Genomic DNA, 72,089 nt, shown 5'->3' on the forward strand with positions numbered 1-72,089 from the left:
TCTGATTTCTCAGTCTTCTACCGTTGCAGCTTCAAAGGTTACCAAGATACCTTATACGTCTATTCCCAACGCCAATTCTATCGCGACTGTGACATTTATGGAACCGTAGACTTCATATTCGGTGATGCCGTCGCCTTTTTCCAAAACTGTAACATTTACATCCGACGACCGATGAACAGCCAAATAAACACCATCACAGCACAAGCGAGAACCGACCCAAATGAGAATACGGGGATAATCGTCCACAACTCACGTGTGACGGCGGCGTCTGACCTGAGGGCCGTTCAAGGTTCATTCAAGAACTATTTGGGGCGGCCATGGCAGAAATACTCGAGAACTGTGTTTATGAAGACTGGTTTGGATGGACTGATCGAGGCAGAAGGTTGGTTACCATGGAGTGGGAATTTTGGTTTGAGTAGTCTTTACTATGCTGAGCATATGAACACCGGCGTCGGTGCAAGCACAGGGGGGAGAGTAAAGTGGGGTGGATACCATGTTATAGATGCTGTTGAAGCCGAAAAATTCACTGTTGGTAATTTTCTCGCTGGAAATGCATGGATTCCGGGGACTGGAGTGCCATTTGACGTCGGACTGTGAATTTGTTGATTTCAACATTAGGAAAAATTTAAATACCAAAGTAACCCTGTATTTAAGATTGTCATATAGCTTTTTGTGATAAAGACTATGTATATATAGTTGAATTTGTCAAAGAGGAGAAGGGGTTGTGTAATGAATCATGCTGAAATTGTTGTATTTATAAAAGAACAAGTACGTTGGTTCAAATACTTAAGACTTTTATTTATTTATATGAAAATCTTGGTTTTTATATCGACTATAATATTGCGTAGGAAGTGGGAATACGTTGTTAACTTTTTTGGCCATAAAAAAGGTTGATTAATCGCGTTTGAAGGAATATTGGGCAAAAAAAGAAAATAGATTACGGTGACAGGGATAGTGAAGGAAACAGCCGCCACCAGCTGTTTTCACGTCCAAATGCATTGACTTTCTTTCTAAGTCTTCTTAATAATATTACACTTTTAAATATACATATTTCCACCTTAGGAATATGTAATTTTGCACAAGAAGTTGCTCACTATATCTTAATAAATTCAGAAAATGAATGGATATCCAAAATAAAGAAAGGAAGGATAAGGGACAACACCATATGATATTCCACCAATGAAAATGCTGCTCAAGACCATTAGCACTTATATGAGACATGTTTTAGGGTTTGAAGCCAATATTTATACCTTTGGAGGTTCTATCATTTACTGCAAACACTCATATTTATTTTGTATCCCACAAAACAAGTTCAACACTTGCCTGCCAACCCTGAGGAGAAAAGAATGTTCTATTCACTTTGCCAAACATCTCTTAGAGTGGCTGCTCCATCAAATATTTATCCCACATCTTTCTACACCCTCTCACCCCAATCTCTTTTGTCAACCATTTAATTCCATTCCATCACTCACAAAACAAATCATTCAACATTTTCTTTTAAGAATTTATGGTAAATTTCGAAATTGTCTCTATCAAACAAAGCATAACAATATTTATTATTAACAACACGTAATTTAGTCCATTTAACTTAAGTGAAGACACTTCATTTTTCTTATTAAAGAATTGTCATTTGGAGTGCGAAAATTTATATACTAAACTTAAGTGAGGCTCTAGTAAAAAGAAAATTGAGTCACTTAATTTAATACATCTTTGCTTTTAAGAGAAAGTTTTGGAGGAGAGTGATCCAGATTAAAGCATATAAGTGAGGTTGCTATATTGTAAGTGAGTGAGACTTAAATCTCAACAAGTATACTGAATTAATTCTCTTAGTAAGACCCCACAAACGTAAAGATTTCAAATTGTATAAACCTTCTTACTGTTCATCGTTATTTTACTTGTAATAGTTACTTGGTCCTGCTACAACTTACCATATATCTATCAAGCAAAAACCAATCAACTCTCAATTTGTTATGAAAGGCTTTTAAAATTCAAACTTTATTCATATGATCGTACTCCTGCAATGAAAAGGTCATGGAATGGTGATTATGTAGCGCTCGTTGAAGATGAGAGTGAACTAAATAATGGTTTGAATGAGGCAGATTTGAGTCTTATTTTAGTTTTTAACATTACCTGACCACAAAATATATATTTGACATGTATTCAAATATAAGTATAATATTATTGGTCTTCAAAAATAATATAATATAGATATAATATTATTGGTCTTCAAAAATAATATAATATAGATTAACATAATATATTTTAAATTTATATCTATATTTAAAACGCACCATGAAAGGAAAAGAAAATGAAAATCTTGACGTAGGAATGGGACTGATTAAAACAATTCAATTAAAAAATTTAATTAAATATTTCTTTTGCTTCCAAAAGGAAAAACAATTCAATTAAAAAATTATTAAAAATTTATAATATTAAAAATATTAAAAGATAATAAAAATTTATTTAAATTGATTCATACTAATTCGTAATCCAATTGATTTAAAACAATTTTTAAACTTATACTTCGATTAATTCTTGATTTAATTGGTCCAACCAATCGATTAATTAATTCAAATAATTATGAATATTTACTGCATTTTATTTATTTTGCCATTGCTTCTAAGACTTTTCCAACATGAAGATGAATTGATTGATGAGTGTATAAGATTTGACATCTATTATGGGCATCATTGTCTTAAAAGTGAAATTGTTGTTAAAAAAAAAGTGTAACTATGATTAGTCTCATCAACTTGCTAAAATTATTTCATTTATAGTAGACTTTCACATGTTTAATTGTCACATTTTTTTAACTTTTAAAATTGCACACTTGCCAAGGAAATATAGGTAGCTTTTAATATAAAACTGTCATATAGATAGATAATATGAATACAACTTTTCAACAATCCATATTTTTCTTTATTGTGATTTAAAAATGTTGAGGGGATGGACTCTTAATGAAATCATGTATAAAATCAATAATAAAAGAGAAAATTGACGAATGATAAAAAGAAGTTGAATTAAGAAGCATGACATGATATATTAATTTAAGCTTGAGGTTAAACCATAAGAATGTGAAAATAATTGAGGCCTTAGTGTAAATATTCAAAATTTATAGGATTAAAATATAAATATGGACAAGTTAAAGGACCAAAAGTGAAAATATTCAAAAGGAAGAAAAGACTAAAATATAAAACAAATTGGTGAATGAGGACCAAATTAAATAAGTAGATAAATGAGAAGGATTAAATTATAATTTTTACAAAAGTGAGTAATGGCTCAAAAACAAATGTTGAGAAATTTCAAGGGCAAAATGGACATTTCTAAATTCGAATAAATATCAATTATTAAAGTGTAATAATTATGGATTATTTGGTGTTGAAAGTTAATTGGTTGGAATATTTTATAATTATTTTATTATTAGATTTTTTATTAATGAATGAATGAATAAATAAATGAAAAAGATGAAAAAAGTTATCCGTCATTTTTCCATGTTGCCTTTTACCACGGGAGAAAAAGAAGTTGAGTTTTATTGAATATTGTCCTTTTCATCAAAATTCATCATTTTCACCTAGAAATCAAATGAATTACCTTAACCTCCAAGAGGAAGAGGTGACAAGAAGACTATGATGAGTACGAATATCATCTTGCACTCAAGAGAATTGAAGTTGGAGGAGAGAGAAATTCAATCTAAGGCTTGAAATCAATAGGACAAGGTAAGAACATCAAGATTTTGTCCTGTTTTAAAGCTTCATATTGTAGAAAAAACATGAAATTTATGTTAAAATAGAGTTTTGTTATATAAAGTTTTGTGTTCTTAATACGTTAGTGAAGAGAAAGTGATGGAAAACGTTGTAGATAAAGGAAAGGAGATGACAAATATGAGAAAAGAAAGTGGTGAAGTTAGGGAAATGAAAATTTTAGATAAAAAGAGATAAAGACTCGAATGAATTTTAGTTATTTTTCAAATGACTAAAGTGAATTAGGGGGTAAGTTAAGTGTATTGGTATGTAATAAAAATCATGGCCTAAAGGATAATAATATTTTCAGTTATATTTATTATTAGCAAACTCGTAATTTACTCCAATTAACTTAAGTGAAAACACTTCATTTTTCTTATTAAGGAATTGTCATTTGGAGTGCAAAAAATTGTAAAGTAAACTTAAGTGAGTCTCTAGTAAAAAGAAAAATGAGTCACCTAGTTTACATCTAAGCTTTTAAGAGGAAAGTCTTAGAGGAGAGTGATCCTGATTAAAGTATATAAGTGAGGATGTTACTTTGTGAGTGAGTGAGGCTTAACTTTCAAAAAGTATAGTGGATTAACTCTCTAAGCATGACCCCACAAACATAAATATTTCAAATTGTATAAACAAGTTCTTCGTGTTCATCGATGTTTTTACTTGCAATAGTTACTAGGTCCAGCTGTAACTTACTATATATTTACCAAGAAAAAACCAACCAACTCTCAAATTGTTATGAATTAGGATTTTAAAATTTAAACTTTACTTATATGATTGTAGTCCTGCGATGAAAAGGTCACGGAATAGTGATTACGTAGTGATGGTTGATGATGAAAGCTAACAAAATAACAGTTTAAGTGGGGCAGAGTTTGGGGTTGATTTTAGTTTTCAAGATGCTATATTTAATAAGCATTATCAATCAAAGCTATTATGGGAGGAAGTTATTCATGATATAGAGGATTCAGGTGAGGATTAGGAGAGTGGCCTAGTGGCGAGATCAATATGGCATACCGTGTAACACCCTATACCTAACCCAATTGCTGGGTTTGAGTACCAAGTGTCACAAGAAACCCGAGTCACTTAACAAAATTTTGCCCTGTTACTTATCGCCTTAATTTGTATCAAGTGGTACATCTATTACTACCTATCAACATTTAGTCAATTCCAAAGATAACATCATATTTAAGATTTAAATCCCAATTATAATTTATCTTGTACAAGTTTTCAATCCCTACAATTGTCCTGCTTTATTTAACAAAAATATTTATTTATAATGACTTAAAACTTAATATTTTACTACAATAAACTTAATTAATCCTCAAGGCGTGGCCTCTAAAGACGCTCCTCTATATACATGAAATAGCTACCATGCCCATCACTTGAATCTGGTAGTGTCTAGGTTGGTCCTTCCACTTGCTCATTGAGTCTTCATCTACCCTACATACAAGCAGTAAATTTTACAAGTTCAGAATAACTTACTGAGATCTTGTACATCAATATTCATAGAATACTTTTTAAAATTTGGGAAAAATAGATTTTGTGTGCAGATGCAAAACTCCTTAAATTTCGTAGGAAAAGCCAATGCCTTGTTTTCTCTGAGCTAATTGTCGGTGGTCATAACCACTAGCCATAACTATGTTTTATCAAACAATTCTTTCTTATGGGTTTTGACCATGTTTATCGCTATTCTAAACTTTCCTTATACCCTTCATGATATGTCTCATCTTTGATGCCCATATTTGCCAACACAAATTAGCGAATGAACGCGAGATAGAGTACAATCGAATTATAACGTGTTATGAGGGGATTGGAGTGGAGATTGTTGTGGAGTGATATATATATTTTTCCTGAAAAGGCCGAGGTTCAGTATTTATTGCGAACTCTCGTGTTGCAGTCCCTGTTTTGGCGTACTTTTGGTTTGACTAGCTCTTATGAGGTCTGGCGTGTTACCAGATGAATTAACTCTTACAAGTGATTGGCGTGTTTTGGGTGGAAATTTTAAGTACTCATATCTGTAAATTGTTCATAAGATATTCAATCTCTATATTGTAACCTTTTTAGTGATTTTTATAGTTATAACATGTATTTGAGCTTTGAATTGAACTATGCAATTCACCAGGTTGAGATTTTGGATGACAGGGAACACATGTAGTTGATTTATTATTGAATGATTTATTGTATTACTTCGGTAAGATTTATTATTTTTGTACGTCAACTTACTAAGATTTAATGAGCTTACTTGTGTTATTTTCTGTTCTTGTAGATACTTTGAAGGTTGGACAGTTGGATCGACACTCAAGTTACACTATCCATCCATTTTCGGTAGTTTTTGAACATTTTGTCTTAGGTTTATAATGGCATGTATAGGATGTTATGTAATGGTATTTTGGTATGTTTTTATCTTGATGTTTATGAAGGATTGATGGACTTATAATACTTGCTAGGTAAGTCTTTTTGGTCATTTTTGAGAATTGTTGTGTATGGCATTTTGGCACAAGATGTTGGTTTGGAAATGGTCAATTATGATATGTTTTAGGCACATATAGAATGAATTTTTTATGCATGGAAATATTGGTTAGTTGATTTAGGATCTTGAAATGGTATATTAATGTGTGTTTAGACATTGTTTAGGTCCATTTTATAGTTTTCTTAAATAGGTTGAATGTTTATGCATGGCATGGTTTTGGAATGGCTTGATTATATGAAAATTTTGGGTCCACACGGCTTGAGACACGAGCGTGTGACTCAGTCGTGTGTCATTTGATGATTTTGAAGGGTGCAAGTCAATGAGTTACATAGCCTGACACACGGACATGTGGGGAAATTTAGAGAGTTACACGACCTGACATACAGGCATGTGACACGGCCGTGTGACCCTGTTTTGCAAATTTTGCATCTTTTTCCTAAACTTTTGAAACTATTTCAAATTGGTCCCAAATTGTTTCTAGGTTATTTTTAGGGCCTTGAGGGCTCGATTTAAAGACACTATGCATGTATATGATTGATTTATGATGTGATTATAATATTGAACGATATAAAGTACAAATGTTTCTGATTGTTTAGTAATACTCTGTAACCCTAATCTAGGGCCGGAGACAGGTTAGGGGTGTTAGAAGTAAACATTAAAATGATCCTAACAATCTAAAAAAACTTATAATGTCCGTAAGTCTGTAAAACCCAAAAGAAATGTCTGAAAATGTCCCTATTAAACAAAAAGAAAATCCATAATAATTAAACCAAAAATATGAAATTCAAGCTCTAAAGTCGCTGTCCAATCCTAAGTCTGAGAATCACTTGAAATGAAACAAAAAAAAAGGCGTGAGCTTTAAGCCCAGTGTGTGTTTAGACCTGTAATCTCAGTACAAACATGCAAAACTAACGGAACGTCTCATAGAATATCTCTTAATATTTCAAATCATATTAGATTCTATACAAATCATATCTTATCATATCATGACATATCATGTCATGTCATATCAAATCATAGCATATCATATCATATCAAATCATTTCCTACCCCCATCCGTTACATACCATCTTCGACCAGCTAGTCACACCGTATAAGACTACAAAAGTCTATCAACCAATCACACTAATATGTGGTGGTGTGCCACTCATATATATGCAGCTGAGCTGACAAACAGAATTTTCTGGTCTAGCTGTCATATTTGCAGTAGAACTGTCGTATAACACTTCTTTTGTCATATCATAACCCACCCCCAAAACACATGCATATCATAATCATATATCATACATCATACATCATACTTATTTATATCACATATCATATTGCATGCATACACACATATTTTCATATAGGCCATAACATAGAATATGATTTAATTCTAGAATATCTTAGTTAACATACCTGCTAAGCTTATTCATATATTGTTATATGCTAAAACTTGCCCTTTTCCGGTCTCATATGATGCCTATAGACCCAAATTTTGAGTCCCTCAAGTGGCCCCTAATCAAGCCTAAAATTTTTCCAAAGTGGCTCACACAGCCCAAAAACCTAGCCTGTGTGGTCCACACGGCCAACCCACATGGTCTGTAAAGTTTCACATGACCGTGTGCTCCACATAGCCCTTGTTTCGCATTTTTTCCAAGTTTCAAACAATAATTGCGTTAGTTTCACCCACCTGATAGAAGAGTTGATCGACCACACAATAATTGCACTCCAAATCCTACAATTATTCATCAACTATAACCATTAATTCTCAGAACCCATCCAAAATAGCACACTTTTCACCTAAAATTATAGCCCCTAAACAGAAGTTAAGTGCTTACCACTCAAGAAATCAGAGACCTGATTGCAGCCTACTCCACTGGAGGAAGTTGATTGTCACCCCCTTCGCGTAGTCAAAACACAAAAACATATATCACAACCAAGAACGAGGTTTACGCATAACACAAGTCTTATCTTGTTCAAAGAAAAACAGTTTCGAAGTAAAAGAATAGAAATAATTCGACGAACTTACACCACATTCAAAATTTCGATCATATTAACAACACCATGCACAAACACAAGGGAAAACAGAATGGATGAAAGCAAGTGCCAACAAAAAAGAGAAGATGGGAAAAAGAAAATTTCAAAAAGAAGAAGAAACAAACAAGAAAAAGAGAGATAACTTAAGAAGAGAAGTTGTTGGATGTGCAAAAGAAAAGAGGGATTTTAAGAATTTGATGAATCTGATAATTAAAAAATAAAAAATAAAATATCCTATAATCACCCAACCACCAGACTTTTGTAATTAAATAAGCACTTAACTACTAACAAATACAAGCAACAAAAATACTACATACGCTCATACTAAGATTGGAACTAAAAACCCCAAAATCCGCTAAAATTTAACCATTAAACCACTAGGTTCATCATTGTTATAATTCAACAAAAAATTAATTTAAGTCCTAAGGCTCAAGCTTAACATAAAGCCAAAATCGGATAGAAAAATTCAACACAAGGGAATTGAACATAGAACCCAAAGCATACCTCCAAGGCACTTAACCACCATACCAAAGTAAATTACTCAACAATTACACACACTTAACAATTTAAAAATTTGGGGCATTACAAGATTTTAAAAACTAAGAAAAATTTTTAAATTTTTAGGAGGGTCATAGAACTTTGTTAACCCACTTGTTTACGCCACTAGTTGATTTGATAAAAAAAATATTATATCGATTAAAAATTTTAAATACATTACAAATATAATTATATTGATAAATTTAATAATTAAATTATTTAAATATTAATTATACAAAATATTATAAAAGTGTAAAACTATTTTACCTATGATTTTATATTAAAATTTACTTTTTCTCTCTTTTTAAATTGGATGCTTAATATCCACACTTGCTACCAAATATACTAATAACAAAATAAATAAAAAATGTGTTGTATTTATAATTTAGTTTATATACTTTTATCTTAAAAAATTTAATCCTTTTTACTTTTCAAATTTCAAAATTTAAATCTAACTGTTAACACTATTATTATTTTTTGTTAAATTCCGGTTAATTACAACGTCACTTTTTTTAATTACGTTACTACCAAGTGAGTAGTTTCTTTTATTTCTAAATGTCACTCCAGTTAATATAACAAAAAAAATTGAGAATATTAACAATTGGACTTGAATTTTAAAATATAAAAAGTAGAGAGACTAAATTTCTAAAAATAAAAATATAAAGATTAAATTTTAAAATGTTAAAAAGTATAGGGACTCACGACATATTTTAACCTATATTTATATCATCAAGGGTAAAAAAGAGAAGCTACCATAAATATGTGAATTTGGGTGGTCGAATATTTTGTTTTCCTTCACTGAAGTACATGATTAAAGAAGAAGATGAAATGCAAAAGCTTGCCTAAGTGTCTATTTGCTATAGAGTTGTGACAAATGGAAGGGTATCTTCTATAATACAAAAACATGGAATTAAGGGATTAAATCCTATTGTTGAAGTTGATAAATCCAATTGTCCACCGTCAGCCACAAAACTTGCAACTTGAAAATGGAAAGTCTTATTCATCATTGGTCGATAATCCTCCTACTCTTTTACACTTTTTGAAAGAAAAAATAAAGTGTTGTCGTTGAGAAGTTCACATTTAGCAGATGGTTAGTCTATCATTAAGAATTGATATGCCCTTCCCATAATAATGATGATGGTGATAAGTGATAACCTATACTACTACATAACACTTATCCATTCTTTCTCTATTTCGGTTCTAATTTCTTTTATTTTTTAATTATATAATATTAATTTTCAGTTTTACTCCCTATATTCTATTTAAATTTGAGATTTAATACTTATTCTTTAATATTTGACCTAATTTGGTACCTCAACTTATTCTAAATATTTTGCTTATGCGAATTTCAAAACTTGTTAACTTTATTAAAATTATCTGTTAAATTTAAGTCCATTATAATATTTTTTTATTATATAACTATGTGTTTTTTTTTTCAAAATATCATACTAACAAATTTAATAAAAGAATTTTAATAGCATTGATAACTGAATTTGAATTTTTTAAATTCGAAAACTAGAGAGACTAAATCTCTAAAATAAAAGTATGAGCAAAGGCAAACCGTTATAAGAGCCTAAGGGACCTTCCTGCCCCCAAAAAATTGAAAATTTTAAATTTTTCCTTAAAATTTTTAGAAAATTTTATTTAAGCCCCACAAATTTTTTTGGAAAATTCTATTTCTCCATTGAAGTTTTTAAAAAAAAATTTATTTAGGCCCTCAAATTTTTAAAAATTCCCATTTGTCTCACAAAAAATCTAAAAATTTTAGTTAGACCCCCAAATTTTTAAAATAATTCTCATTAAACTCCTAAAATTTTTTAAAATTTTACCGGGCCCCGAAAAACTTAGTCCCACCGGGCCCCAAAAAACTTAGTCCCAAGATCTACCACTAGTATGAGGATTAAATCTCAAATATAGGAAAAGCACAAAACTTAGAACCTATTGTATCTTCTAAATTTTTACGTTATAAACTTCAAAAAATAATTAACCCAACATGAAGTGTGAAATCACAATAGTAACAATAAAGCAAAGGCTTAAATTACAAAATGATACCTAAACCATATATGTTCACAAGTTGGTACCTAATTTTTTTTTAGTCAATGATACCTAAATTATACTTCATTACTTAAAATGGTACCTAAAAATATACTCTTTTACCCAGATTACCCTAATTATTAAAAAAAACTTCTTAATCAATCACTTTGTGACAAGTGAGACTTTTAAATTAAAATTAAATTAAAAAACAAATCAAATCAAATTAAATTAAATTAAATTTTTTTTATTTTTTTAAAAAAAAAGCTTTTTTTTTCTTTTTACACTTTCTCCTTCCCACAATTATTTATTGTCTTTTAATGTACCTTTTTAACTGTCAGATATTTTTTTAATGGTTAGATAATATTTCTTTACAATCCTTTTACTTTTTTTTTCTACTTAACTTTTTCACAATATTAGGAGTTCATACTTTATTTTGGGTTTTTTTTTATTATAAAGGTTTATTGAGGACTAATTTTTTTATGCAAAGTGCATAAAAAAATGGAGAAATTTATTTTTAAAGAAAATAATATACGAGTTTTGAACCAGAGTGAGAAAAGATCAAAATCATGGATTAGAAAAAGAAAAAAAACTCGGTGGAATGCGAATTTTTTGGTCGAAAACTGGGTTTGGATAAATTTTCCAACAAGTTCTTAAAATTTTCATCATCAAAGTTCTAGGTAAAGAACAAAAAATTATATATATTTATAATTTTTTAAGGAAATAAACTTTATATTTTAAAATTATTTTTAGTAACAGGAATAATTTAAATGCTACTTGTAAAAACAATGAAATTTAAGTAACAACTAAAAAAGAGAGTTTAGGTATATTTTACCGTATAAGTCTAAAGAGAAAGTAAAGTTTATTTAGTTTTAGCGCTTCATAAAACAGAGTTGAGCGCACTCAACAAACACTTGCTGCCGAAGTTTTTGTCATCCCTATCACTTAAACCTTCACTATTAGTTTCTTTTATAACTATTCCCTACCTTGAGGCCCCATCCTAACGAAACTTCACTCATCACCTCCTGTCTTTCAATTCCTTTGATAAACTTGGTTTACACTTTACATTACTTCATGATATCCGCATCAATTAGACCTCATCCATGTTGATCGATTAAAAAGAATACGTTTCGCTACCATTAAGAAAAGAATTAAAATATTTATAAATTTAACTATCACGATATTAATTAAAAATATTTGATTGAATTGATGTCACGGATCAATCAAATATTAACTCAATTAAAAAATATATATTTATACAGGGTTATTTACTATAAAGATATTCTTATTTATTATACTTTTATATAAAATCAATAAAAATTAACAAATGATTTTTCTATTTTACAAAATGAAACCTAATAAAAAAATCACGTTCTTATAACACCTTTTCCACCAGTCTCGCCTCTAGTTTCACAATGAGGCTATGCACTTCGAGAGACTTGGCCAATTGCAACCCTTTTCTACTGCCCCATAATTCCGCCAGCTATCAGACTTTCCAATCTTCAACAAACTCAACTACCATTATAATCTTGGATAAGCCCTCCACTAAAGTTAAAATCGAGCTCGATATAACGCCTCCACCGCAGCTTGTATCTTACCTTGAAGAACCCTTTTATTTCCGCACTTCCATAAACCCAAGAGTACGGTTGTGAAAAGAACGTCCCAAGGGACTTTTAAAGACATCACACGATCTGATCGGAAATTATGCTAGATCTAGATACGAAAATCCACACTAAAGAAGTATAAGTGTAAGTCCATCACTCTCATTTCACTCCAAATCTCCTTTGCTATTGAGAAGTATCTCAAATTATGGTCAATGGACTCGACCTCAGTACCACAACTAGACAAATCATCTATATTCATGTTTTTACGAGCTCCTACTTGGTTTGTATTTAAACGATCACCAACCAAATGAAGAAACGAATATGGTTTGGACAATTTAGCCTCCATATCCAATCCAGTCTCCCCCCCCCTTTGCATGGTACCATTCGATTCGGTTAGCAGAGTAAGCTGAACCAACCGAGAACCTACCACTGCTTTCATGACCCCAAAAGTAAGAGTCGTAAACCTCTGAGGTATTTGGTTAGCCAAGATTTCCATTATGACCTCATTTGGAAGAGCATTCTCTACTAGTTCTAGCTGCCAAATCCCCAAACTATCAAGAAGCTCATCTATTGATTCGAATGATGGCACTAAATTGTCAACCCGATCTGCTTCCAAAAGGTGGAAGAACCTTTCCCTTCCAGTTCCCCAGTTCCTTCAAAATCTTATCTACAATATACATGTCTCCCTAGTGATCTTGCCATGGATAATGGGACACCATGATACATGCCAAGATTATTAATTAGCAAAATACCGCTAGCATTACTAAAAGAAAGAGCTTCATTGCTAACAACATTCAGAGAGAAATAATTTCGATTCAAATAATAATAATAGCCCAACCTGACACTTGACTAAACCTCCTGCAAACAACCCTTGATAATCTCCATTTGCGCCATATTTTCCTTCGCTTGAAACTTTATATGGCAAACCATAACTCTCTTTCAACCTATTCTAAAACCATATGTGATAACTTCTTCATAACCATAATGAATAAGTAGAGGGAAAGTGGGTCTCCATGTCACAGCCCTTGCTAAGGGTTGAGTTCACTCATCACCTGCCCATTTCAGTTCAAAACAATCTTACTATATTGGACATAGAAGATAATCAACTCAATCAATTTCTCCAGTACTCGGAGATCTTCCAATACTGTCTTCAAGTTTGAGAAACCTCAAATGCGATTATCATATGCCTTGTGTAAATCAATCTTCAACACCGACACACCCTGTCTGCCCCGCATACTCATCATAGAATGAACAACTTCTTGAGTAATCAAGATGCCGTGCTTCTACAGACTAGAAAGCTATTTTTTTGAAAAGGTCTGATAATACGTTTAGAGAATTGGATGTAATCTGTTAACAATAGTCTTAGCAGCACCTTATAAGGCATAAAAAAGACTGATAGGCCAAGATAACGAAATTTTATCCGCTGTTGCAGACTTAGGAATAAGCGCTAAGAAGACCCATGCTAAATTTGCATAAAAAGGACTATCTTCCATTGCCCTACTAACAAAACTAAACAGAATGTACCTTTCACCGCTTCCAATGCCTCTATGCAAGAAAATAAGCAAAATACCATCCGAGCCAGGAAATTTCAGACCTTTCATAAAAAATAACGCTGAACGAACTTCCTCACAACTTCCTCCTGTGAGACTTCGACAACTAACGATTCCTTCTCACTTGCATTCAGAATACATTGAAATTGCGCGTAATCATGTTGAAGAGCCACAACATCCTTCCTTTTAAACAGATTATCAAAATAACCCATGATTTATGAAACTTTAACTTTGATCATTTTAACCAAAACCCAGATGTTACGTAAATAAATGTGTCATAATCTAATATTCTTAAGCCACTTAAACTCGGCTCACTTGGAGATATGCATCAAACTGATACCTAGCAAGTAAATGTAAATACATTTTCAATTTCAGCGAACAATGTACTGACCTAAAAAATTGTTTCTCCCTCTAATCCTATTCAATCCAATTTGATTAATTCAATTTTGAAAGTTAAAATTCTAAACCTAATCTGACTAGAATCTAAAGTGTTCCAATATCAACCAGTCTGCCCCATAAGACATGGAAAGGAAATGAAACCCTTTCTCTTCATTTCATTAAAATAAAATGAAAACCACAAGATGAATCGCCATACCTTCTAGAAATGAAATTTAGACGACAATTCAACCAAAAAAGATACGAGTATAGGCATCTGTAACGTTCAAATTATTTTTTATGAACTCTGTCAAAAATTTTGCTAGAGTATTATCAGTCACTTAGGATACTCCAATGTAGTCATAGACAGACGCAGAATGACAAAGATGTATGTAGGTTATCTAGACAGACCTTGAACAGCTTATTCATTTTTTTACTTTCTTCCAAAGTAGAACCGTGCCTTATCAGACAACCCTTATAGGGGTATGAGTTTATGTGATAACTGTAGGTGCGGATCGGCCGGTGAACTCCAGCATTTTAGAAAGTTTTAGAGCAACCACCACCTGATATCAAAAGCAAGAGTCAGCCTATAATATATAAGTAATCTCAAGTGGACTTGGGATCAATTTAGCCAAGTTCAAGGATGCTCACAAGAGGAGCAAGCGCTTCTTGGGAATCTCTTCCAGTTTTTGATGAGTCCTTTTCGTATTGTTCAATGTAGAGGCGGATAGTTGCACCTTCTGAACCAGTTCCAGAGAGACGGAAAACCTATGCATAGGGAGTAAAATCAAATAAATGATGTTTCAACTAAAGCTGCTACAGATAAACTCTAGAAATATTTTTCACTGCACTAGAAAATGACATGATCTACTCAGATAAACACTTTTTCAGTAAATAAGGAAGTTGACTTACCAATCGCGATCCATCCTCGAACAAAAACCGAATACCCTGGTGCTTTGAAACAGAGCCATCAACAGGATCCTTGTATTCAAATTCATCAGCATTGACAACATTTGACACATCTGAACGAGCCCCCTTCACACTACTGCATGCAAAAAGAATATGACCATCAAAAGAAACTAAAAGGTTTAACAAAGGAAAATTTTAGGCCTAATAAATGCAGACGCAAATAATTTTAACAATATTTCCCAATTTCTTTCCTCAAATTTAATGGTCGGCATCTAAGTACATGGATTCACGTTCGGGTGTCCTATATGGATATTTATCCAATGGTCAAACTTATCATTTGCTTAAAACTTTGGACTCACAAAATCATCTAGAAAGTGTCCAAAATAAGAAACAGATGCAGGAAACCAACCTTGTGAAAATCCACTTGCACTAAGCCCCAGGATCAACTTTAATTATTCAAGCAATCAAAAAATACAGTGCAAGAAGAGCATGACATTCATCCACGAAACTATAAAACAGTGGCATAATCCAGTAAGTGGTTTAGTGGTTCTAAAATGGCATGCACACATACCTATTGATTTCATCAAGAGATGATTGCAATTTGACCAGATAGGCCATTAAATCCTTTGCTGCACCAGCATCCACATTCTTCGTCAAACAAAGTAAATTAGTTAATACTCTCCCAATTCCTTTATGGCCAAACATGGAAATGAACTACAAAAATGCCATACCTCATAGTCATATCGAGTGTAATAGTGTCGACCATAGATAGCCCAATGCTGACGAACAATATCCTCAACAGTCACAAGCTTATCCCCATTGAGATTTTCCTTATTTTTAAAAGCAAGTATTGAAAGCCAAGCCAAAACAGCCCAAATTCCATCTTTCTCACGTATATGGTCAGAGCCTGCCCACATTAGAATGTTTTGTAAGTTTCTCATGGTTCCAAGTGTATACTTCATGTTCGGAACATCAAACACTTACCAGTTCCAAAACTTTCTTCTCCACAAATCGAACATAATCCAGCATCCATTAAGTTGCCAAAAAATTTCCAGCCGGTGGGTACCTAGCAAAGAACAGATAAATAGCTACCTTATAACAATAAAAATAGTGGCCAGAAGGAAAATTATCAAAAAAATTCATTTTCCGTGGACTACCTCAAAAAATTTTAAGTTCAAGTTCTTGGCAACAACATCAAGGGCAGCTGAAGTAGGCATACTCCTACAAGCAGCAAATCCAGAACATGAATCTTAAATTTCAATTTCAGAGGAGATGATTATAATTTAAAACAAGTTTATCAGAGTTTGAATTGCACAATAGATGTAACAGATATTGTCAATTTTACATCTTAATTAAATCCAAAACATTACTATTGGAGATTCAGTGAGTTCTAAATGCTTGAAGAAACATGTCATGTAGGCCAGAAGACAAACCACTTTTCTGAAATTTGCAGTTGAAATTTAAACTTAAGATCTCACAGAAGGATGATGATGATGATGATGATGATGGTTGTTATTGTTATTGTTGTTATTGTTATTATTTTTATTATTGTTATTATTATTATTATTATTATTATTACCTGAACATGTCGAAGAGAAAAGATACAGACACATTTCACCTATTCTGTGCACCTTGTAAAGGCTTCAAATGTAGAATCACCTTTCTTTTTAAGCTTCAGAGACAATAAGCATGTCGGTTGTTTAAATTTTATAATCTTTATAGTTATGAATCCTACATAATTGATAGTTAAAGAACCAACTGGATACTTGCACTAGTAGAAATTATATGTTTCGATAGGAAGCAGGTTAAAAACTAAAAATATAAAGCTAAACAGTGCAATAAAAAAACCTGGCAACTCCCTTCAAACCAGAAGAAAAGTAAGGAATTGCATTAACAGCATTGGCAGCAATGATGGCAACTGAATCTGATGGAGTGACAAAGAACCTAAAATAAAAAGTTATAGAGAAAACTCTAGGAGGTGTAATTATTATATGATGTTAACTAGACTTCCTGGACAGTATTAGTACCTTTTTCCCAGTATCATGTTACGATCAGCATCACCATCAGCAGCAGCACCAAACTCTGGGGGGTCAACTGCAGAGTCCGATTTTCCTAATCCCATTCGAGCAACTAACTCCTTTGCATAAGTCAGATTGGGATCAGGATGCCCTCCTCCAAAGTCCTCCTGGTTTGCATCGAGTCAAAGCATTAACAAAGAAAAGTGTGATCTATTCAGCTAAAAAAAGATGCAACATATCATCAGACTCTAAAATTCTTCAACTTTAAAAGACCTTGGGTACACAGTTCAACAGTGAGCTTTCTTGTGCCCCAAGCTCTTCCACAAAAATGCGATGAGCATAAGCTCCAGCAACTCCATGCAGTGCATCATAGCTTCAATACAAGGAGAAAGAGTTACACTTTTCAACCAAGAATAATATAGTTTATTCCAGAGAATCAAAAGAGTCCTGTGCTTAAAAACAAAAGGCTTATCAACATACCAGAATGTAAACTTCGAAGAGGAAAGCAGCTTGCGAATAAGCTCAAAGTCAAAAATTGACCTGAACATAGAGGCAAAAGGATTTAGTATTTAGACTGCTTGCATATGCTGCCAATTTTAAAACCCTGACACTCTCAGAATGAATAAATAAGGATATGAATAATATGAAGAGGAATTATGTCACAACTCACAAGGTTTTAGCCCATGCAAATAATTTTCTAGGGGCTTTCAAGTTTCAAATTATAATAACAATTTCCAATCAAGGGACATAGACAAGGACATGAGAGAAGAACAAAGATCACTATTCGAAAGATACTGCTAGTCAATATATATTAGATGGGACTCATTCAATTGAAGAATAACTTACTTCATCAGTTTCACATAGTCACTTGCTGAATCAAAAACCTCAACATCAAACTGTCCCTCAGGCCCCGAGAAGTTTGCAACACCAATTGTACTAATGTCTATCTGGATAATGCAACATATTAACAAGATTAAGTTACAGTAAAAAGATGAATAAAAATACTGTTCTAGGGAAGCAAGACAAACATTTGGTAGATCTTCAGCAATCAAGTATTCTGTTATTGTTTTTGTGTTCTCAAAGATCTTATCAGTGATAGCCTCTGGAGCAGGTCCACCATTTTCCATGTTGTATTTAATTCCAAAATCCTGTGACAAAGACACAAAAGCCAAAGCAATCATACATTTTTCAAATGTTGCATGCAAAAACAGTTTTTAGACAATATACAAATTCAGCTCCGCCCTACCTCATGAGGACCGCCAGGGTTATGACTAGCTGTCAAAATAAAGGCACCAGTTGCTTTGGATCCCTGGAATTGAAATTTGTAAGCAGAACCTTAATGTTGTCAAAACTAAATCATATTGAGTAACTTCTCACAACATAATACTGAAAAAGATGATAAACAAAAAATAACTAGATAACGCAATAGCAGCAATATTACTCACATCGACACCAACTCTTTCACGTATTACAGCTGATACAGCAGGAGTTGAAAGCAATCCATTTTGACCAACCCATACGCGTCTTACTCCATTTGCAGCTGACATCTTAATTATTATCTGTCAATTTAACACAACGCATTACCTCACTGAGCAATTTGTACAATGGTTAAGGACTTATTACCAAACGATAACAACATTGAAGACATTATGATACAAGAAACCACTAAAAAGGACCTCAGTTGCATCCAGTTAAAACATATGAGTTTCAATTCGGGAACCAAAGTTCCATAAGAATGATTGGACAAACCAGAAACACCTACTATATACACTGCACTGAGTACATAGAACATGTTAAACTAGCCAAGTGTAAGTCCCCTTAGAAATGGCCGCCACAAATTCATTCGTAAGTTGAAGCCTGAATCTCTTAAATGACCAAAGTACACTACAGAAGTCCATATAAAGAACAATTATTTGCCATTGACAGAACAAAAATTTCAAAGAGCACCCGTTTAACAAAATAGCAACAAATGTTTTTTCTCTCCTAAGATGGTACAGTTTTATGGCAACCATTTAGGTTCAAAGTTGAAGTACCTGAATAGCATCCTTTGAAAAATAACGACCGTCACCAGAAACAACAAGTGTAGCACCTATAACCATGAACAGACATAAGAGGAAAGCCATTGTAATCCATTGAATGTAGGTCATCAAGAAAAAGAAATGTCACCAATGAAATGAAACAAAACAAAAATGAATTCCTAACATAATTTTTTTTCTTTAGATGATTCAAAATCATCTCTCAAGATAAGAAACGACTTCTTCCCAATAAAGTAATAAATTACCAAAAGAGCTGGTGAAGAACTAAAGAAATTGAGTTGAATATACTCTACAATAATCATGCCAACAAACTAAAACTGCATGTTATCATAGCATTAGATGAGGCCTCTAATGCTAGAAATTGAATTAGCAGGCAATACAGAAATACACCATAGCTGTCTGTACACTTAAAAATACCAATATTCTTGGTGTTCTTATCAGGTGTGGAGGTAAATATCTTAAATCTGAGCTGTGGTGCTCTTAAAAGGGGTTAGGATAAAAGTCTTAAATCTGAGCCATGGTGCCCTTCTTTTTTTACGTATAGAAAAATATTCGTAAACAAGAAGTATGCATCTATTAGTTTCAAGATTGATAGTATAACTCTACTATTGGGTGTGGTATAGCCACCTAAACCAATGTAGTCAAGAAGCATCCCTAGCAAGAGAGGTGAAGGAAAATTTTGGCAAAAGCCTTGTTCCAAACAAGGTGAGGCAGCTTTATCAAGGCTCACAAAGGAAAATTCCCTTTGTTTTCTTCATGATAAAAACAAAATTAAGAATATAAAAACTAGAAGAGTTTTCTGCAAGTGGTTATATTGTCAGTTCATAACCTAATGTTTGAGATGAAATTTTAGAATAATTTTCGTTAAGACTTGGTAATTTTAATACATTCAGCCATGCAGTGCTGTCTGTTATATATATTCCTAAAACTAGCACTATGCTCCTTAGGCAATACAAGGGTCCTAGCAGCTTTAGCACTATGCACCTTTGATCACATATACCTAGGTATCAGCAGGGTCCAGTAGCTCCCCTCCCTTCTTCCCTCTATTACTTTTCTAAAATTTCTTCAGAAAGATAAAAGTCAAGTGTCCAAAATGGCTTAAAAAAATCAGAAAAAGTGAAAAAGAATTTAAGGATCCCCAGGGTCCCCCAGGATTCCTGTCCAATATAAGGCTATACTGATACGGACTGCAACAGTTAAAACATTCAAGAAAATATAATATATCCCAAGTACTTTGAAGACAAAAAGACCAAAATAAAATCAAGCAAATGATATGACCAGACTATTGTCTCTGGATGACATGAACTAAATATCTTTCAAGATAAAACTAGAACATTTTGTTGAACTACCCAAAGAATTGTGCATATATCCCAAGTACAATTAGGGCAGATACATCCTTTTCATAAGAGTTTCCCTAATATAACAAAGCACACAATCTAAGCAAGCCTCACATAAATGGATGTACGTAAAGTGAATCCTTAGTTCCAAGATTTTAAGAGCATAGTTAAAGAGCCACATTATGCCTCTAAATATTAAAAAGTAAAAATTACCAAGTACATTTAGCATACAAAAAGGCATAGCATCAACAAAAACCCTTACCTCTAACTTTTTCTGGTGTAAGGGCATTGAATGTTGACTGAACGAAATTTTGCAAATAATGAGGCTGAATGAAAACTTTCACCTGGACAGGTCAAAACACCACAGTATACAATTAAAAGAAAAACATGTAAATCAATATGCAGAGGCATATTGTAAGAAAATATAGAAAACTGTTTATGTTCCATATCACTCAAGTTGCAAATAACCTGAACTTTGACACGGATTTTAGCAACATGTAAAAAATGGACTTCGACAATGAAGGAAACTATTAATCTAATTACCTATCATGCGTAAGAACACTGTACAGAATACTGGTCAAACAATATAAGTAAGACCTGAAGAACTATTAAGTAGTATTAATTTTTTAGCATCAGTTCCAGAGTATTAAAAATTAAAACCCATAACGGGCAACAGGCATCCAAAACATCAACAATTAGGAATTATATAATCATTTAAATATAGAAATACGATCTAAATATAAAACAAACCACCAGAAACCATATAAATATAGTTATTAGATTCATGAGAAACTATGAGCTGAAATGGAATCAAGCATTAAAATTTTACCTCAAAAAAAAAAAAAAACAAAGAACTAAATTTAAATAATGAATGAACTTGATTCAGATCCAGAATAGAAAAGAAAAGGAAAATAGATCATAATTAAGTTAAAACTTCAAATAGCAAATAGATCAGCACCGAAAATGATAATATCCATGTCTCTCTTCGGTTACATGTTATAGAAGTAAATCTTAATCTATGAAAATGAAGTTCAATATATAGTTTACGAGATCATCTAATTCAACGAGAAGACCTTGCAGCAGGCATCAATCAAACGGATTAAATTGATCTAAAATTAAATTGGAGTGATATAACAGAAGATCGAGATATCGTATAACGATCAAAGTAAAGGAAATGAAGAAGGAAATGAAGAAGGACGATTAAGAAGCAAAAGGAACCTTCTTACGGAGGCCAGAAGTTCCAGGCTTCTGGCCGTCGATCGGCGTCGTCGAGACTTTGGAAACCTTGAACACCATTTCTTTGCTTTCTACGACTGCCATGCAACACAATTCAATCAATGCGAATCTCTTAACTCTTGATAAATAAATATGTAAATATTAAAAAAAATGAAAAGAGAGAGAGAGAGAGCTCACTCGTTGGGGAGATCAAATTGAAATGCGTTAGTTTTGAGAATAAGCTGGCAAAGTGAGGAAGTGACCCGTATTACCTTCTTTTTAATAATATATTGTTTCTTTTTCTTTTTTGATATGAAGTGAAAGAAACGCGAACGGTGAAGATTGAGGCCAGGATGAGATTAGACAGGGGGCGATTTGAAACCTCACGTATTCTCCCTTGTTTGGGATGAATAAAGGAGATCTACTTCAAACTTTTTTACTCCACAATAGAGCTGCTCATGGGCCGGGCGGCCCGGCCCGGCTCAGCCCGATAGCCCACCTAAAATTTAGGAGGATTTAGGTAAAAATATAGGCCCAAAATATGGGTTTGGGTAGAAAAAAAAACCCGTTTAAAAAACAGGCTGGACCTCGGACAAAATTTTTTTGGCCCGGTTCGGCCCGAAAATATATTAAATATATATTTTTTAATTTATTATTACATTTACATTTTACATTTCCCATTTCCCCTCCTTATTTTCCTGACCCCGTTTAGACTTCAGATACAAATCCCTAATCCCTTCCCTCCGCCCTTTTTTTCCCCCAAATCGAAAACTCACCTCCACCGATCCACCATCTCACCTTCAGTGTTCGGTCCTCCATGACTCCACCTCTACAACTCTAGCAGAATTTGACCAAAATTTAATCATTTTACTAGGTGGCGTTGTTGTTCTCTTCAGTTCGATTCTTCTGCAACTTCCGACCCAAACCCTTCAAATCAACAAGTTCAAGGTAACATGCTTCGATTCTTCTTCACTTTAGTTTTCATTTCAATTGAAATTTTCGAGCTTTACATTTTAATCATGTACTTAAGAGAAGGCCGCTCTTTATTGCTGAGTTTAGTGACGGTGACATGCTTCGATTTTTAACTATTTGTTGCCATGTTTTCCACCAAGAATGCATTGATCATTGGCTTGAATCACATAAAAGATGCCCAGTTTGTCGTTAAGAGTTAGATGTGACTAGTAAATCAATAGTAAATCCCTCAAATCTCTAAAATCTCAAGTTTTACAGGTTAGAACATTTCCCCCTTTTTTGTAATATTCTTTACTTTTTATTGATTCTTTTGTTTCAATTTCCTGTTATGAGTGATTTATTGATTGTTTTATTATGTTTGTTTTGATCTGATCTTATCGTTTTGGTGATTGTTGTTGAACAGGTGATCGGGGATTTTGATCTCAAAGAGTTCATCATGTTTAATCGACTGTTCAGGAAACCTAAGCAGGAAACAAATGCTCTAACCACGTTAGAAAAATTAAACGAGGTGTAGTATTTGATTTTCTTTTATTTTTTCACTTTAATTGGCAAACCAGTTATTTATTTTTGTATTTCTCTTGCTTTGTTTGAGTTCAAAAATTTTTGCAATAAATGTAACAGTTTTTTGCAATATATGGAATTCATTTGTTATACTTAAAGAACAACTTATCTAGTATTGTTATTTAGTTGAAGAGAAGGGTTTCAAAGATAAAAGGAATGAATATCTCTTTTATCGTGTATACATATTCCTTGCTGATCTCGCTAAAAGTTGATGCTATGATGGACTGTGATCTTTTCTGTATTTAAAAGTTTGGTTATATTGGTTGTGTATTAGGGATAATTTCAAAATTTTAAGAATATTAATTTTAGTGATTTTTATTTCGTCTGGTGCTACAAAATGCAAATTGCAGTCTATATTCGTTTCCACTGAATGACTTACATTGCTTCTTTCTACTTTTTTTTATTTTTTTAATTTTAAAATATTTTTAAAATACTTTTTTAAAATTTTTGGTATTTATTAAAAAATGGGCCGGGCTGGGCTGGGCTGGGCTTATGATTTTTTCTTGGGTCGGGCCTGGGCAAAATTTTAGGCCCATATTTTGGTTCGGGCCGGGCCCGGGCCAAAAATTTTCACTGGGCCCGACTCCGAACCCAGCCCGGCCTGGCCCGGCCCATGAGCACCTCTACTCCACAATTCACTTACGTCTAAATTTTATAGGAATTTGATATGAGAAATCTATTCGTTAAGCATGTATAATTAGGAGTGTGTCGTTAAAACCAATTTAACCGATTAAATCAAACTAATTCAATTAATCGGTTGATTAATTGATCTAATTCGGTATAGAAGTAAATTAATAATTGTTTAAAAGTTCAGTTAACAGTTAATTCGGTTCAAAATCAATTAATTAACTAAAATTAATAATTAATATTATATATTAACCAGCTGGCCACTACCCATCCAGACCTAGGCCCCAAACATTAACCCACTTTCAAATAAATCCAATCAACTAAAAATAAACTCAAACACTAACCCAAGCCCCAAATATAAAATTTTAATTCCTCCTAAACCTAAAAATAATGCACACGGTAATACATCGACCACTAGATCCCAAAATCTCACAGATTCAAAAATCCCTAACCCTAATAGAAAATCCCTAATTTAAAATCTCCAAAGTCTCAAAATCCCCACTGTTAGTCACCACCATCCGACGTCCACCAGTCACACCATTCGGCATACACCACGTCACCATCATCGCTTGACGTTCGTCTGCCATCAATTTCGGTTTCACCCAAAATCCCTAATAGAAAATTTCTCAAAATCCCTTCACTCACCATCGTCCGACACTCACCTTGAATTTTTTTCAGGTATTTTTTTTACTGAAATGGATTTTTCTTCTACTTTTTTATGAAAAATTTTTCATTCTTCGATATTTCTGCAATTTTGTTGTTGCTTCTTTGTTCTCAACATGTGTTTGTGAATGTAATTTAGTAGAAAGGTTAGACCATATCTGCTGCTTCTTTGCTCTGCTGCTTCCTTGTTTTGCAATTCTTGGATTTTTCACATCAGCAAGTTATTGACCATGCACCTGAAATACAAATCGAAACTTTACATTCACTTTGGATGCATTCCCAGTTCTAATGATAATAATAATCCAATGTTGATTTCATACTATAATGTATTGAAAGAAATGCATAATATTATCTAAAATACATTCAAAACATTGAAAAAAATGATAAACAAACTTTGCCAAGTTAGAAGATAAATAAAATGCTCTGGAAAAAATTCAATTAATTCAGTTAACCAACCAAATTAACCGAAATATTTCGGTTTGGTTAACTTTTTTTGAAAAAATTTTGGTTCGGCTAACGGTTAAAGGATTAAAAAGTTTGGCTAATTTAGTTAATGGTAGTTCGATTCGGTTAACCGATTGTTTAACTGTTTGAACACCTCTATGTATATTTAAAACTAGTTCCCATTCAAGGGTTTAATATATATATAATTATTTGAAATACAATATATTTTTATAATATTTTAACTATATTTTGTATATATAAATAAAGATGGTAGAAGATAAATATATTTTAATAAAATATATAGAGAGGTGAAATTATAAACATAACATTAAAATATAAATATTCTTTTTTATGTTTAAATGTATGCATATAAATTAGTAATTTAAATAAAACCTAGTAATTTTTTAGATTTAATTGAAAATATTTAATAATAAATAATTTTAAATATAATTATTTTTAATATTTTTAATAATAAATAGTATTGATATTAAAGAATTTTTAAAATGAAAATCACATTAATCATTTGTCAAATATATATATACTTACTATTATTAAATTCTTGACTGAGTTGGTATCATGAGTCAATCGGACACCAACTCTGTAACTACCCGATTTTTAATAGTGTCAAAAAAGCCGGTTTTGGAACCCTATTATCATAAATTGGGTTCGTAAATATTAAATTAAATTTTTTACAGAGTTGGTATAAAAGACAATTAAAGTTTTTTCATTCAAAATTTTCTTTTAATTGTTTAATTTAGGTACAAGGACTAAATTATAAAAGTTTTATCGTTATAGGTTTTTAACTGACCGAAAACTTAAGGACTTAATTTGCAACTAGACAAGGGTTTTCAATGGCAATTGAACCATTTCTTAATATGAAATAGTGGGAATGATGTAATAGTCCCCTGAGTATAAATAGATTAAGCTTAATCTTAAACCTATTTAATTAAATGTTAATCTATGTATAAAAGCTACAAATTAGTCTAATTTTCATATCTTCTTCATTCTTTTATTTGGCCAAGACTTGAAAACCTAAGAAAAATCATTTTTGAAGCTCAAGTTATTCGGTCCTTCAATTGGTAAGTGTTTTCAAGCTCTTTTCTTATAATTTTTATATTTTGAAGGCCATGAGAGCTTGATTTAGCTAGCCCATGTATCAATTTGACAAATTATTAAAGTTTTTTAAAGTTTCCATTGTTGATTTTTTGAAGAAATTGGTGTTAAATTGATAGATTTTAAGCTTAGATATGAAAAAAGAACTAGATTGTAAAGATTAATTATTAGTTTTGTTCATAAGGACTAAAGTGAATAAAATGTAAATTTTATGAGAAATTTTGGTAGCAATAGATATTAGAGGGTCCCTAAAGGATGTAATTATACCTTTAAACTGAAGCTTAAAATTAAAAGTTATGGCTATTTCGGTTTTAGGGGCTAAATTGAATAAAATGTAAAACTTTAAGGGTATTGAAAAATAAAGTTTCATAGGTTCATTCATATCATGAAATAGTGTATAAATATTTGGTATTGATAAATTGAATGAAATAATTGCATAGATTGGGAATTGAATCAAACCGGAGATAATCAGGGAAAAACAAGAATTGTCGATTAGTCCTTAAATATTTGTTTTGTTTAATGTTTTTGCCAGGTAAGTTCATATGGAACTTACTATTTTATTTGATGCTATGTTGAATTGTGTCATGCCCTCATTTGACGAGCCGGTACTATTTAAGAAACTATGCTGGCGAAGACCGCCTAAGTCGCGAGACAGAGACATGATAAGGCTGGTAACTTCGTGGTGAAGTACTTCGTTGAACTTCATCGATACTGTAGAGTTCCACTCCACGAATTGATGAGTTCTTTGTAGTGGCGAGAACCTTATTAGAAGGACTATCCCGCTAATAAATCTGCCACCTGTGTTTTTGTAACACCCTATACCTAGCTCGATCACCAAGCCCAAATATTAGGATGTCACATCACTGTCACACATCATATGCATTACAAATGGTCCCGTTATTAAGCAACCGTCATCCATCTTAGCTTTTGTAATAATTATAAGTCATGCATATCCCAGTCATCAATAAAACATGCTAAACATTCATCAAGCAAACTTAAAACGAGAATTAAACATACATTAGAACCACATAGCAAAATTTTAGAAAAAATCACGTAGGTATCAATACTGAATCATAGGTATCGATATTTCTCTCAAAAGGTATCGATATTGCTTGGAAAATCGATACCAAAATAACATTATGTTTCTCGTTTAAAATCCAAACCTCAGAAGTTATTGGTATCTTTCATAAAGTATTGATTATTTCACCCCGAGTATCGATACTAGTGATGTGGTATCGATACCAAATTACGTTACTGACTTCCTACACTTTCAAAAATCACGGAGGTATCATTTCTAAAACCTGAATATTGATACATCTGCTTTAGGCCACAAAAATACAACATATTCAAGAATTTAGATCATTCTAACTTATACCAATACAACATGTAACTATTACGTTATCAAAAGAACATCAAAACATCCATATTAATAGTTCAAAGCATCGTAGAAATGTCCGAGCAAGCAAACGATATAACAAGAACAATATCCATAAGTATTAAGAACAAGTAAGTTATGAAAATATCCAGACATCATCGCAACACTTATGCAACAATTCTGCCACATTGCCTTTATTTCCCCAAAACATAAACGAATAAATAACACCTATGAAATAATGCTAAGTCTTGCTTAGATCACTCCCTTGGAACCACACCGCTCACACTGTTCACACAACTAATCTGCAATGGTTTAAAAGGGAGTGCGTGAGTTTTACAAGCTCAGAAAGCTCAGTGAATGATTAGAATAACTAACACGTAAACATGTCATCATAATTATTGAAACAACCATTCAACACAATTACAACATTTCATACTTTAGTACCATATTACATATTCCTGCATTAGTCATTGGTTCATTTACATAGTAATCGCATACACATTTAGGCATATATTACATTACACATAATCACATTTAAAGATAATTTGGCACTGGAGTTATGAAACATAGAAGTGGACTTCATCACCATACATTGGATACACTGATCTCCAACACACAAAATGACTAATAGAGTCGAACATATCCCCAAAAGTGTAGCATACAGCTAGCACTCTCTAACACACCAAACATGTCCTGGTGAATGGAGCTTAGCTCACATTCCCTTATCTCTCCAATTTGTCTCAAGCCTTAAGGCCCCAAAAATACAACACAAAAGTGAGTACTCACAATCCTATGGCATGGCAACTATATCTGACGGTCTCATAAGGTCACAAGGCCAAAATATTCGTTACTAAAAACACATATTACTTACTATTTTCTGCACTTTTTTATTGCATATTCACATCATAAGCATAACATAATTTCTGTCGTTTGACATGCATAACACATCCATATTTCCACTTTCATAATAATCATCACAAGCATATAACATATGCCATGGCATCGCATTTTAGTTCTCATTTTCACAACACATAAGTACATATTTCACAATATAAACATGGGTATGAGAAAACTTACACTCGAAATTTAGAGTAGGGGTTTAGGCTACTATTAAATTCCCAATTAACACAATGAATTGTGTCTACAAGCAGCGATTCCAAACACTCACCAATTACGTTTTCATCGAGACGCCGAAAGCTCAAACTAATATTTCCTTAACTCGTAGAAGGTTCTAACAAATCTGAAGCTTCAACACAATAAATCACACAACATACAATCAACAATCAACTAAGGACTCACCTCAAGCAATCCAAATACAAGCCTAAGCTAAGTTCTCATGTAACCAAAACCTTCGACACAGTAAACTTGAGATTCACATATCTCAGACCATACTTAATATTTTTTCCTAAAACTAATTTCGTTCATCTAATTATTCACCTACAAAATATTCTCAACCTTTAAACTACGCAAAACTATCTAATTCATTGTATCGAAAGTTTTTAACATGTTATGGCAATTTTCACGAAAATTCATTAAATCCTTAGAAATCTTTAACAAAACTTTAAAGTAAGCTTATAAACCTCCTAATCTCATCAAAACTAATTGAAAAACACTTTGAAACCATGTTTTTACTCAAAATCCCAAAATCCACCATTAACGATCCAATTTTTAACTTTTATTTAGAATATGCGATTTAATGGTTAAAAACTCAGTTTAAAGGATCAAATAACATAAAAAACTAATAAGGAATCGACTCTGTAACAGCCTGATTTTAGGCCTAGTCGGAACAGTGGTTTTGGGACCACAAATCCGACGAGGGAAAATATAATAATAATTATTTTTTATGGTCTACAATTTCACTAAAAAATTTCGTGAAAATTTCGTTCGAAAATTTTGACGTTTGGGCACTCAATTTAGCCAAAAGGACTAAATTGTAAAAAGTGAAAAAGTTTAGTTCTACATGTTAGAAGTGTCCAATTGTTATGAAATTTGAAATTGGAGGTCCTTAAATGGTAATTAGACCATTGGTTAAATTGTGGACAAAAATGGACATGAGATAAGTGAAATAGGAAATTTTTAAGTTAGGGGCATTTTGGTAATTTGGTAATTAAAAAGTATTAAAAAGACAAAATAGGCCAAAAATCATCATCTTCAACCTCATGGCTGAAATTAGCAAGGGCGAAGCCATGGTTAGGGTTTTCAAGCTTTCAAGCGCGATTATCAAGAAAGACGAGAAGTCAACCTTAATCGGGGTAAATAGAATATTGAGGATTAAATTCCAAAATCTTTACATTTTGTATCGAGGTAAGTTGTATGTAATTAATACATTGTTATAATTATTTTTGTTATATTTCTTGACAATATATGCGAAAGGGTTGGATATTAAATAGTTATATTAAAGTTAGAAATTTGAAATTGATAGTTGATTTGTTTAAAATCAGCTTGATTTATGGATATACCAACTGCAAGTAATGGTTGAAGTGATTTAAATCGAATTATTAAATTGGTTATGGAGTTGAGTGGAAAGATTGATATTATAATGTGCTATGGAGAAATTGTAAATTATTGGAAAGTAAGAATCTTTGTGGAACTGTCGGAATGGTAAAGATTTGAATAAGGTATCGATGAACATGTGTGTAGTACTGTGTGAAGGCTACTACATGAATCAATAAATGATGGTCACATGTGTAGTACTAAGTGAAGGCTACTATGTGTATCGAAAAGCTTTGGTCACTTGTGTAGTACTATGTGAAGGCTACTACGTGTATCGAATGATAAAAGTAACATGGGTAGTACTGTGTGAAAAACCCCAAATATTTGTTGTTATACCGACATGTTCAATGAGATATGAGTATGTGATTGGAACGTGATAAGTTGCGAAAGAGTGCCTGAAGTGATGAAGTCTTGTATTGTGTTATAAAATAAATGGTTATAGTGATACATGAATGAGGGATGTGTGGAATTGAATTGAATATTGACTTGAAAATGGCAAAGTGAATTTTGAATTGAATAGAGATTGAAAGTGAAAAAGTGAAATTATGAAAAAGTAGAATTAGCAACAAAACAGTTTTGGACTGCAACAATCATGTGACTTTGAAAAATCACCAAAAATAGTGGAAATATAATTAGAGAGTGAATAAGATATGAAATGAAAGCTTAGTGAGTCTATTTTTACATAAAAGAAACAGAGCAAGCAAAAGAGTTATATACTTTGAGATATTTGAATTTTAGTGAGACAGAGATTGATTGATTTCGGAATCCCCTGTTCTAATTTTGGAAAATCATTAAAAATTGTACAAAAATAATTATGAATTATAATTTATATGCTTAGAATCCTTAATGAGTCTATTTTCAAGAGAAACAATTTGGATTCTGTGCAATTAGATAATTAATATTTAGTGAAGAGTGGTGAGAACTGTCAGACTGCGTAATAAGGTAAACTTTAAACAGTAAAATGTACTATGTGGCTAAATAAAAAATTCTAAAAATTTTATGGTAAGAAGATATGTGAGTCTAGTTTCAGGAAAAATTAACGGTTCTTAATTTGGAGTTCTGTAGCTCCATATAAAAATAATTTAGTGATACTGACTCGGATGAACAGCTTTGAATATACATAAGGGTGAATAAAGAAACTATAGAAAATGTTATTTCTAAGAATGTTAAGTACACTAAGGATGTGGAATGGAGAGGAGGAGAAGGAAAATTATACATATATATGAATGATTTATGTATAATTGGTTATATGATCGATTATAATCGATAAACATGGAAATAGTAATGATGCATACATTTGTATGTTAATGATCATGGTTGAAGCTCATATTGTAAAATAAAGTTTCATAGTATTTATTTATGGTATATTTGGTATATGATTTTGTATGAAGCAAGGCCATGAATGGTGTATGGATTAAATGCACTAGCTTGCGACTATGGTTGAATGATATGTTATTGTTTTGTGTAATATTCGTAGGAAATGGGTGTGGAAAGGAAATGAAATACTAAGTTCATACTTGAAGAATAAAATGACGAAAAAGAGGATGATGAGTTGATTCGATGTTGTTATTTAAGCTTAAGTGATGTTTGCATTGCAATACTAAGAATTTTATAAATGTGTTAATGAAGGGTAAAATTGATAAACATTAAGTTAAATGGTGAATACGTATTAGTATTGAACTTAATGATATTGAATTGTACGTGAATTAAATGGAAGTTTCTAGTGATATGTTTTGAATTAAAAGAATTATGGTGGTACTGAAATGTATATTGGATTGAGAAATTGATTTGAAGTGTGAACATGAGAAATTTTGAATTGAATGAAATAAAAATGAAGCATTGAATTACATGAGTAAGTATCGGGTCTCGTAGGCCCTATTTGTTATAATTATAGTATTTTGAAAATATAATGTAAAGATTTATAAAAGCATGTTAATAATTTGGAAAACCTTAATTTGAATGAAATTTTGTAACTCGGTTTAATACGTATGCAAATGTATGTGTTCTAGTAATGCCTCGTACCCTATTCCAGCATTGAATACGGGCAAGGGGTGTTACAAAATTGTTACATTAGTTGATGAAAAATTGAGCGTTTGATCAAAACCCCGAAAAACTCAAAAGTTCAACAATGGAGAAATCTAGTGTTCTTTAGTGTTTTCTTTAAATTCTATGGAGGTTTATGACTTGGGTGATGATAGAAATCAATAGATTAAAGTTTAGGAATCAAAGTTGTGTGAGAAAAGCTTTTGAAAAAAATAAACGGCTACAAAAACATAGGGGGAAGAGACAAACGTGAATAACCTGTAGGTGGGGGGAATATTAGGTTGATTTTTAAAATTTGGTTTAACTGCCTCATAAACACTCAAAATTTAGACCCTTTTACAAATCAATCCACTTTTCAAAATTAAAGGTCTTTAAAACTCATTTTCAAAAATTTATTTAATTTTCTAAAAGCCATAGTCGAAAATGTTTTCAGTTTACTATGCTACGAAATTCTCCAGCACACTAGAGCTAAAATTCCCATTTTACCCTTGAAATTTCTAGGCCCTATTTTAGTGTGTGACAACTCTCCCCCTTTAAAAAGAATTTCATCCTTGAAATTTACTTGAGCTAAACAAATAAGGATATTGCCGTCTCATCGTATCTTCGGCTTCCCAAGTAGCCTATTTTGTTTTGTGGTTATGCCACAAAACCTTAACCAATAGAACCCTTTTGTTTCGTGAAACCTTCTTTTCACGAGTTAGAATCTTAATCGACTCTTCCTCATAGGTTAGATCAATTTGAACTATCTTAATCGACTCTTCCTCATAGGTTAGATCAATTTGAACTTCAATCTCCTCTATTGGCACAATGATAGATTTGAATGATACTTCCGCAACATAAACACATGAAAAATATTGTGAATTCGCTCAAGCTCTGGTGGCAAATTGAGTCGATAAGCTATCGAACCAATCCTTTCAACAACTTCATAAGGTCTAACATACCTTGGACTCAATTTACCATTCCTTCCAAACCTCAAAACCTTCTTCCAAGGCCACACTTTCAAGAACACCTTATTGCCGACTTGAAACTCGATATTTCAACGTTTCAAATCTACATAAGATTTCTTCCTATCAGATTTTGCTTTCAACCTCTAACAAATCAACTTTACCTTCTCTTCAGTCTCTTGAACCAAATCCAGTCCAACAACCCGCTTTTCATCCAATTCTGTCCAATACAAAAAGAGTTCTACATTTCCTACCATATAATGCTTCAAATGGTGCCATAGGAATACTTGTTTGAAAGCTATTGTTGTAAGCTTAGCAACATATCTTTTAAAACTTGAATTACCCTCTCTAACTGACCATCAGTTTGGGGGTGATAAGCCATACTAAAACTAAAATTCAACCTCAAATCCTCTTACAAACTCTTCCAAAACCTTAAAGTAAAACGCAGATTCCTATCCAAAGTGATAGAAACTGGAACCCCATGAAGATGTACAATTTCAGCGATGTACAACTCCACCAACCTCTGCAAAGAATAGTTGGTACACACTGCCAAGAAATGCGCACTCTTTGAGAATCGATCAACTATCATCCACACTGAATCCTTCCATGTTGAAGTCAATAGCAAACCTAAAACAAAACTGAAGGAAACTGATGTTCTGCCTTTACCTTTTGACAATTCAAACATCGAGTCGCAAAATCCATAACATCACGCTTCAACCCAGGTCAGCAATAAATCTATTGAATATCATGATACATTTTATCATTTCCGAGATGCATAGTGTAAGAGCTACTATGTGTGTAACACCCCAAACCCAGCCTAGACATTATGGCCGTACCTCGCAATGTCACACTCTAGTGTTTTTAAAACTCGTTGTTACGATGAAAACATTTCATGTTATTATCTTTAGTAAACCTTTGTTAGAACTTAGGAAGTCGCCTTTATCCATTTAAAACATTTTTTTTGAAACATCCCTCGTTGGGGAAGCTTTAATAAAATAATCTAAGTGATCATTCGTTTAGAAAATACATTAAATTTTTGAAAACTGAATTTCCTACGACCAGCAGGTATAAATCCATAAAGTAAAATAAATAAATAAAAACCCAAAATTTAAAACCAAAGTCCCAGAGGGTCCTTAAATTACAACTCAAATAATCAATAAGAATCAAATAATAAATCGTAAATTGAAAACCATGTAGTCCAAAAATTTCTGTGGTCACCGTTGAGTCCTCCGTTGCACCGAACCGTTTAAGTCTGGGGATTACCTGTGCACATTAAACAAAAAGGGTAAGTTTACGTAAACTCAGTGTGTAATCTCGCAGAAACAAACAAACAATCAGTATTCACAATACACAGTTGAACAGTCTTGGGCCTAAGCCCTTTTCAGTATCAGTGACAGCTAGGGCCTTAGCCCATCTCAGTACAGTGTCAAAAATGCAGTAGGGCCTTAGCCCATCACAGTATCAGTAGCATAACAGCTATGCAATAGCAAAATCCTACCCAACCAGCCTCTACACACCATCTCCGTCCAACCCTACACTCCATGTGGGGATATAATCAACCCACCCATCCCTACACTCCAAGTAGTACCGAATGCGGCACAAATCAGTAGTTTGCAGCTGAGCTGCCAGTAATTAGGCTTAAAGCCTTTTAGTACACTTCCTCCGAATAACAACCCCCAACTTAATGCAGTGCAACATATAATGGATGATATACTATTATGTAATTTCAATCAATTTCACACATTTAGGGGTCTAAGTAGCGCTTACCGACCTTATAGTAGGTTCACAGTCGATTTGGGCTACCCATGCAACCTTAGAATCATTTTGGTAAAAATGGGCCCACACACTCATGTGTGACCATATGGCCCACTCGGCCCAAATTGGCCTTGGCCGTGTGATCCATTTTTAATGTAACCCATGCTAGCTAAATATTTATATATGTTTTCACTATTTACTTATATGATCATTCAGAGCTGTCTACTTGAGTCATTGTCACAAATTATTTATATCTTATGCTACAGAATTCAAAATTAAGATCCGCTTGATGTTTTCAAAACTAGACTCAAATACCTTTCTACCATTAAATATTAGAATTTATAGCTTATCAAATAAGTACAGTAGAATCTTCAAAGTTATCCCTATTCTGCTGTTTGACAACTTCAACCTTTCTTTACTAAAAATTATTTATCTCTTAGCACAAAATTTGGATGATGTTTCTATTTGTTTCTCTTGAAAATAGACTCATTAAGGATTTAAACGTATAAATTTAAGGCACTAATTATTCTTTTTATAATTTTTGATGATTTTCTAAAGTCAGAACAGGGGAACCCGAAACCATTCTGACCTTGTCTCACAAAATTCATTATATCTCATAACTTACAATTTCATTGCTTAGACTGTTTCTTCCATAAAAAACTAGATTCAACAAATTTTAATTTCATATTTTATTCAACCTCTAACTCAATTTTCACTATTTTAGATGATTTTTCAAAGTTAGACTACTACTGCTGTCCAAAAATATTTTAGTGCAGAATGTTGATTTCCAAGATTATAACACCCTTATTTCCTTTCTCTACAAATTTTCGCATCATTTTCTCTTATTTCTCGACAGCAAGTAATTTTAGCTTTTCGTTGAAACCTATTTCCTGCGTTTCGGGTACACACCTGGTATCGTTTCTTATACGTAAGCACTCTTAAGCCTCCAAAGCCTAATAATCAACCACCAATTCTCCAGGTTAGTCACTTAATTCATTTTTAATCAACCAATTTTGGAAGGAACTCGACTAAAAACCTAACAAAACCCTTACCTCGCTTGAGTAACCACGACTTCGTACAATCACAGCATTAATTCAAAACCACCAGCGCCTTGATTAACTCCTAAACACCAAAATGGAATCCTCCTTTCAGAGATTAACCAAGAACGATTCATAATAGACAAAACCGTTACTTACCGAACATACGCAACCAATGATGAACAACCAAATCAAGTGAAAAATAAAGAAATGGGAGGGGAAGAAATGATGAAAATTTCAGTAGCAACTTAGGGAAAGAATAAGCAGAGATGGGAAAAAAGAAGAAGAAAATGTCAGAAAAATTTTGGGTAATTGGAGAGAAAACTGAAACTGTACTTTTTTGTTCTGCAACAAAAAGATAATAAGATTATTTTCTGATATACTCTCTCCCATTATCTTCTAAAATCACTCCCTATTAACCCACTAAAACAAAACTACTTTGAATTTTGCCCCAACACAACTCTTAGCCGAAATTGGAGCAAAAATACTGTATCTACGCCATCATAGATAATTGAACACAGGACCTCCTTCATACTAACACTCCACTTATCCACCAGACCAGCAGGCCCATTCTGTTAATTATTTGCCAAATTTTACTTAAAAGCCTACTGACCAAAGATAGGGCTTATTCATAAAAATACCAAAATTTGCACAAGTCCTGGCTTGAACATGGGACCTCTCACACACCCAAAACACTTAACCACTGAAGTAGATACACAGTTGTGTCACACCTTTGCAAAAACTAAAATAAAAATTATGGGGCGTTACAATGCATCTCAGTAAGAATTGCTTGCCTCAAATCTACATCATGTTGCACACACAATCTACATCGAAAGTTATATATACCATCACTATTAACATCAAAATCTCCTTTGATACTTTGCTCAACCTGTCGAATCCTCTTTAACAACTCCCCATCTAACGACTGTTTCTCCTTAATTTGCTACGAAAAAGTCGGCCTCACTTGAAGTTTAGCTAACAAACCACTATCATTAGCTAAACTCAAACACGCAAACATAGCTCTCAACTCCGCCATTGACTTTCTACTCAAAGTGTCGGTAACAACATTCGCCTTACCAAGATGATGCTCTATCACATAGTCATAATCCTTGAAAAGTTCAATCCAATTCCTTTTGGGTGAGGAGGTACTTAATACTCTTATGATCTGTGTAAACAACACACTTCTCTCTATACAAGCAATGGCGCCAAACCTTAATCGCGAATACTGCAGCAGCCAATTCAAAATCATGAGTAGGATAATTGCGCTCATGCGTTTTCAACTATCTTGAAGAATAAGCCACAACTTTACCCTCTTGTATTAACACGCAATCGAGACCCAAATATGAAGCGTCACTATAAACCACAAAATTTTTTCCTCGATTTGGTTGAATCAATACAGGTGTCTCAGTCAAAATTGCCTTAAGTTGTTCAAAACTTTTCCGCCTTTTGTTAGTCCATTCAAACACTACGCTTTTCTAAAGTAGTTTCGTTAAGGGTGTAACAATTAGGAAAACTCTTCAATGAACCTACGATAATAACCAGCCAAACCCAAGAAACTCTGAACTTTGGTAACGCTCCAAGATGGCTTCTACTCTAAGATTGCCCCAATCTTTTTTAGATCCACTCAAATCCCTTCTACCGACACAACATGACCTAAGAACGCCACTTCCTTAAGCCAAAATTCACACTTACTCAACTTTGCATACAACTGCTTATCTCGCAGAATCTGCAAAACAACTCTTAAATACGCATCGTAATCCTCTTGAGAAAGAGAATACACCAAAATATTGTCTATGAAGACAACCGTAAATTAATCCAAGTAGGAATGAAATACTATATTTATCAAATATATGAACGCGATAGGGGCATTAATTAAACTAAAGGGCATGACTGAAAACTCATAATGCCCATATCGAGTCCTAAAAGTAGTTTTAAAGATGTCAGACTCCTTCACATTTAGTTGATAATACCCAGGTCTTAAATCAATATTGAAAAACACTATTACATTTCAGAACTGATCAAACAAGTTAGCAATTCGAGGCAAAGGATACTTATTCTTAATGGTCAACTTATTCAATTGCCTATAGTCAATACACATCCGCATCGTACCATCATTCTTCTTCACAAAGAAAACTGGTGCACCCCATGAAAATACATTTGGTTGAATGAACCCTTTATCGAGTAAATCTTGCAACTGAATCTTTAACTCCTTGAGCTCTTGTGGTGCCATGCGATAAGGCGTAACAGACACCAGTGCAGTACCAAGATAAAGCTCAATACCAAACTCAACTTCACGTTCTAGCGGTAAACCAGGCAACTCTTTAGGAATCACATCAAGAAAATCCTTAACAATGCGAATATCCTGAACTCCCAACTCCTTGCTAACCGAATTCATCACATAAGCTAAATAAACTTTACAACCTTTTCCTATGATCTTATCAGCCTTCATAGTTAAAACCACATTAGACATAAATCCCGGTCTTTCACCACCAACAACAATTTCCAACCTATCACTATTCCTCAAAGTAACCCGTTTTGTCTCAATATTTACTTTAACCTTACGCTCAATCAACTAGCCCATACCAAGTATTACATCAAAACCGTAGAAAGGCAATTCTATAAAACAATAGAAAAAATATTCCCTTGTATCATAAAGGGGCATCTATGATAAATTTTATTCACTACCACACTATCACCAAAAGAACTAATAATATTCATACCCAAATCAATAACCTCTATAGGAATCCCTAACTTATAATCCAATTCACTTAAGAATACGAATGTATTAAACCAGAAACAACCAAAGAAAATAATGGAGTATACTGCTAAGTGAAAGTACTTGTGATAACATCAGTTGTATTCTGATCCTTTGGCTCCCTAACAACGTAAACCCGAGCTGGACCTCCAAACTCAACCTGTGTAGCCATAGTATGAGCAATAATTCGTTACCCAACTAATCTCCCATTACCCTTCTACCGCGACTATGGTCTCTAGCAAGCGTAGAAGTAGGTGCCGAACTCTAAGTCTATGAAACCTCAACTTTGTTTGAAAAATATCTTAGGAAATGCTCCTTCAAACCGCACTTAAAACAACCATCTGTCATCTTGCAGCACTCACCAAGGTGCCTACGCTCACAATGTGCACAAAGTGGCCATCTAGAACAACCCATTAATCCACTAGTACTAACCACCACACTACTCTACTCCTTAGATTGACTCAGTCGAGACCCACGTCTCGCACCCTTACCAGAACTATGATTATCGTGCCCTCTCTTAGGTGGTCGACCAGATGCACCATTGAAATTCCTTTTACCAGATTCAATAACCATAAAAAGAGATGGCTCAACCAAAGTCTCCTCAACTGCTTTGGCTTTCTCAACCAACTCATCAAACATCTCTGCATTTTGGGCCACCAAATAAACCCAAATTTCTTGATTTAGCCTAAAACAATACCTTTTACAACAAACCCCATAATAGCCCATTTTCAATGAAATCGGAACAGTGGTTTTGGAACCACAAATCTAAAGTCAAAGAAAAAATTATTTTATTATTATTTTATTATCTATTGTATGATAGAAATACAGTATAAAAATTTTGTCAAGAAATTTTACCCTTTACATACCTAATTTGATGACAAGGACTAAATTTCATTAAGTGCAAAAGTTGATTTCTAATAGCTATTGGTATTAAATAGCTATAAAATTTGAAATTGGAGGTCCTTATATAGTAATTAACCCATTAAAATGATTAGTAGTTAAGCATGAATAGTCATCATTTGAAATTTCATGAAACATTAGGGTTAATTTTTGAAATTAAAGAATAAAATTATATTAAATCAAATAAAAAAATCTATTATCATCATCAACCACCAAAAAAAGAAGAAGAGAAAACCTAGCCATGGAAGCTTGAGATATTAGCAAGCTTGTTTTGATTAATTAGATCCGGTTAGACCTAGTACGAAGTTAAATCGAGGTAAAGGAAAAATATCGGATTAGTCACCTTTTTATCTACATAAACTCGTCTAGGTAAGTTCGTGTAATTAAATTGTACATTAATATGTGTTAAATTAAATTATTGACTGTGAATTGTACAATTGCCATCAATAAACACCGGTTGCATATTCGACGATACCGAGTTCTGTTTGAACCTTATGAAATTCGTAGGATAAAAAAGACATGTCATTAGGGTAACCGATTTGGTTGGGGTCCTGCATGTGTTGCAGACATACCATAGCTCGCATGAGCTTCCCGTTATTCAGCTCGCATGAGCTTCCTGTTATTTTGCTCGTATGAGCTTACTAATTACAGCTCATATGAGCATACATGAATATGAATTGATGGATTACAACTCAGTACACCTCGTGTGTACTACCCATGTATCCGACGATATTCTAAATGGCTCAACGGGCACATTTTTGTTATGAAATCATATAAGTTTGATATGAACTATTACCAGTATATACATGAAATACATGAAATATGATTATTTGATGAATTAAACCATGTCTGTTGGATTTTATATGTGATGTTCATGGCTAATATGTTGGTGATCATGTGTTTAGGCTTTTGACCAAATTGATTGAGATATGTTATGTTTACTTACCTATTTTGTGGAAATATGGTAAGTTAAATTCTGTATTATACGAACTTACTAAGCTTAAATGCTTACTCTGTGTTATTTTTTATGTCTTATAGTAATTTGGAAGCTTGTACAGGTTGGAAGCTGGTCAGAGCTATTTCACACTATCCATCGGCTCTTTTGATAATTTTAATAAGTCAATATTCAATATTGGATATAATGGCATGTATAGGTTATTTTGGTCATCTAGGTAACTTGAGATACTTGGTTGACATGTTCTTAAATTTTCATCTGAGGGGCCTAAGGGCATATTGGTTGTATGTGGTAATATTTCATGTTTAAGGCATGATTTTGGCTTGTTTTGAATGCCTTGTTATGGCTTGTTGATATGCAAATTTTTGTGTTTAGGTTGGCACAAAATTGAGTGAGAAATGTGGCTTGGAAATGACTTATTTTTGTCTACACGGGCAGAGACACGGGCGTGTGTCTCAGCCGTGTGTGACACACGGCCAAGTGACACGGTTGTGTGTCCTTTGTATCTTTAAAATTGTGCAAGTCAGTATGCCCAACACGGCCTGCTGGGCCTAGCACACAGGCATGTGACTTGGCCGTGTGACCCAAGTCAGAGAGTTACACGGGCATGGACACGGGCTGGGACATGGCCATGTGTCCCTATTTCAAATGCCCACATGACCTGAGACATGGGCGTGTCTCCTAACTGTGTGAGTCATACGGCCTGGCCACACGGTCATGTGTCCCTAGCAACTTTGAAAAATTTCAATGTTTTCAGAAAAATTCTTTGGGTACCCGGTTCAGTCCTGACTTATTTCTAACGTGTATTTTTGGCCTCAAGGGCTCATATAAGGGAAAATATGTTTGACTTAGATTTATTTCTGATATGAATGTTATATTATATGAAAAGCCTGATTAATTGATCCGTAAACTCTATTAATACTCCGTAACCTTATTTCGACAATAGATACGAGTTAGGGGTGTTACAATCCCACTCAGAAAGAACCATCTTAGGAGTTTACTGACTAAATCACACAAACTCTACCTCATAGTCAGCCACTGACAAATTACCCTTAACCAAATCCAGGAACTCACATTTACGAGCCTCTATGTACTGCTCAACCATAAATTTCCTCTTAAAGATATCAAGAAAATATCCCTAAGTCAAACGATCAACAGAAGTACCCCTCTTAAAGTATTCCACCAACGATGAGCCTCACCATCAAGTAGGGACACAGTACAACCTAGCATCTCCTCATCAAAACATGATATCTGCTTTAGGATCCTTTCAACACCTTCCAACTAGTACTCAACTGCGATCGGATCAATACTTTTTACCTCAAAAAACTCTTTACCACTCAACACCCGTAAACGTTCAAGCAGAAACGTTCGATTAACAGGTGTAAGATTGGCAGGTGTAGAAACAGGGTTAGCACTAACAATCCGCTGAAACGCTCCAATCATAACTTCCATCACAGGGCCAGCACCATCATCAGGTATGTTCACTCTACGTGGCAGAAAATGAGGTGTAGAGGATGTACCATAATCTTAAGCGTTAGATCTCACATTAACACGTCTAGGAGGCATATCAAATCTAATAATCTAACACAAAAAAAAGAGGTGTGAGTGGTAGGAAATCATCCAAGTCACAGTCCTTCAAGTAAACTTTAGAATAAGGCAATGTGTTCCTGTTCCTACCCAATTATCAAGCACATTCAAGCTATTCAAATAGAGATATCTCATTCTGTTCAAGCATTCAAAAAAATTTAGACACACGGGTTTCGTAACCCTAGTATGCATATCAATAAATTAAGTCTCAATAAATTAAGTCTGAGCATTAAATAACCTAGGCTTTGGTAGCACAAAATGTAACACCCTCTACCACCAAATGGTGGAAAAACAAATTTCGAAAATTCAGCGAAAAATAAATTTAGGGAAAAACCAGAGTTTTAAAAATTTTCTAAAACAAGATCTTAGTTGTGATATCTAAAGTAATAAACACTTAATCAAAATTGTACCTTTTCGATTCATTTAGGATGAGTGCTTCGATTGAGTAGTCTTCTCCGTTGTCCTAAATCTCATATATGTCGAGTGTGGGCTCGCTTTAAATTAGAAAATTTTCACAAAAATTACCAGTGGGGTAATTTTGTAATTTTTCTAAACTTTTGGGTCAAGTTTTAAATTAGAAAAATATCTCTAGAAATTTTATGGAATAATCTCTTTAGAGAATTTTCTATCTACAACTTTCTTTTGAATCCAAGTGTATGTAAATAATGAACAAAGATTCTCTTTATATAGGGAGAGTTTAGAGAGTTCAACTATGATTAAATATTATATTAATTTAATATTAAATCTTATTAAAATAATAGAATGTTTATCTACAAGATAAACATTAAATTAAATTTAATATTAAGATAATCACTTTAATATTAAATTAATAAAATACTATTTAGGTAAGTATTGAATTAAATTTAATATTAAAATATTAAAATAACATTATTTTTAGAATAATTAATCTGAAATAAAATTCTCTGGGAGAATTCTGGTGATGCAGGTGATACGGCCACGCCCCAAGTCACCATTAGCTCGAGCAAGGATCCTTTGGAGCTGCCCCAAGGTCCTATTCCCGATCGCGCGCCAAACAATTCAAAGGAACATTAACGGCTTTGATAAATAAAGTGTGGGATGATACCCTAGTTGGACACCTTGAAGAGACTCGAACCAGCCCTAAGAGTCTTCCATGCACCTTGTTGCAAGCTGAACTTAGCTCAATTTCAGCTCAATAACTTTGGATTCAGCTCAATATCATTTAGACACTAATTTAATTGCTGAAATAATTATTTGAGTTAGTTAATTAGTTACAAACAGCTCAATTAATTTTCGTTGTTTAATTGGTCTAAAATCTGGACGAATTTAAGTTGCATGTTAAATGTGTTTTCTTACATGTTATTAAGTCATCTAAATTCCTACAGCTTATAAATATGTTTTTATTGCATGTTTTCAATGTGTCTAGGTCTTAACTTAATTAATTGTGTCTTGTTTTATTGAAGTGAATTTAAATTGTCCAGATTATGTTATTGAATGTGTTTGGCTGAATATAAATAATTTAAGTTCATTTGTTCCTTTTGTAGATTGGTCGAATATGGGAGTGCATTTAAACAAGATACATGCATGATGGATTCAATATATTTGGCGATACATGCATGGAATGCAATCAAAATGGTGTGATGATGGTTGAATACCCTAGGTGTCCATTCGGTCAAATGAGCTGTTGTTTCCTACTCCCAAGCTGCCCATTCAGCCGAATTTATTCCTTTTACATTGCTGTTCGTTCATAGTGTTCACACCTAAAGGACTCTTCAAGGCTGACTTTCCACACTTAGTTGGCTATGCACGTTCTCCTTTAATGCTGGTATTTTTTCAGCCAAGAGTTACATTTTAATGAGCTCATTTAAGCTCATTGGACGAACCTAGCTGCTGCCATGCACCTTTCCAAGCATTCCAAGTTCATTTGCTTAGTTTAGAAGCTGCCCATTGGACTTCAATTAGCTGAATTTAGCTACATCAATTCAATGTTTAATTCTGGAATTTTCCAGCTCATTCTAGCTCCATCTACTTAGCTATGAAGAAGACCATTTGGCTACCTAGTTGGACACTATAAATAGTTGTTCATTTTCATTGTCAAAAGAAATTTTGGCATATTGTTAATGAATTGCTGCCAAATTTGTGAGTCATTTTCTCTCAAATTTTGTTCGAGACCCGTAAGATTTATCTAGCTTCTAGTAGCGTCTTTCCGAGTATTTTTCTGAACTTATCACTCCTTAAACCCGAGTGTGGATTCACCTTTATACCTTCGGTTCATACTTTCCTAAGTATCGGGTCAAGGTTTCAATTAACCATTTCAAACTCTTTTAGGTCCTATAAGTTTTGGGTCAACACTGTTCTTTAGTGTTGGTTCAATCTTGACCTTTTTGAGCCATTTCGTACCAAAAATCCCATACCATTTCGTACCAATACCCAATTCCAATTCGTACCGAAACCAAAACCATTTTCTAATTAAACCTAAACCGAATTTGACCAAACCTATTCTACATCTTTTCTAGCCTAAACCAAATCCATATCCATATTTGTTTGAACCTACTTGACTTCTTTAAACCCAATCATATTTTCTTTTCCTTGAATTGTTAAATTCAAATATACTTCTTCGTTTTCGATCGGGAACTAAACGACTCGGATTCAAGTACTAAATTGAGATCGTATCATTTAGTATCAGAGCTGGTTAAAACGAGAAGTACGATTGCTCAAAGTCATTCCGGAATAGGTACGTAAAAAAAATTCGAAAAAATAAAAATCTAAAAAATATATATATACATATGAAATTTTTAAAAAAAGTGAATTGAAAAAAAAATTCGTGAATTAAAAAAAAAGAGAAAAAAAAAGAGAAAGTGTTTATGTTTCAAGTGCTGTAAGTTGAGAAAGTTGTTTCGATTTTTATAAATCTGGTCATTTCCCTACTCATCTTCTATTCTTTTCACGCCACACTTAGTTAAAAACCAGCCTTGTTTCTTTTAGCCTACCTATAACCTACATCAATCCCTTGTAAACCACTTTGAAATTGACCCTCTAGACTAAGATAACGTCACAACGAGTCGCTTACGAAATCACGAGAGGAAATTGAGTGGAAAAAGGCACGAGTGTGTGAGCACATTAGAGTGGAGGTAAAAGTCGAAAAACGAGTGCAAACACGAGTGTGAGTGACATCAATTTTTTCTTTTCGAGAGAATCGTGAGGTTTTTGCTGTGAGGTTTTCTATTTCATGTCTCAAAACCCTGAACAAAACATTTCGGAAGGAGGTGGAAGACAACCAATTAGAAACGTTGCACCCGAAGGAGGCGGAGTGCCAGATTTGGCTCAACAAGCCATGTTGCGAGAATTCCAACGCATACTTCGAAATGAGATAGAATCATTCAACGAGTGATTGGAACAAGTCGAGGAGAGGACTCAACGAGAACGGACTCCCCAAGGGCCACGAAGAGAACAAAGCCAACTAGAAATCAATCAAGAAGACCTCTATGACCCAAGTGAAGCTGAAAGTGATCAAGGGTCGAACCAAAGCGTAAGGCAAAGAGGTCCAAGGAATCGAGGAAATCGGGGACGAGGACAAGTGAATGATGACTTGAAAAATATTAAAATCTCCATTCCATCCTTTCAAGGTAAATCTGATCCGGAAGCCTACTTGGAATGGGAGAAGAAGATTGAATTGGTTTTTGACTGCCACAATTATTTTGAGATCAAGAAAGTAAAGTTGGCAGCCATTGAGTTCTCCCACTACGCCATGATTTAGTGGGACCAACTCACCACGAGCCGGAGAAGGAATGGGGAACGACCAATATCCACTTGGGCTGAAATGAAGGCTGTGATGCGATGACGATTTATCCCATCCTACTATCACCGGGAACTTTATCAAAAACTCCAAAATCTCACTCAAGGTTCAAGGAGTGTTGAAGACTACTTTAAAAAGATGGAGATTACAATGATTCGAGCTGATGTCTAAGAAGATCGTGAAGCAACGATGGCGCATTTCCTTACTGGTCTTAACCGAGACATTACCAACGTTGTGGAACTTCAACACTATATTGAGATCGTGGACATGGTGCATATGGCCATTAAGGTGGAAAAGCAACTCAAACGAAAGGGCACCGTTCGAAGCTATCCCACCACGAGCATAATGAAATAGGATCAAGGCAAGAGTAAAAGCAATCTACCAAGTCGTGCCAAAGAGCCAATGGTGCCTGCTAAGACTAGTAAACCTATGGGCGACACGAGCAAAGGCAAGGCGACCGATTCATTTGCAAACCGAACGAGGGATATCAAGTGCTTTAAGTGCCTCAGAAGGGGGCATATCGCCAGCCAATGTCCCAATCGTAACAATATGGTGGTTCGTGCGAACGGAGAAATCAAATCGGAGGAAGAAGAACTTGAAGATGAACCCGAAGCGATTTTTGACAACGAAGAAGAAGTTGAACATGCCCTTGATGGAGAACATCTTCCATACTCGTTGTTAGGTCCACGGAAAACTTTGTAGCATCATTATCGACGGTGGAAGTTGTACGAACGTGGCGAGTACTCTCATGGTGGAAAAGCTAAGTCTACCGGCCACCAAACATCCAAGTCCGTACAAACTTCAATGGCTCAATAATGGAGGAGAGCTAAAGGTGACAAAGCAATTACGTGTCTCATTCTCCATAGGAAAATATTCCGACGAAGTGCTATGTGACGTCGTCCCTATACACGCGGGTCACTTGTTACTTGGACGTCCGTGGCAATTTGATCGACGAGTGCTACATGACGGTTATACCAATAGGTAAACGTTCAAGCAGATGGGAAGGAACGTGACATTAGCTCCGTTGACACCCAAGCAAGTTTACGAGGACCAAATCAAACTGAAAAATTCTGTAGAACAAATGAGAGAAAAAGAAAAGAATGAAAACTCAAAAGAAAAGAAAAATGAGAAGAAGAAAGAAAAATTGAAAAAAGAGAGTGAAAAGAAAGCGAGAAAAGAGAGAGATGAAAAAGAAAAAGCAAGTGAAAAATTGAATGTATTTGCCAAAGAAAGTGATGTTCGAAAGGCGTTCTTGGCGAGACAACCTATCCTTGTACTTATGTATAAGGAAAACTTGTTTAATACTGATGACTTAACCGGAAATCCCCCTTCTTCTGTTGTTTCCCTTTTGCAGGATTTCCAAGACGTCTTTCCGGATGATGTGCGAAGTGGGTTGCCACCCTTTTGTTGGATTGTGCACCAAATCGATTTTGTGCCCCGAGCTGTTATTCCGAACCGACCAGCATACGGAACCAATCCCGACGAAACCAAAGAGCTTCAACGACAAGTTAATGAACTCATAGAGAAGGGCTACATTCGAGAGAGCCTTAGCCCTTGCACTGTTCTAGTTTTGTTGGTACCAAAGAAGGACGGAACTTGGCGTATGTGTGTTGATTGCCGCACTATAAAAAAAATCACCATTAAGTATAGGCATCCCATACCGCGCCTAGATGACATGCTCGATGAGTTAAGTGATGCCAAATTGTTCTCGAAAATTGACCTTAAAAGCTGATACCATCAGATTCGAATGCGAGAAGGTGATGAATGGAAGACCGCTTTTAAAACGAAACATGGTTTGTATGGATGGTTGGTCATGCCATTCGGCCTAACCAACCCCCTAGTACTTTTATGAGACTCATGAATTATGTTTTGTGAATGTTCATTGGTAAGTTTTGTGCTGTGTATTTTGATGATATACTCATATATAGTAAATCGTTGGATGAGCATACGATGCACCTTCGATCTGTTTTAGAAGTCCTTCAAAAGGAGACTTTGTATGCTAACCTTAAGAAGTTTTCATTTTGTTCTGACAAAGTGATTTGCTTAGGTTTCATGGTCAGCTCAGAAGGCCTTGAGGTAGATCGCGAAAAGGTTAAAGCTATTCAAGAATGGCCGAGACCAACGAGTATAAGCCAAGTGCGAAGCTTCCATGGCTTGGCAAGCTTCTATAGGTGCTTTGTACCCAATTTCAGCACGTTGGCCACATCGTTGACAAGCACCATCAAGAAGAATTCAACATTCCATTGGGGCGAAGAGCAAGAAAACTCTTTTAATATTATTAAAGATTGTCTTACTAAAGCTCCATTGTTAGCATTGCCTGATTTCACTAAAACATTTGAGATTGAATGTGATGCCTCAGGTGTAGGAATCGGGACCGTATTAACGCAAGACGGAATACCTATTGCCTATTTTAGCGAAAAATTGAATGGAGCTGCATTGAACTATCCAATCTATGACAAGGAGATGTACTCACTCATTTGAGCTCTCGAAACTTGGCAGCATTATTTATGGCCGAAGGAATTTGTGATCCATTCCGATCATGAGGCGTTGAAGCACATTAAAGGCCAGCACAAACTAAACAAACGCCATGCTAAATGGGTAGAGTATTTGGAATCATTTCCCTATGTCATCAAATATAAGAAAGGTAAGGATAACAAAGTGGCTGATCCTCTTTCGAGGAGATATACACTCTTGCCATATTTGGACTCTAAACTGCTTGGTTTTGCATTGTTGAAAGATTTATATGCTACTAATGATGATTTTGGAGAAATATTTGTTGCATGTGAAAATGTGGCTGTTGATAAGTTTTATAAGTGCGATGGTTTCCTTTTTAAAGAAGGAAAATTGTGTGTACCGCGGAGTTCCGTACGAGAATTGTTAGTAAATGAGGCGCATAGCGGAGGCCTCATGGGCCATTTTAGTGTAGGAAAGACTTTAACAACTCTCCAAGAGCATTTCTATTGGTCAAAAATGAAACGAGACGTTGAATAGGTTTGTGCGCGTTGTATGATGTGCAAGAAGGCCAAATCCAAGGTTAAGCCGCACGGGCTATATACGCCCCTCCCTATACCTACGCACCTTGGGAGGACATTTCCATGGATTTTGTGCTTGGATTGCCTAGGACTAAAATGAGGAAGGACTTATTTTTTGTTGGAGTCAATCGTTTTTCAAAAATGTCTCATTTTATTTCTTGTACAAAAACTGATGATGCCGTTCATATTGCTAATCTTTCTTTAGGGAATTTGTTTGTTTGCATGGCATCCCAAGAACGATTGTTTCTAATCGGGACGTAAAATTTTTGAGTCATTTTTGGAGGTCTTTATGGGGAAAGCACGGAACTAAGTTGCTATTTTCAACCACTTACCACCCCCAAACAGATGGCCAAACGGAAGTCATCAATCATGTGCTATCTACTTTATTGCGAGCCATTATACGGAAAAATATAAAGTTGTGGGAGGAGTGCTTACCACATATCGAATTTGCATATAATCGATCCGTTCATTCGACAACCAAACACTCCCCTTTTGAAATCGTTTATGGATTTAATCCGTTAACTCCTTTAGATCTAGTATCTTTACCTAACGATCAACTTATTCATGCAGATGCTAGAAAAAAGACCGAGTATGTAAAGGAGTTACATCGGAAAGTTCGAGCCAACATTGAGGCAAGGACCGAAAGTTATACCCGAAAAGCGAATAAGGGTCAAAAGAGAGTTGTCTTTGAACCTGGTGATTGGGTTTGGGTTCACATGAGAAAGGAACGGTTTCCAGCCCAATGTAGGTCAAAGCTATTACCGCGTGGTGATGGACCCTTTCAAGTATTAGAACGGATCAACGAGAATTCCTATCGACTTGACCTACCAGGTGAGTATAACATAAGTGCGAGCTTTAATGTGTCTGACTTATCCCCTATTGATGCAGATTCTGATTTGAGGGCAAATGCTTTTAAGAGGGGGAGGATGATACGGCCACACCCCAAGTCACCATTAGCTCGAGCAAGGATCCTTTAGAGCTGCCCCAAGGTCCTATTACCCGATCGCGCTCCAAACAATTCAAAGGAACATTAATGGCTTTGATAAGTAAAGTGTGGGACGATACCCTAGTTGGACACCTTGAGGAGACTCGAACCAGCCTTAAGAGTCTTCCATGCACCTTGTTGCCAGCTGAACTTAGCTCAATTTCAGCTCAATAACTTTGGATTCAGCTCAATATCATTTAGAAACTAATTTAATTGCTGAAATAATTGTTTGAGTTAGTTAATTAGTTACAAACAGCTCAATTAATTTTCGTTGTTTAATTGGTCTAAAATCTGGACGAATTTAAGTTGCATGTTAAATGTGTTTTCTTACATGTTATTAAGTCCTCTTAATCCCTATAGCTTATAAATATGTTTTTATTGCATGTTTTCAATGTGTCTTGTCTTAATCGAATTAATTAGTTCTTAACTTAATTAATTGTGTCTTGTTTTATTTAAGTGAATTTAAATTGTCCAGATTAGTTTATTGAATGTGTTCGGCTTAGTATAAATTAATTTAAGTTCATTTGTTCCTTTTGTAGGTTGGCCAAATGTGGGAGTGCATTTAAACAAGATACATGCATGATGGATTCAATGTCTTTGGCGATACATGCATGGAAAGCAATCAAAATGGTGTGCTGATGGTTGAATACCCTAGGTGTCCATTCCGTCAAAGGAGCTACTGTTTCCTACTCCAAAGCTGCCCATTCAGCCGAATTTATTCCTTTCACATTGCTGGATATATTTTGGCTGTTCGGTTCATAGTGTTCACACCTAAAGGACTCTTCAAGGCTGACTTTCCACACTTAGTTGGCTATTCACGTTCTCCTTTAATGTTGGTATTTCTTCAGCCAAGAGTTGCATTTTAATGAGCTCATTTAAGCTCATTGGACGAACCTAGCTGCTGCCATGCAGCTTTCCAAGCATTCCAAGTTCATTTGCTTAGTTTAGAAGCTGCCCATTGGACTTCAATTAGCTGAATTTAGCTACAGCAATTCAATGTTTAATTCTTGAATTTTCCAGCTCATTCTAGCTCCATCTACTTAGCTATGAAGAAGACCATTCGACTACCTAGTTGAACACTATAAATAGTTGTCCATTTTCATTGTAAAAAGAACTTTTGGCATATTTTTAATGAATTGCTGCCGAATTTGTGAGTCATTTTCTCTCAAATTTCGTTCGAGACCCGTAAGACTTATCTAGCTTCTAGTGGCGTCTTTCCGAGTCTTTTTCTGAACTTATCACTCCTTAAACCCGAGTGTGGCGTTCACTTTCATACCTTTGGTTCATACTTTCCTAAGTATCGAGTCAAGGTTTCAATTAACCATTTCAAACTCTTTTAGGTCCTATAAGTTTCGGGTCAACACTCTTCTTTAGTGTTGGTTCAATCTTGACCTTTTTGAGCCATTTCGTACCAAAAATCCCATACCATTTCGTACCAGTACCCAATTCCAATTCGTACCAAAACCAAAACCATTTTCTAATTTAACCTAAACCGAATTTGACCAAACCTATTTTACATCTTTTCTAGCCTAAACCAAATCCATATCCATCGTTGTTTGAACCTACTTGACTTCTTTGAACCCACTCATATTTTCTTTTCCTTGAATCGTTAAAATCAAATATACTTCTTCGTTTTCAATCGGGAACTAAACGACTCGAATTCAACCACTAAACCGAGATCGTATCATTGCAGGTGTGATACCTTTACGGCATCCCGAGCCAGTTCGGCTGCTACCAATTTGGTTAAAGTCAATGACAACCTGATCAATCCGGTCTAGCCATCGATTGGACAGTTAGCCCGGTTTCACATATCGGGATCAGTTTAACCAATTTTTGGGCCTACGTCTCAATTTTGGGCTCCTAGGCCCAGTTTACGATCTCAAATCCAATTTTCAAGTTCAATTACCAATTGGACCAATTGTCTGACTTGAAAATTAATTTCCAAACATATCATATTAATTTTAATTAATTTGGTTAATTTAATTTTACTTGATCAAATTTAACTTTTCAAAAATCTCTTAGATTTTTCAAGAAAATTCATTAATTAAATTCTCTACTTAAACAATTCGTACGACCACCTAAGTTAATTCCACATTAAATAAATCAACTCAATTAAATTATTCCCAAAGTCTTTGAAGTTTTCTTCTGATTCAAATGCAGTCCGATCGAGCTTTTTTGTTGAGCTAGCGGAGGAACCAATCAGACATATACAATTAGGTTTTAGTGATTGTAATTATATCCAGAAGTATTGTTCTAATAATTCCCAATTACTTAATCATGGAGTTAGTCCACAAGAAGTACCATGATTGAAACTCCTTATTGTGTGCTCTTTATGAGAGCAATTCATCCAACTGCTTTGTCTAATGACCTCGTCATGTGTGTGTTACCATTATATGATATCCTTAATTCCTTTGAGTTAAATTTTTTTGACTCAATACAATCCTATTTTATCTCATTGTCACCATTGTGTCTTCTTAATGATTAATATGATCACTGTTAACAAATGACTGTGATAAGTTGTTCGTTCGAGAACAAGCAACCCGTGGCCATGTTCCGTATTTATCAATCCACACAATGCCAATGAGAGGATATCATTAACTCTTTAATTGAACTATGAATTTCACTATTGCTAGTAAAGTCATGCAATACAAAAGTCATGTACCCAACATACTGACTGTGGGCACGATCATCTTTAGAGCATAAGTATCCACTTATATCAAAGCATATGAGTTGCATACGTATGGTCAGTGACTAACTCAAGATTTTGGTAAATCACACCATGAACGTCACAATTGAATTAGCTCACAAATGGATTAAGAATTAATTCATCTTAGGTCCAGTCCAATGTATCATTGTACCAATGAATACATCTATGGCTCTACTCATGGAGTTAACTACTTCAATAGCCAAGACTAGCCATCTCCCCAATTGGAATTGTAGACGACATAATAATTCTTCTTAGTATTTAAATCAAATGCTCCCTTTGATTCTTTTATGGGATTACACGCTCATTTAGATTATGTACTAAAGTAAGTTGTCTTTCTCGCAATGTAAACATTCTTTACAATGTCACTTATTTTTAGTTTGAGCTTAGACAATAAATGAGCTAAAATTTACTTGTCACAATTTCACTATGCATGCAAAATATATAAGACATAAATACAAAAGACATAATAGTGAAATTTGAAATTAACTTTATTTATTCATCGTTCAAATAAATAGAAAATAGTTACATGTTTACTACAATATGGACACATTTCCCATCACTCTCCCACTTGCCCTAGTGAAGTAAATGTGTCATGTTTTAGATTCCCATATCCTCGACATGTTTGTTAAAACTTCTAGTTACAAGAGTCTTAGTAAACGGATCCACAAAGTTATTTTCAAAAGCTACTTTCATCACATCTACAATTCCTTCGGCTATTGCCTCTCGCATCAAGTGATACTTTTGATCAATGTGTTCCATCCTCTTATGACTTCTCATTTCCTTGGTATTAGCTATTTCAACACTATTATCACAATACAATGTTTATAGTTTTTTCTATATCAGGAATAACTTCAATTTCAGTTAAGAACTTTTGAAGCCATATTTTTTCTTTCATTGCCTCAGAAGCAGCTACATACTCGGCCTCCATAGTAGAGTCAGTAATGCAAGTTTGTTTTATACATTTCCATACTATTACTCCACAACCTAGAATGAAAATATTTCCTGACTTTGATTTCCTTGAATCTTTACAAGTTTGGAAGTTTGAGTCTATGTACCCATTAGGAGTAAGGTCATCCCCAAAATACACAAGCATATAATCCCTGGTTCTTTTAAGATACCTTAATATATGCTTTACAGCTTCCCAATGCCTGAGAACTGTATTCACTTAATATCGACTAACCATTCCTACTACGAAACAAACATTTGGATGTGTGTAAAACATAGCATACATAAGGCTTCCAACTACCGAAACATATGAAACCTTATTCATATGTTCTCTTTCTTCCGTTGTCTTAGGATAGTCATCTAAAAAAAGATGAAAACCTGATGTAATCGGCTGAACGCTGGCTTAGCATCGATCATTGCAAAATGTTTTAGTACCTTATCGATGTATGAAGCTTGAGATAGAGCTATCATTTTATTCTTTCATTCCCTAAGGGTTCAAATTCCAAGAATATAACTAGTTTCACCCAATCATTCATGCTAAACTATTGAGCTAACCATAATTTAACTGATGACAATTCTCCTACATCATTTTCGATAAGTAGAATATCATCAACATACAAAATGAGGAATACCACCTTTTTTCCTTTATATGCTTATAAACACAAGGTTCATCAACGTTTGGCTCAAATCCAAAAGTCTCGAGTGTTTGATCAATTTTTTTATTCAATGAGCGAGACGCCTGCTTAAGTCCATAAATGGATCTTAGCAGTTTGCAAACTTTCTATCCTTTATTCACTTATAAAAAAATTTTGTCCTTTATATGCTTATAAACACAAGGTTCATCAATGTTTTGTTCATATCTAAAAGTCTTGATCGTTTGATCAAATCTTTTATTCCATGAGCGTGATGCCTGCTTAAGACCATAAATGGATCTTAGCAGTTTGCAAACTTTCTGCACTTTTCCTTTGATAATATAGCTAGTGGGTTGAGCCATGTAAATGGTCTCATCAAGATAGCAATTCAGGAATGCTGTCTTGACATCCATTTGCTAGATCTCGTAATTGAGAGCAGTGGAAGCGGATAAGAGTATGCGGATAGACTTGAGCATGGCTACTGGAGAAAACGTCTTATTATAATTGACGCCTTCTTTCTGTTTGTAGCCTTTCCCTACAAGTTTAGCTTTGTGTGTTTCCACTTTCCTTTCCTCATGGGTTTAATCCCTATGGGTTTAATCCCAATCGATAAGTCTATAAGTTCCCACATCATAGTGGATTTCATAGAATCTATCTTGGCATTCACAACCTATTTCCAGAGCTTGGAATCAATGTCCTGCATAGCCTCCTCGTAAGTGAGCGGATATTATCCTTATGATTAACTTCCTTATTACAAATACTACCATCATAGATGAAGAAGTCTGATTTCTTAGAACCTCTCCCACTACGACGGATTCCCCTATGTTGTTGATCGTTTGTAGCTTTTTTCTACAACTTTCTCGAGAATTGAACCTGGTGATTGTTCTACCACTCTCGAAAGTTCCTCGAGTACCACTTTACTTTGAGGCTTAAAGTTATTCATGTAGCTTTCCTCGAGGAAAGTAGCATGAGTAGAAACTTTAATTGTATTATCTTTCAAACTGTAGGATAATCCTCTTTTTGTTCCTTTTGGATATTTGACAAACTTGCATAATTCTGTTAGTGCATCCACCTTCTTTGCATTCTTATCCAGAATGTGTGCTGGACAACCCCATATTCTAAAGTGATTTAGAGCGGGTTTCTTTCCATGCCACAGTTCATAAGGTGTCTTACAAGAAGACTTGGTTGGCACATCATTTAGAATATAGGAAGCCATTTGTATTGTATATCCGTAGAAGGAAGCAGGAAGTTATGAATAGCTTAACATTGAACGAACCATGTCAAGCAAGGTTCTATTCATTCGTTCATCTACGCCATTCTGCTCTGGAGTGCCCGGCGTAGTCAATTGGGATAAAATCTTATTCTCTATGAGGTATCCTAAGAACTTATCGAATAAAAATTCCCCACCTCAGTTAGATCGAAGATTCTTTATGGATAAACCTAATTGCTTTTCCACTTTCGCATGAAACTCTTGAAATTTATCAAAGGTTTTGCTTTTACAGTGCATTAGATACACATATACATATCGAGAATAGTCATCGATAAAAGTTATGTAATAATCGTAGCTTCCTTGAGCAATGATGCTCACGGGACCACATACATCAGTGTGTACAAGTTTTAAAAGTTGGTTGACCCTTGTACCTTTCGTATTAAAATACCTCTTAGTCATTTTACCTTCCAAGCAAGATTCAAATTGTGGAAGACTAACTTCTTTAAGCATATTTAAGGGACCATCTTTCACGAGTCTAGTGATTCTTTCTTGGTTAATATGACCAAGTCTTAAATTCCATAGGTACCCTTCATTAGAGTGAGAAGTTTTAAGCTTTTTATTCACTATTTCAGATTTAAGCAACGAGAAGTTATTTGGTTTGATAAAGTAGAGATTGTTTTCCATCCATCTTTTACAGATTAAAGAACAATTTATGTGAATATCAATCCCTTTATTGAATGTCACGGTAAAACTGTCATAACATAAACATGTTATAGAAATTAAATTCCTTTTAAAATGAGGTACATAAAACACATTTAAAATAATCTTCCTAAAATTATCAAAGTGTAAAATAACTTCTCCCACTATTTTGGCTGAAACATAGCTCTCATCTCTGGTCCGCAACGAGAGACTTCTATCATGCAGACTTCTTATTTCGTTGAACCCCTACAAAGAAACACACATGTGGTTAGTGACTCTAGAATCAATAACTTAGTTGTCAATAGATTCTTCCACTAAGCAAGCTTCAACCACAAAGAGTTCCATACCTTTACCCTTTTTAGCTAGGTAATCTAAATACTCATTACAGTTTGATTTGAAATGCCCTTTTATGTTGTAGAAGAAACATTTGATCCTTTTAGGTTCTTTTGACTTCTTAGCCTTCTTCCTATCCACACGAGGTGGAACCGAAGACTTAGTCAACTTTTTTTTCCTATAGCTTTCTGTTTCCCCTTAGAGGATGAGGGGCCCATAGCTAAGTTTACCTCAGGTTTCTCCTAAACCGGCTTACAACCATTCAACATCAACTCCTAGGATTGTAATTCTTTTATGGGCTGAGTCAAGGTAAGCACATTGTTCCCCATAGTTAAGGATTTGAACACTATTCAATTTGAGTGTTCATGTCTAGTTCAGCCCCATTGTCCTTCACTTTCACAAAGAATCCCATAAGCTTAATCATATGTTCTTTGATCGGAGTGTCAGTTTTCTGTTGAAAGTTCATCAAAACTGTAATAGTGGATTATCGAGCCAATGTGACTTGGCCTCTAAGCAAATCCTCCAAAGTTGTCATGATCTCCTTGGCAGTAGAAAAATTCTCGTATTGCTTTTGCAACACACTACTTATGCTCGCTAACGTATAACGTTGAGCAATCAAGTCAAAATCTCTTCGAAGATTTCTCACTTTAGGCTGAGCTTCTATAAGGCATGTTTCGTCAATAACAAATTTGTGTTTATCACAGCTGAGAACTATCAGCAAGTTTTGTTTCTATTCTCGAAAGTTACCCCCATTTACTTTATTCTTAGTAAGAATGCTAATAAGAGGAGTATGAAACATATTTGAACTGAAGAAGATAAATATTTCACTAATTACTATCTTTGTATTAAACAAACATATTTCATTTCAGCAACATATCAAGAATGCAGTATGATGTATGCGTCTTGTATTAAAACCTTGAAAAAAATTGAAATTGCTACAATCATTCTCACACCCATCAACCATTTTGCCTTGGGGTCCCATGATTAACTAGCAAGAACAGAGATTACATCCAATCAGGTCATGAATCTTAATTCTCAAGATTCCACACGAACTAATGACCGTTTAATGTTTGGCAATCATCTCTAGCTTGAATATCGCTTCTTTGAAAACTATTTAATAAGAGATGATCTTGAGTGTATAACCATTGACTCAACACCCATCCTGAACATGCTTTCATTTGTGAGTCATATTGGGACAACCATTGACTCAACACCCATCCTGAACATGCTTTCATTTGTGAGTCATATTGGGACAATCTCTCTGAAAATCATGCATGACTAGTTGTCCTTAAAAGGAAATCCTATCTAGTGAACCCACAGGAAAAAGTTTACCTTGAGGTGTGGCTAGGATAGGAACCGGCTCGAAACTTTATCATGCTATCACTTAGGGACCATCAATGGGGGCCGTAGGTCTTGTTCAAAGACCTTTTCCCACTCAATATTTTAAAAAACATGCAAGGTTTTTTATCCCAAATTTCAAGAATGATCATACAATAGTCCTAATGGCATTCTTACCTAATCTAAATGACATGCTTCCAGTATATGCATGGCATGCTATAGCAATAATATAAGTTCACAAGAATCAATCAATCTTAAAATAAACAATTTTAATTCTTTACAGTTTTTCTTTTAAGGGAAAAATCGAAGAAGTGAATGCGAACCATGCACCAGGTAGGGTCCCAAGAAAGGGAGGTGAGTCAAATTTTGACGGCTTAAAAACCAAACCTTTCTTAGCTAGAGCCAATCCTAGACATGCACTTTCTCATTACTACACTTCTCACAGTTATCAAATAACCTAAAGAAGTGAATAGAATAATGCAACACATTTATTTTCTCATTACTACACTTCTTATTTTTAATCGATCAACTGTAGATCATCTCATATATATATCACAATTATAACATACATAATATAAATATTATAAATAATTATAAAACGTATATATAATGAGATAAGTAATTAAAAAAATTGCTAGCCAAGGTTTTCATAGTTCTATTTCTAGAAAATAAATGGAAAAATAAAAAAGTACATAATTTTCACCACAAGGCATTCCTTGGGTCTTCAACCGCCATCACATCTTTTCCTTGTCATGGACTCCTTTTGAAAAAAATTACATTTAAGTCCTATGTCCGCTTCCAGCTCACAAGAATTATATGAATTATGAAATAAATAGCCCGACGTGGAGATGATAGACCACGATCTATTTCCTAAGAACAACAACTTCAGCAAAAAATAATTATATAAAAAATATATAATATCACATACGTTCCCATATATAAATCAAAACATGCATAAGATCTAACGAATACCACTTTCTATGTAACCAAATCATTCATGGAGGAGATAAATTTATTTTGATTATCTATTTATATTTATAGATAGAACACAACATGACTCATGATACCAATTGTCTGAAAAATGAGTTTGGAAAATGCAACAGAAAATAAATTTAGAGAAAAAATAGAGTTTTAAAAATTTTCCAAAATAAGATATTGGTTGTGATATCTAAAGTAATAAATACTTAATCAATAATGTACCTTTTCGAATTGTCTAGGATGAGCACTTCGACCAAGTAGTCTTCTCCACTATCCTCAAGCCCACGTCTGTTGAGTGTGGGTTCGCTTCGAATTAGAAAATTTTTCACAAAAATTACCAGTGGGGTAATTTTGAAATTTATTTAAATAAATTAGAAAAATATCTCTAGAAATTTTATGGAATAATTTCTTTATAGAATTTTCTTTGTACAACTTTCTATTGAATTCAAGTGTATGTAAATAATGACCCAAGACTCTCTTGAATTCCAGTGTATGTAAATAATGACCCAGAGCTCTCTTTATATAGGAAGAGTTTAGAGAGTTCAACTATGATTAAACTTAATCACTTTAATATTAAATTAATATAATATTTACCAAGATAAATATTAGATTAAATTTAATATTAAATTTTATTAAAATAATATAATGTTTATCTACAAGATAAACATTAAATTAAATTTAATATTAAGATAATCACTTTAATATTAAATTAATAAAATACTATTTAGATAAATATTAAATTAAATTTAATATTAAACTATTAAAATAATATTATTTCTGGAATAATTAATCTGAAATCAAATTCTCTAGGAAAATTCTAATAGGAATGTAACTTTTCCACTGCTCAACCACTGATGACCAGCAGCTGCCAGCCACTGGGACGTTGCCGTCGTAACCATCGGCACAGCCCTGTCCAGCGATGTAGGTGTGACACCCTTACGGCACCCCGAGCTAGTTGGGTTCCTGCCGGTTCAATCTAGGTCAATGACGACCAGATCGGTCTGGTCTAGCCATCGGTTGGACCGTCAACCTGGTTTCACATATCGGGTCCAGTTCGACTAGTTTTTGGGTCTTGGTCTCGGTTTTGGGCTCCCGAGCCTAATTTATGATCTTAGATCCAATTTTCAAGTTCAATTACCCATTGGGCCAATTGTTTGACCTAAAAATTAATTTCCAAAAACATCATATTAATTTTAATTAATTTAATTTTACTTGATCAAAATTAATTTTTCCAAAAATCTCTTAGATTTTCCAAATTAAATTTTCAAGAAAATTCTTTAATCAAATTCTCTACTTGAACAATTCTTACGACCAACTAATTTAATTCAACATCGAAAAAATCGACTCAATTAAATTATTATTCTTAAAGTCGTAGAATTTTCTTCTGATTCAAATGTAGTCCGATTGAGCTTTCGTTGAACTAGTGGAGGGACCAATCGGACATATACAATTAGGCTCTAGTTGTTGCAATCATGTCCAGAAGCATCGTTTCGATAATTCGCAATTACTTAATCTTGGAGTTAGTCCATAAGAAGTACCATGATTGAAAACTCCTTATTGTGTACTCTTTATGAGAGCAATTCATCCAAGTGCTTTGTCCAATAACCTCGTCATGTGAGTGTTACCCTTATATGATATCCTTGATTTCTTTGAGTTAAATTCATTCACTCAATACAATCCTATTTTATCTCATTGTCACTATTGTGTCTTCTTAATATTAATATGATCATTGTCAACAAATGACTCTGATAAGGTGCTCATTCGAGAACAAGCAACCGTGACCACGTTCCATATTTATCAATCCATACAATGCCAATGAGAGGATATCATTAACTCTTTAATTGAGGTATGAATTCCACTATTGCTAGTAAAGTCATTCCATACACAAGTCATGTACCCAACATACTGGCTATGGGCTCGATCATCTTTAAAGCATAAGCCTCCACTTATATCAAAGCACATGATTTGCATACGCATGGTCAGTGACTAACTTAGGACTTAGGTAATTCACACCGTGAACGTCACAATTGAATTAATTCACAAACAGATTAAGAATTAATTCATCTTGGGTCCAGTCCAATGTATTATTGTACCAATATATACATCTGTGTCTCTACTTGTGGAGTCTACTACTCTGATAGCCAAGACTAGCTATCTCCCCAATTGGTATTGTAGATGACATAATAATTCTTCTCAGTATTTGAATCAAATGCTCACTTTGATTCTTTCACAAGATTACGAACTCATTTAGATTATCTATTGAAGTAAGCTGTCTTTCTCGCAATGTAAACATTCTTTATAATGCCACTTATCTTCAGTTTGAACTTAGACAATTAATGAGCTAATATTTGCGTATCATAATTTCGTTATGCATGCAAAATATATAAGACATAAATACAAAAGACATAATAGTGAAATGTGAAATTAACTTTATTTATTTATTCATCGTTCAAATAAATAGAAAACAGTTACATGTCTACTACAATATGGGCACATTTCCCAATAGTTCAAGCATTCAGAGAAATTTGGACACATTTGTTTCGTAACCCAATTCGCACATCAATAAATTAAGTCCAAGCGTTAAATAACCTAGGATTTAATACCACCAAATGTAACACCCTATCCCCGGCCCGATCATCGTGCCTGAATATCAATGTGTCACACCACTGTCACACATTATATGCATTACAAATGGTTCTATTATTATGCAACCATCATCCATCTTTGCTTTTGTAATAATTATAAGTCATACATATCCCAGTCATTAATAAAACATGCTAAACATTCATAAAGCGAACTTAAAACGAGAATTAAACATACATTAGAACCATATAGCAAAATTTTGGAGCAAATCACGTAGGTATCGATATTTTTCTCAAAAGGTATCGATACTGCTTGGAAAATCGATACCAAAATAGCATTCTATTTCTTATTTCAAATTTAAACCCCAAAAATTATCGATACTTTTCAAAAGTATCGATTACTTCACATGGAATATCGATACTCATGATGTGGTATCGATACCAAATTACTTTATTGACTTCCTGCACTTTCAAATATCACAGAGGTATCATTTCTAAAACTAGAGTATCGATACCTCTCCTCCAGACCACAAAAATACAACATATTCAAGCATTTAAATCATTCTAACTTATACCAAGACAACATGCCACTATTACATTATCAAAAGATCATCAAAACATCCATATTAATAGTTCAAAGCATCATAGAAATGTTTGAGCAAGCAAACGATATAACGAGAAAATATCCATAAGTCCTAAGAACAAGTAAGTTATGTAAATATCTAGACATCATGGTAACATTTATGCAACAATTCTACCATATTGCCTTTATTTTCCCAAAACATAAACGAATAAAAACACCTATGAAATAATGCTAAGCCTTACTTAGATCACTCCCTTGGAACCGCACTGCTTACATCGGAACACAACTAATCTAAAATGGTTTGAAAAGGTGTGGCTGAGTTTTACAAGATCAATGAATGATTAAAATAACTACCACGCAAACATGTCATCATGCATTACCGAAACAACTATTCAGCACAATTACAACATTTCATACTTTAGTACCTTATTACCTATTCCTGCATTAGTCATTGGTTCATTTACATAGTAATCACATACACATTTAGGCATATATTACATTACACATAATCACATTTAAAGATAATTTGGAACTTGAGCTATGAAACATAGAAGTGAGCTCTATCACGACACATTGCAAACATAGATCTCCAACACACCAAATGACTCGTACAATCGAACATATTCGAAAAAGTGTAGCATACATCTAGCACTCTCCAACACACCAAACATGTCCCAGTGAATGGAGCTTAGCTCACATACCTTTATCTCTCTAATCTATCATGGGCCTTAACGCCCCAAAAACACAACAAAAAGATGCGTACTCACAATCCTGTGGCATGCCAACTATATCCACCGGTCTCATAAGGTCATAAGACCAAAATATCTGTTACTAAACACACATATTACTTACCATTTTATACACTTTTTACTACATATTCACATTATAAGCACAACATAATTTCAATCATTTGACATGCATAGCACTTCCACATTTCCACTTTCACAATAATCATCACAAGTATATAATACATGTCACAGCATCACATTTTAGTTCCCATTTTCACAATACATAATCATATATTTCCCAATCTAAACATTGGTATGAGAAAACTTACACTAGAAATTTAGATTAAAGATTTAGGCTACTATAAATTCTCAATTAATGTAATGAATCATGTCTACAAGCAACGATTCTAAACACTCACCAATTACGTTTTCGTTAAGATGTTGAAAGTTCAAACTAGCCTTTCCTTAACTAGTAGAAGGTACTAACGAATCTGAAGGTTAAACACAATAAATCACACAACAATACAATCAACAATCAACTAAGGACTCACCTTAAGCAATCAAAATACAAGCCTAAGCTAAGTTTTCATGTAACCTAAACTTGAGATTCACATATCTCAGTCCATACTTAATATTTTTTCCAAAAACTAATTTTGTTAATCTAGTTATTCACTTGTGACTAAGTCTTAACCTTTAAACTATGCAAAACTACCCAATTCATGGTATCAAAATTTTTCGACATGTTATGGCAATTTTTACAAAATATCATTAAATCCTTATAAATATTTAATGAAACTTCAAAGAAAGTTTAGAAACCTTATAATCTCATCAAAAATAATTGAAAAACACTTTAAAATCAAGTTTTCACTCAGAATCTTGAAATTCACCATTGACGATCCAATTTTCGACTTTTATTTAAAATATGCAATCTAATGGTTAAAAAATTAGTCTAAAGGATCAAATAACATCATAATCTAATAAGAAATTGAATTGTTACCTTAGTTATTGAAAAACCAAGCATTTGATCAAAAACCCAAAAAATCTAAAAGTTCAACAATAGAGAAATCTATAGTGTTCTTAAGTGTTTTTCTTGAAATTTTATTGAGGTTTATGGCTTGGGTGATGATAGAAATCAATAGATTAAAGTTTAGGAATCAAAGTTGTGTGAGAAGAGCTTTTGAAACAAAATGGACGACCACAAAAACAAAAGGGGAAGAGACTAATGTGAATAACCTGTAAGTGGCAGAAATATTAGGTTGATTTTTAAAATTTGGTTTAACTACTTCACAAACACTCAAAATTTAGACCCTTTTACAAATTTGTCCACTTTTCAAAATTAAAGGTCTTTAAAACTCATTTTTAAAAATTTATTTGAATTTTTAAAAGCCATAGTCGAAAATATTTCTGGTTTACCTTGCTACAAATTCCTGAGCACATTTACTCTCAAAACTTTTAGGCCTATTTTGGGGTGTGACAATTTTTATGTCGCTTCTAATGTAAGTGTGGTAGTCAATGGGACATGTTTTAGTCATTTAACATCCTGGTGGAGGTATCATGTCAGTAAACAAAACATTTGGAGAGTCTCATAGGATGTGATTAATTAGAGGAAACATGTGAGAATTATTACTGATTAAAGTTAATCCTAAGTGGGATTTGGATGTAAGTTATCTATAAATAGGATATCTTGGTAGTGGAGAGAAAACTTCTGTTTCATCTTCTCTGCTAGTCACTGTTATCATCGAAGAAAAACTAGAAGATATCTTTATCGTTAACGAAGGTGTTGTCTGTGAAGCTTATAAGAGCGTCTGCCTTAAGTTATTTACTGGTAAACTCTTAAACCTTTCTTTAAGTTTTACCAGATGGAAAGAAGCTGTTGTGAGGGTGGTTTGATAGGGTTTTCATTTGGATACTGGATAGAAATGAAATTTCCACCCATAAACTGTTTAGATGTGTATAAATTCATGTTATTTTATAAAGTTTTGGTTGTTTTATATGTTTAAAGAAGTCATTTTATTGTTTTAGCCAAAAATACGGGAGAAGGCCTCAATGCCAAAGGGAAGAAACTTGTAGAGTAGAAAAGCTGTGAGTAAATATTTCTAGTGAGTTCCTTCCTACCTTGAGTCTGTTATTTGGGTTATTTCGTTTAACCTTTATCACTATACATCTAGGTAAGTGGCTTTAACCTTTGGTATTGATACTTGTATCTAAGGAGATGGTATAAGGAGTCTATGCAACAAGGGTACAAATGGTTAAACAAACCTGAAAGTCTAGCATATACATGGTAAAACTTCTTCTTTGGTGTTCTAGCCCTATATATAGATTGGTGTAAGGAGGCAACAAATGGATGTTGTGTAAGATGATAAAAAGAAGACACAGGGTTATATGTTTTGCCTTTGGTATGACACTCTGGTGCAAACTGTGACTAGTGAAAACCCAACCTTATAAGGGAACACATGTGTGTTCGAATACAAGGAGAAATGTTGGGGGTACGGAGGTTATGACTGGTAAATAGCTTTGAAGAGCGATATGAAGATATAGGCAAAATGGTTCTTCAGAACTAGGATCAGAAGTTAGCACAAGGAAAGAAGTATGTGGGGAAAAGGGTGCATGTGTGTAAAATAAGGAGTACACATTGCATGAAGTGCAAATAGTATGTCTGACAGTTATATAAGGGTAGTTTCCAAAAGTGGTGTACACGCAATGCAGTTATCCCCCGTGTTCGTCATATGTGAGTTTCTAAAAATAGATAGTGTCTACCAGTAGGCTAGGTCTAATCGTGGGAGTATTCACCAACATATACTTTGGGTCAGAGAGAGTTGTATCTGTTAGTTGCGACATACTACGCTATCTATTTAAGTTTAATCTTTTAATGTCTGAAGGTTCTTATTGTGGGATTTTATTTCCTGGGAACTTAACAAGTTCTTATGAACTTACCTAGTTTCTTCTTCTAAATTTTCAGGTTCTTAGGTTGGATATCGTAATAGAAGGGGTATCAACCAGATTAGAAGCCCATTTGTGAGCCTTCTCTGTTTTTCTTGGTGTGACATGTGTTTGTTGGGGGTGTTAGGACTTTTTCTAGTTTCCACCACTTGGAAATCATCAAATTGTATTTTGGAAACAATATCTTGTATTATGAATGTAGCCTTGTTGGCTTATTGTTAAACTTGGTTTATGATGACACCAGACTAAAACTAAAATTTTAAATTACTGCTCGAGTGATAACTCGATAGGGAAATTTTATTAGAGCTTGTGGATATTTTCTAAGCTTCTGCCAAAAGCTATTTACTTGTGACCTCTATCTTCTTAAGTAGCGCAATACTATTTTTAATTCGCTTTCAACCTACTATATGTTTTCAAACTATCAGGACACTGCTTTAGCAAGTGGGTACCCACCAAATTAAGAAATTTGTTTTAAGGGTACAATTATCCAATAATTTTAACTTGTGATTCCTCATACTCGGATCCGATGATTGGGTCGAGCTTGGGGTGTTATTATTTTATTGGTATCAGAGCTTCAGTTTAGCTGATTCTAAAAAATCATCGTTAGTTAGAAACTCTGGAATGCATGTTACATAAATTTAGCTTGGTCTCTTATAGTGTTGTTAAAATATTTTGTGTATTATACCGAAGAAAGAAAGAATAATGTTGATAAATTCTAGGAACGTTGAAAAGGAGGAGATAGAAAATAATGCCCTTCCACTAGTTAGCAGCCCTACTTCTTCTACGAATCAGGGAGTGCTGGGAATTGAGGATAAGGAGGTCGTGATGGAGATGATGAGCCATGTCATGGGACAATGGTTTGACAGGTACTTAGGAGCTACACCAACCTCATCCCACATGTGCCGTCATGAATCGGTGAGGCCTGACGAGACTAGCAGAACGTTAGAGACTGCACCACCAGATAACCCTGCACCTCTAGTCCCAGTTGTAGCACCGATACGATGGGACATTGTGGAGGCCATTCGTAAGAAAGGTGCCAAAGAGTTCAGAGGTGGTAAATAAGACGATCCAATTGTGGCAGAAAACTGTCTTTCTCAAGTTAGTCGGGTAACTGATGAGCTGTAGTGTTCCGTAGCCGAGAGTTTGAGATGCGCCATCTTTCTGCTTGAAGATGAATAAATTCATCAATATACTCTTCTTCGAGCAGATGAAGAAAGAATTTTTGGAACTCAAGTAAAGAAGGATGATAGTATTTGAATATGATAGGGAGTTTATTATATTGAGTAAGTAAGCCAATGACTTAGTTCCAAACGAAGAAGGTTTGTGTATTAGATTTGAAGAAGGATTGAATGAGGAACTTAGGGTGTTGTTGTCTTCCCTAGAGATAAGGAATTTTTTTCTCTTTTGGCTAAGACTCAAAGAATGGAGACAACCATTCAATAGAGAAATAAGGTCAGAGATAGAGAAATGAGTAAGCATGAAGCTTTCAGCGTAGTTTCTAACGCTAGGTTAAAAAGACTAAGAGACGTAAAAGGGTACTCTACTACCCCATCGAATGAGTCACAAATAATGGGTTTCCATTGAGAGTAAAGTAGGCACCAAGCTATATCCATGGCCAGCACTAGATGATCCCAAAGAATGAAGATTCCCGTTTGTAATAGTTGCGGGAAGAACCATACTGGAATATGCTGGAGAGCTATCGGGAGATGCTACAATTGTGAAACCTAGGACCATTACAAGAAGGATTGCCCTATGAGAGGAGTTGGAAATACCAATCACTTGGTTCAGGTGGCTAGAGAGTTTTAGCTTGAAATGAAGATTGGGACTGTAGCACAGTCACGGTTAGTGCAAGGAGCTCCAAGAAGAACATAGCTAAACCTGGCCCAAAAGCCTCATCTAGAGTTTATGTCATGCAGAAAAAGGAGGATGTTGGAGACCTCGACTTCATTACTGGTAAATTCTCTTTATTTGACACCAGCATACACGCATTAATAGACCTTATGCAAAACCTCTTACCAGACCCATTTGCCAAACTTGAGTTATAGGATGCTACAACAGTAAACAGAAACATTCACATACATTTTCATCAACAATATTCAATAATTCAATAAGTGTAAGTCAATTTTATGTTTAACATGTATTTCAAACAAATTCAAGATTCAAACAAGCTTACGAAAGCTCTTAATCTGTTCGGGAACAATTCAGGACCATTTTGAAACTTTTACATAAAAAATAGGTAAAAAGACAAAACAAGGGTCACATGGCTGTGTGATAGGCTAAAGCCGTGTGATGTTAGATCACATGGCCGTGCCTCCAAAATTGTATAAGGTTGATTCCGTGTAATGCTGAGTCACACACGGGCAAATGATATGGCCTTATGCTCTGTTTATTTTGGATAGTTGTGAATCCACATAGTCACAGTCTCTTACACGACTGTGTGAATGTTTGAAAATTTTACAATTAGGTCCAACATGACCTCAGTTTGTTACACGGCCAAGTGACATAACCGTGTGACTCAACATTACACTGCTACAGACTTATACACGTTTGGAGGCACAACCATGTGATCTAACATCACACGACTTCAACCTGTAACATGTCTGGCGGTGGGTGATAGTTGGGAGCCACCAAATTTGTTAATTATGCTTTAGGTTAATTAATTATATTTAATTAAGTTAAGTAAGTTTAATTAATTATTTATCTAACTATTTAAACTAAAGTTAAAAGAAAAAATAAACATTTTTCCTATCATCTTATTCCTCACAAGATAAAAGAAAAAAATAGGGTTTTAGAAGGTTAAACTTTCGGCCACTCATAGATATGCTCAATTTAGTCCTTTTTTTTATAATTTGTATGTTTTTGAGATCGTTGCAACTAGGTCCAGCTAACTCGTATCTCCGTTTTCAAAATTGTTAAATATTTATAAAGTTTTCATTGTTGAAAATTGAATTTTTTGATGTTTAATAGTTTGATTATAAGCTTAGATATGTTTATAGACTAATTTGTTAAGTAAATTTTGCTAGTTGTGTTTAAGGACCAAATTGTAATAATGTAAAATTTGTCATGAAATTTATAAAAATTATGTCTTTAGAGGACTGTACAGTGAAGAAATAGTAATTTGATTAAAAATCAAAGCTTGATATTGAAAGATATAACTATTTCGATTTTAGGGACTAAATAGAAATAAATGAAAAACTTGAAGAAATGTTGTGTAGATGAAATTGAGCTATTATTTAACTTAAATATACTGTTAAAAGATATTTATAATAGATGATTGAGTTGAATTATGGTTTAGATAGAGAATTACCATAATGAGAGGATTTATGTGAAAAACGAAAAACTATTGAATAGTCCATGTTTTCAAAATTGCTACTATTTTGTCACGTAAGTTCATGCAGTATAATTAAATTCCTATTTCTAATATGTTTTACTTAATTATGAAATAGAAATTTAATGGTGATTATGAATTATGGTATAATTTGATATTAAATCCCAATAAACTTAGTAAAAGTCTTGTATACGACAAGGTTACAGGTATTACCTGTAGGTTCCAAGCTCCAGCATATGATGCGGACTTTAGAATACATGTATATTTGCCTCAGCCAAGCTCTCTGTTGTGTAGGTTAACTTGGACGAGTAATCAGGCACTATATTTCTTGTGTAGGTTAACCCAAAAGGGGAGCCAGACAGTATTGATATTTCTCGTGTAGGTTTAACCTAAACGGGTAACTAGACACTATATTTTCACTTGTGTACTAAGTTATTTTACGATGTTTCATAGGGTAGATTTATAAAATGAAAATGTGATGATATGAAATTGATATTGGCAAAAAAGATTGTTCATGACATGGGTATTTGATGCAAATTGGATTATGATAGAAATATAAACAATTAGGGTTATATGTGTGGTTTGAGCTCAAAACCTCAGGTATTTGATGATGTTTCATTATATATTGATAGGAATACTTATTTTGCATAATGAATTGATTGTGTGATAAGAAATTGAGGTAAGTAATCATTTATATTGTATGAGCTTACTAAGTATTTTAAATACTTACCCATGTTACTACTTTCCTATAGATTTTGGACATTCGGAATGTGTCGGTTGGATTAGTGAGAACCATACACACCTATTGTGTCCCAATTCGGTAGGCTTTTGATATTTAGAATTCGCCAACAGGTAAACTGTGTAACTATGCTGAGTTGGAAAGATTTACTTGCTTTATATGTGACTATTGTAATATTTTCCTCTGGAACTCACTAAGTTGAACTTACTTAGTCACCTTTCCTTTTTAGGCCTACTGACAAAGTAAAGGAATTTTGAAGATTATGCTATAGGACAATAGTTGCCGTGAGACTTCTAATATTTTGTATTATGTATGACATGGGGTAGGTGTCAAAATGTCCACAATCGAAGAAGGAATTTTATATTTAAACTTGTGCTCATGGAACTATGATTTCAAATGAAATTTTAGTAAAGTAGTTATGGTTTTCAAAAAGCAATATCTTATTTATCCTTGAATGACAAATAGTTTTTAATTCATACTAACTTAAACTGTAGTTTTGTAACAACAAGTGAGTCTGTAACAAACAGTGGTTTCGGGATCAAAAATCAACAAGTGAGTTTGTAAATATTATTATTTAATATTTACGAGTCAAATATAGTATAATATTGAATTTTGATATGATAATTTTTACTAATTGAATGAATAGTTAAGTATAAGTGGTTTGTCCCTAAAGTTAAATGATTTTGGAAAATGAGGTATTGAAACCTCGTTTCTGTAATCCGAACCCGTAAATATTTTTATTAAATATTTACGAGTTTATTATATACGTATATTGAAATTTGGTACAAAAAATTTAATGTTTAGATAATTAATTTAGTAAAAAGGTCTAAATCGTAAAAGATATAAAAGTTAATTTTTATTAGTTTATTTGTGCTAAATAGTTATGAAAGCATAATTGAATGGGTTTATATGGTAATTTAATCATATTCAAAATGTAGGACGATATGTATATATTTTTAATTAAAGATATATAATAATTAATGGCATTTTGGTAATTAAATAAAAAGATAAACTAAGATAAAATAATAAAACAAGTATCATCTTTTTCATTATTCATCTTGGTTGACCGAAACACCATTACAGCTTTAGTGGAGGTTCGACAAAGGCTTATTTGAAGTGCATGGTATATATTTTTAACTCGTTTTTGATGATTTTTATGTTCTTTAGACCGTTGTAACTTAATCTAGCTAACCTAGGGACTAATTCATAAAAATTTTAAATGTTTTGATTTATTCCATTGATGAATTTGTAATTTTTTGAAGTTCGATGATGGATTTATTAGCTTGATAGTTAAATAGGACTATTTTGTAAAGTGGTTTTGGTTGATTTTAAAGTTTAAGGACTAAATTGTTAAAATTGAAATTTTCATGAAATTCTTGTGAAAAATTATTAAATATGGGCTGTATAGGGACTATTGAAAATTCGTCTAGCATTCACTAGGTTAAATTGTGATAGATTTGAAAGTTTTGGGTTTAGGGACTAAATTGAATTAAATGCAAAAGTTTAGAGGCATTTAAATCATAAAATTAAACTAATATATACTTATAATATGATGATATAAGATTTTTTGAATTGATTAATTTAATTGAATTATTGAATAGATCGAAAATTGGACCAAATTGAAGAAAATCGGGGAAATGAAAAAAATTGCTAATTTGTTCTTAGAGAGTTGTTTGTTTGCTGTCTTGACTAGGTAAGTTCATACGGTATGTTTGTGTTAAATTTTTATACAATTATAATTATAATTTTAGTTATATTTAATTAAAATTTTAATTGTTTATAATTCAGTACAAAAAGGTGAGCGAGAGGATTAAATTGAATACAATGAATTGCAAATTGAAATAATTATGGAATTAACCTTAAATTAAATGGGAATATGGTATGTTATGTGTGATGAAGTGTTGATTTGATGAAATGACTTGATTTTATTTTATTTAGATTGATTGGTTGTGATAAGGACTAAATTGAATATATGTGAAAATATGATATAATGTTATAAACATGAAATTGAATTAGCATGGTTATGTGAAGTGCTATTATATTTGAAAATTGATTGTTTGGCTGATGAAATTATGTAATGAAACTAAGAAATTGTCACCCTATTAAATGTTCGAGCAAAGTCAGATATAGTTGACATGCCATAGGATAGAAATAGTTTAAGATTATATGACTATGTGTCAGGGAGTGCTGGGCACCCCATTTTTTGGTTATACTGATCAATGTTGGGCACATTTATTTTTCAATTTTACTAGCCAACACAAGGTGCAACTCATTATTACGGATTTATCTGTTAGACACTAGGTGCGAAATTAGTGTGTTGGTTGGATCCTTGTATCCGTCCGAATCTGAGTCAGGTTAATAAGGACATGTATAATTTAATTGGAATGAATGATTTTTAGATTGATTTGATACAATGATCGAATGATGCATATACATATTGAGAATCGGTTATATAAGCCCAAGGGGCCAATACGGAAACATGACAAATCAATG

At 33.7% G+C, this 72,089-nt stretch overlaps 2 protein-coding genes and 1 long non-coding RNA gene across 4 annotated transcripts in view; 2 read left to right on the top strand and 1 right to left on the bottom strand.

Moving 5' to 3' along the window:
* The window catches only part of LOC107921411 (pectinesterase), a 2,405-nt gene extending 1,622 nt beyond the window's left edge, over positions 1-783 (top strand). Inside the window, exon 2 of the mRNA XM_041086544.1 lies at positions 1-783. This exon is cut by the window's left edge and continues 92 nt beyond it. Coding sequence (XP_040942478.1) covers positions 1-597 — 597 coding nt within the window. The 3' untranslated portion in view covers positions 598-783.
* Positions 784-14,593: 13,810 nt separating this feature from the next.
* Positions 14,594-22,241, bottom strand: LOC107922163 (phosphoglucomutase, cytoplasmic). 2 transcript variants are annotated; one of them, XM_016852049.2, is made up of 19 exons: positions 22,037-22,241; positions 21,842-21,936; positions 20,886-20,967; positions 19,284-19,339; positions 18,696-18,809; positions 18,497-18,559; positions 18,279-18,398; positions 18,097-18,197; positions 17,731-17,790; positions 17,524-17,623; positions 17,260-17,417; positions 17,081-17,176; positions 16,390-16,453; positions 16,217-16,298; positions 15,964-16,139; positions 15,804-15,880; positions 15,236-15,368; positions 14,975-15,091; positions 14,594-14,886 (listed from the first exon to the last, which is right to left on the bottom strand). In XM_016852049.2, exons 2-19 carry the CDS (start codon positions 21,917-21,919, stop codon positions 14,815-14,817), a joined length of 1,749 nt encoding a protein of 582 aa, XP_016707538.1. In that variant the 5' UTR covers positions 21,920-21,936; positions 22,037-22,241; the 3' UTR covers positions 14,594-14,814. The 2 variants fall into 2 exon arrangements, with proteins under 2 accessions (XP_016707538.1, XP_016707539.1); XM_016852050.2 differs by lacking the exon at positions 17,081-17,176.
* A 95-nt stretch (positions 22,242-22,336) lies between these two features.
* LOC107922164 (uncharacterized) lies at positions 22,337-23,552 on the top strand. The gene is made up of 2 exons (XR_001691195.2): positions 22,337-23,068; positions 23,214-23,552. It is a non-coding gene; the product is annotated as an uncharacterized lncRNA (long non-coding RNA).
* Positions 23,553-72,089: the final 48,537 nt, after the last annotated feature.

Source organism: Gossypium hirsutum, chromosome D01 (genome assembly GCF_007990345.1).
Source record: "Gossypium hirsutum isolate 1008001.06 chromosome D01, Gossypium_hirsutum_v2.1, whole genome shotgun sequence".
Taxonomy (NCBI): Eukaryota; Viridiplantae; Streptophyta; class Magnoliopsida; order Malvales; family Malvaceae; genus Gossypium; species Gossypium hirsutum.

Bases quoted from the DNA above. Each gene is read 5' to 3' on its own strand.
- LOC107922163 (XM_016852049.2), bottom strand. From the start codon at position 21,919: ATGGTGTTCAAGGTTTCCAAAGTCTCGACGACGCCGATCGACGGCCAG. The intron at 19,340-20,885 runs GTAAGGGTTTTT...TCATGGTTATAG, and splicing joins TACACCAGAAAAAGTTAGAG to GTGCTACACTTGTTGTTTCT. The intron at 14,887-14,974 runs GTGAGCATCCTT...TTTTGATATCAG, and splicing joins AAGAAGCGCTTGCTCCTCTT to GTGGTGGTTGCTCTAAAACT.